General features: G+C 36.9%; 2 non-coding genes and 2 pseudogenes across 2 annotated transcripts; 3 read left to right on the top strand and 1 right to left on the bottom strand.

Annotated features, from left to right (window-relative positions):
* Positions 1-29,897: 29,897 nt before the first annotated feature.
* Positions 29,898-31,887, top strand: LOC128923297 (small subunit ribosomal RNA). The gene has a single exon (XR_008472264.1). It is a non-coding gene; the product is annotated as a small subunit ribosomal RNA (ribosomal RNA).
* A 485-nt stretch (positions 31,888-32,372) lies between these two features.
* LOC128923235 (5.8S ribosomal RNA) lies at positions 32,373-32,550 on the top strand (annotated as a pseudogene).
* An 8,166-nt stretch (positions 32,551-40,716) lies between these two features.
* On the top strand, positions 40,717-46,391 carry LOC128923386 (large subunit ribosomal RNA; annotated as a pseudogene).
* Positions 46,392-54,404: 8,013 nt separating this feature from the next.
* On the bottom strand, positions 54,405-54,583 carry LOC128923306 (5.8S ribosomal RNA). Its single transcript, XR_008472273.1, has one exon. It is a non-coding gene; the product is annotated as a 5.8S ribosomal RNA (ribosomal RNA).
* Between the last annotated feature and the right edge of the window lie 17,506 nt (positions 54,584-72,089).

Genomic DNA, 72,089 nt, shown 5'->3' with positions numbered 1-72,089 from the left:
GTTCCAGACCGTTGGCTGGAGTTGTGGGTTGTGCCCTTGCGATATCGCAATAATCGACTGCTTAGGTGGTAGCATCTACTGGACGATTCTATTCTTATAGTTAGTTCCTTCAGTGCGTTCAGTCACACGTGTCTTGAGAGCAGCTGTTCCAAGTCTTGTCTGGTCGAGTGGCTTCTGTGCCAGTGTTTTGCCGGCGGATAAGCCTGCCTGGTGAAAGACCGGAAGTAGAAATGCTTCCCTCACGGAGGAGAAGGGCTAAGCACCCTGCTGGGAATGAGGGGAAAGAGCTAGCGTTAGAAGTGGAGACCTCGTCGGCTGATGAAGGTACTGGACGTTCGGTTGGGTCCCCGCCGCGTAGGAAGGTTAGGATAGGATCGCCATCGTTGGTGATGTTAGGGGATGGGAGTAGTTGTGCTGATATGGGTGACACCGCTGAAGAAGTGGTTGTCCACCCTATTGTCAGCAAGCGTGGAGGTGTAGTGAGGATTAAGGGGAAGAAGCGCATTAAGGGTACTTCTGCAAAGGAGTGTCCTGTTAGCGCTGTTAAGGAGGGTGGAGAAAATGGTGGTGTGGTTGGGGGAGGCGCTATCAGCCATGTTGCTGCCATGAAGGCAGTGACGGCGGAATTAGACGCATTGGTGTTTGGGGTTAAAGACTTTGAGGTCACTACTGCGAAGGGGCTGATGGAGCTTGCCTCGAAGTACGAGGCGCTTCTAATGACGGTAGTAACCGAGAATGCCCATCTTCGCGGTCAGGTTGACGCTCTCAGGGGGGGTTGTGGGGGATCTATTCCCCAATCGAAGAGGTCGGTTGTGGGTTTGGCTCCGTCTGAATCGGTGCGTGCGCCTCCAGCGTCTGTGTTGGAGGCGATTGCTCCGGCATTGCCGAAGCCGGTTGAGACTTGGTCGGTTGTGGTGAGAAGCAAGGCCCCGACCACCTCCTCTAAGGAGGTGATTAAGAAGGTCGTGAAGGAGGTGGGACCTTCCCTCGGAGTGCGTGTACACGAGGTGAAGCCGATTAAGGGTGGTGGGGTGGTTATTCGCACCCCCTCTATTTTAGAGAGGGAAAAGGTGGCGAATAATGCCAAGTTCGTGAAGGTGGGGTTGGATGTGAGTGTGAACCGGAAGTTGGGTCCTCGGGTTGTGGCTCAGGGGGTTCACACCGAAATCTCCCATGATGACTTCATGGAGGAGCTCTTTCGGTTGAACCTTCAGGACATCAGCCCTGAGGCACGAAAGTCAGATGTGCGGATGGTCAGTCGGCCCTGGAAGGTGGCTGCTGATGGTAGCACCAACGTTGTCCTTGAGGGGTCGGACAAATTAATGTCCGCCCTTTTGGAGGCGGGAAGGTGCTACATAAAGTGGTTCTCCTTCAGGGTTCGACCGGATAGCCCAGTTGCTGGCTGCTTCCGGTGTATGGGTTTTGACCATAGAGTGGCTGAGTGTAGGGCCAAATCAGATGTTTGTAGGCGGTGCGGTCAAGAAGGACATAGAGCTGCCGGTTGTGGCAATGCCCCCCATTGTCGCAACTGCGAATTTAAGGGTAGGCCAGCTGGGCATCTTATGATGTCAGCTGTCTGCCCGATTTACTGTGGCGTTGTTGAGCGTGCCCTCTCCAGACACTGATGGGGGGGATTTTTCAGCTTAATTGTCAGGGGTCGTATGCCGTTATGTGTGAGTTGGGGTGTTGTATGATTGAGGGGGGGTGGGGCATTGCCTTACTTCAGGAGCCTTACGCCACCAATGGTGTGGTTCGGGGTCTTCCTGGAGGTTTTAGGGTCTTTACGGACCTTGGGGTTAATGCTGCAATAGTTGTGAATGATTCCGGCTACGATTGTGTAGTCTTGGATTCGTCACAACAGGGGGTGTGTGTTTCTATAGAGGGGGAGTTCGGTAGAATGATTGTCGCTAGTTTGTGTTGCAAATTTAGCGAGCCCCTAGAGCCCTACCTGGGCTATATGGATAAGTTACTACTTCTGGCGAGTGGTAGCCCATTAGTCCTAGGGTTGGATGCGAATGCCTCGTCCTCGATGTGGTTTAGTGAGGTATCCAGACATTCGTCTGGATATCAAAGCCACGTTCGAGGCGAGGTAATGAATGAATGGGTGTTGGCTAAGGGCCTTCACATTCTGAATGAGCCGAGTGAGTGGTATACGTTTGATGGGCCTAGGGGTGTGAGTGATATTGACGTGACGCTTATGAATGAGGCAGCAAGTAGAGTGTTTGATTTTAAGTGGGAGGTTAGAGGAGGGTGGGGTCTGAGTGATCATAATTTGATCCAAATTGTGGTTGCTCCTCGTTCCCCTCCTTTGGTGTGTGTGAGTCCATTGCGGCGATGGCGTACCTCTGGTATTGACTGGAACCGATATGGACAGAGTGTAAGGGAAGCGGTGTTAGAAATACCGCTTAGAGTGTTTGATGATCTGGAGGTGGATGAGCAAATTGCTCGGCTGTGTGAGTTGGTGTGGGGTGTGAATGACAGATTGTTCAGGAAGTGTGGAAGTTTTAGGGTTAGAAAAATTAAGTGGTGGACGCATGAGTTAACCTTGAAGAGGAGGACTGTCCGGCGGTTGAGACGAAAGTTTCAACGTGCTCGGCGGTTCAATTCTGATAGGCTGTCCCAGATTAGGAATGATTTTAGTTGTGCGATGAATGAATATAAAGATATGATTGTGAAAATTAAAGAAGAAGAGTGGAGGAGTTTTGTGAATGACAATAGGGATGACCCCTGGGGTCAGGTCTATAAGATCTGCAGGGGTCGTAAGAGGGAGGATATCACCTCTCTTCGTGTTGGTGACACTGTGTTATCAACGTGGAGAGAGTGTGCTGGGGTTCTGTTAGGAGCGTTCTTTCCCAGGGCTGAGGTTCAGGCACCCCATGCACATGAGGTACCTGTTCCTCCATTAGATGATGGGGAGCTGGGAAATGCCTTTGGCCTGGTCAGGTCTAAACGGTCTCCAGGTTTTGATGGTCTGAACGGAGAGATGTGCAAATGCTTGTGGAAGTTCATTCCGGAATACTTGGAGGTCATTTATGATAAGTGCATTTGTGAGGGATATTTTCCACGTGAGTGGAAAAGTGCCAGGGTTGTTCCTCTCCTGAAGTCTCCTGATAAGATCAGGAGTGATCCTCGTTCTTATCGGGGCATCAGTCTCCTTCCAATGCTTGGAAAAGTGCTGGAAAGAGTTATGGTAGAACGGCTTCAGGAGCTAACGCGGGATTTGAGGTCGAATAGGCAGTATGGGTTCAGGAAAGGACGCAGTGTAGAAGATGCCTGGATGCATGTTCAGAATGCTGTGAGGGAGAATACCAACAAATATGTCCTTGGCATATTTGTTGACTTCAAGGGGGCGTTTGATTACCTAATCTAGGATCGTGTGATTCAACGGCTAGAGGAACTTAACTGTTCGGAAATTAGTCTCTGGCGGAGCTTCTTTTCGGACAGGAAAGCCTCTATCGTTGGTATGAATGGGAGTGTGGAGATTGGAGTGGTTCGTGGCTGCCCGCAGGGATCCATCTGTGGTCCATATATTTGGAACCTCATGATGAACTCATTGCTTGGGCAGCTCGAACCACTCTGCAGGTGTTGTGCGTATGCGGATGACCTACTTCTTTTGGTCGAAGGCTGTTCGAGGTCTGAGATTGAAAGGGTAGGAGGGCAATTGTTGGAGATTGCTCATAATTGGGGTGTGGGTGTGGGGGTTGACATATCGATGGATAAAACGGTGACAATGCTCTTAAAGGGTAGACTGTCACCGGGGCGTCCACCGGTTGTCCGTGTGAATGGGGTCAGCATCAGGTATGTGACGCAAGTCAAATATCTGGGGTTGACCATGAGTGAAAGAATGTGTTTTACTCCACACTTAGTGAATGTGAAGCGGAGGCTGCAGGCGATTGTTGGTAGTGTCACCCGCGTTTTACGGAGTGATTGGGGTCTCGGGCGTCGTGCTGTTCGCTCCATATATCGAGGTTTGTTTGTGGCCTGTGCCACTTATGGATCTCCTATATGGTGGAAGGTGGCTACGATGATTTCAGGTCGTCGAAAACTTCTTTCTATACAGCGTTGCATGATGCTCGCCTGTCTGCCTGCATGTCGCACCGTTTCTACGGATGCGTTGCAGGTGTTACTAGGTGCGCCCCCTCTTGACCTGGTTGTCATGCAGCGTGCTGTATCATTCAGGTTAAGAAGGGGTCTGAGTGTGTCATTGCTGCGGAATGATTTGATTTCCGATGATGATGTGGAGAGGGAGGGATATTTAGGGAGCAAGAGGCTTCTGGATGATAGGGTCAGGTGTAGGTGGCAAGACCGTTGGGACAGTAGTCTCAATGGTCGGGTGACTTATGAGTACATCCGGGACATTAGGTATGTAGAAGGATTTTGTCTAAGTCTGGGTTTCCTGCTTACGGGGCATGGGCCTCTTAATGCATTCTTGCATAAGAGGCACCTTGCAGATAGTCCAGAGTGTATGTGTGGGGCGTGAGTTGAGGATTGGGTGCATGTTATAGCGGAATGCCCGATGTACTTAGACATTAGGGACCTTGGGGGTATGGGGATTAGTTGGACTGATGGACGGTTAGATGTTAGTGGTGTGATCTCCACTAGTCGGAATGCCGAACAGTTAGGGTCGTTTGAAAGATTTGCGCGCGTGTTGTTCAGGCGGCGAAGACAATTGACTGAAGACCGGGGTTAGCTTCTGGTGTGAAAGGTGTTTGAATTGGATGAGAGAATGGGATTGAATCCCTGGTCACCAGTCCAGAGCAGTATGGAAAGGCTCAACTGGAAGTAGCTTCGGCTACAAAGTCTTACCAGAGACTTAAACTCGGTGCCACGGGGAGCAGGAGCCCAGGAGGCTTCGGTTTCCGCCGGCTCGTTGGGTTACGGCCCTTCGGGGAGTATCGTGGTGGCTGTGGTTTCTAAACCTAAATGCAGGCAGAGGGCCTTTGGCTTCTCGGTGTGGAGTTGCAACCAACCGGGTGCCGGACCCAAAGTACGGCAGAGGTTTTAGATGGGCCTCGGCCCTACCAAGGTGGCATAAGTGTGTCCATACCACACGCCAATTGGTACTGGAAGTGTGCATAGCTACAATACAGGGCGCTGATTGACGCATTGTATTAATCCATTTGTGTTTTTGAATACACGTATGGTAAGGCCTTCACAGGCAGGTACATACGTTAAAACAAATCCACAACTGTCCCTATCTGCGAAGAGCCGAAACCACATGGTGATATATTTGCATATAAGTACTAATTAATTTTCATATAAATACGAATTGTATGAATTCATACAAGTAAATAATTTTCATATAAATACTTATTGTATGAATTCATACAAGTTAATAATTTTCATAGAAATACTAAATAATTTTCATATAGATACTTCTTCAGCCTACTTCAGCTTTGTTGAGCCTGCAAAATCTGCTCTCGCAAATAAACAATCCAACGGTGAGAAAGATGACCCAACGAAGCGCTCAGCCGAGCAGCAGAAGGGATCAGCAGAAGCTGAAAACAACAGCAAGTACGCAACAACAAATCAGCAGGCAACATCAACCAGGCAGGTATCAGCAAACGAGCGGACACCAAAGGAAAAAACAATACAAGGTGAGCATGTACCAAAAAGAAAAGTACAATCTGTACAAACTGGCATTGACCGCTACGTCAACATAAAAAGGAAATCAAGTCCTATCAAGACAGCGGTTAATGCCAAAAAGTTTCAACCCGCCACGGTTAATACAAATAAGCCTGGGAATTTAAATGGCAACAGATTTGCCATACTAAGCAATGGTTTGGACGACGATGCGAAGGGTGCCACCACAGTCGTGAATGCCAAGCCGCCGCCGATATATTTGCGTGAGCGTAGCTCAAATGCACTCGTTGATAAACTAAGTGAAGTTGTAGGTACCAACAATTTTCATATAGTGCCTTTGAAAAAAGGCAATATAGATGAAACTAAAATACAGTCCTACACTGAGAAAAGTTTCATGGATATAGTGAAATTTTTGACAAATTAGAACAAGAATTATTATTCTTATCAACTGAAGAGCTCTAAAGGCCTAGTTGTTGTAAACGGCATTGAGTCTTCGATAGAATCTAATGATATCAAAGAAGCCCTTGAAGAATGCGGCTTTGGAATTAAAAATGTGGTAAATATCTTCAATAGAAATAAGGTACCACAACCAATGTTTAAAGTCGAATTGCTGCCAAACTCTAATCCAATTAAAAAGAATGAAACTCATCCAATATACAACTTAAAATATTTGTTACATCGTAGAATTACCTCATAAAAGAAACGGTCCGGTACAATGCACCAACTGTCAAGAGTATGGGCATACCAAGTCTTATTGCACTCTACGCAGGGTTTGTGTGGTATGTGGTGATTTACACCCAACATCAAAATGTACCCTTAAAAAAGAGGATACAAATAAAAAATGCAGTAATTGTGGAGGAAATCACACTGCTAACTACAGAGGCTGCCCTGTATATAAAGACTTGAAATCAAAATTATCGCTGGGAATTCAAGCTCGTCGTAACCAAATGATGAATATCCCTCGTAATGAAAATGTAGAAATTGCAGACCAGAGTTCGAAACCTGGTAATTCTAAGAATATCCTTGTCCAGGGAAGCTATGCAAATGTGGTAAAAGGCAACACTGTGCAAATGCAACAACAGCAAAGTCCACCAAATGGAGGTATTGAAAATATGATTCTAAATCTTACTCAATGTATGACACAATTTATGTCTACCATGCAAAACATGATCCAAGATTTGATCAAATCTCAAAACCAAATGTTACAAACCTTATTATCTAAAAAATGAGTATGCTAAATATTTGCATATGGAATGCCAACGGTGTAAACCAACACAAACTGGAGTTAATACGATTTCTGACTGAAAAAAGCATAGATGTTATGCTACTGTCAGAAACTCATTTAACAAATAAAAACAATTTCTTTATACCGGGATATAGACTTTATGTTACAAATCATCCAGATGGAAAGGCGCACGGTGGAACAGCAGTATTGGTTAGAAATCGGCTAAACCACCATGCTTTAGAACCGCATGCTACAGCGCAGTTACAAGCTACAACAATATCATTGAAAAATCGAGGTTCTGACCTCAATCTGACGGCTATATACTGTCCACCTCGTTTTAAAATTACAGACTGCGAATTTAAAGATTTTTTTGGAACGCTAGGTCCAAGATTTCTAGCAGGTGGTGATTACAATGAAAAACACATGTACTGGGGCTCACGTCTTATTAATCCGAAAGGACGACAGCTGTACTACACTATTATAAATAAGCACAATAACCTTGATATAATATCTCCTGGTAAGCCGACATACTGGCCCAGTGATAGAAACAAAATACCAGACTTAATAGATTTTGCTGTAGTCAAAAATATAGATAGATCACTAATAAAAGTAGATACATGTATTGACTTATGTTCTGATCATTCTCCTGTACTTATAAAGTTATGCGAACAGCCCATGATATTTGAGCCAAAAGTATCTCTAACATCTTTTAAAACTAACTGGTTGAAATATAGAAAATATATCAGTAGCCACATTAATATCGATTTAAAAATAAGTACAGGAAGAGATATTGATGAAAGCATAATGGAATTCAATGATGTAATAACTAATGCAGCTGTCTTCGCAACACCTAAAAGAAACGTTAAGGTTTTTAGAAACATTTTTAATATTGAAATAGAAAAGCTTGTAAATGAGAAAAGGCAAGCCAGACGTGAATGGCAGTTAAGTCGTTCCCCTTCAACTCTGCGGCAACTGAAATCGGCTGTACGTAAGATAAAAAAAGCACTTAAACGCGATGAAGAATACAATACTGAAAATTATATAAAGCACCTGTGTCCAAATTCAAGCAAGAAAAACTCTCTTTGGAAAGCCCAAAAGTCTTTTAAGCCACCAGTAGATTCCAACATGCCTATAAGACATTTGAATGGTAATTGGGCACGTAGTAATGAGGAAAAGGCAAATTGCTTTGCAAATCACCTAGAAAAGGTATTTCAACCCAATGGTCCAAAAAACAATTTTAAGTTGCCAACTTTGTCCAATATCGCAAACGAGTCAAGTGTGTCTATTAGGACGTCTACTTATGAAATTAACAAGATCCTAAAAGAGCTAAATCTGAAAAAGTCTTCAGGACACGATAATATTACTCCAAAAATGTTAATTGAGTTGCCAAATATTGCTATATCAGTGCTCTCTTTGCTCTTTAATGCAATTCTTGGTTTCGGGTACTATCCCATTTCGTGGAAAAAGTCGCAGATCATCATGATAGATAAACCTGGAAAAGACTTAACACAACCGTCTTCCTACAGACCAATACGAAAATAATATAATACCAACCCACCAATTCGGGTTTCGTGCTAAACATGGCACAGTAGAACAAGTGAATAGAATTACAAACGAAATCAGGAAAGCATTCGAGCACAGAGAGTACTGTTCAGCTATTTTTCTCGATGTAGCTCAGGCGTTCGATAAGGTCTGGCATGAAGGCCTTTTATGGAAAATCAAAAACGTTTTACCTTACAAATTGCATAAAACATTGGAGTCATATTTAAGAAATAGGAAATTTACGGTTAAAGTTGCAGATTTTATATCAGAAGAACGAGCAATAAGGGCCGGTGTACCTCAGGGCAGTGTATTAGGCCCTACTCTGTACATAATATATACAGCAGACATTCCAATAGCTAATAACGTAATGACATCAACTTTTGCGGATGACACAGCCCTAATAAGCCGTAACAAATGCCCCATAAGAGCATCAAGAGTGTTAGAGGAGCACTTAACTTGTGTCGAAGAATGGCTAGCCAACTGGCGTATAAATATTAATTAGCAAAAATGCAAGCATGTTACATTCTCGCTAAGATCGGAAACATGCCGGACAGTTAAAATAAACAATGTGCTAGTACCCCAAGCGAATGAAGTAACTTATCTTGGGATTCACCTGGATCGAAGGCTCATGTGGCGGAAACATATAGCGAGTAAAACAACATGCATGAAGTTAAGAGCAGCCAATTTAAATTGGCTTTTAAACAAAAATTCTAAACTTAGCCTAGACAACAAAGTCCTGTTATACAATGCAATCATAAAACCAATTTGGATGTATGGTATTCAACTGTGGGGTACGACCTGTGCAACCAACATTGATATAATTCAGAGATTCCAATCTAAAATGCTTAGAACAATCACGGGTTCACCATGGTACATGCGTAACGAAAATATCCATAAAGATCTTGATATTCCTATGGTAAAGAAGGAGATAGAGGACAGTAGAAAGAAATATATTTCTAAACTTCGTGAACATCCAAACACTTTGGCTAATGCTTTGGTACATTCCTGCAATCAAACAGCAATCAAAAGGAGAGATCTACCAGCCTATTAGAGAGCACCGTTCTACCAAAACAGCTCAACCACATTCCTGAGCTTTTTTAGTTGTAAATAGATTTAAGATTTTATTACTTATTGTTAGGCTTTAAACAAAGCAGATTCAATAAATAAAGAAATATGTATATAAAAAAAAAAAAAAATATATATATAGATACTAAATAATTTTCATATAGGTACTAAGTTTATGAATTCATACAAGTAAAAAATTTTCATATATATACTAAATAATTTTCATATAGATACTAAGTTTATGAATTCATACAAGTAAAAAATTTTCATATAAATACTAAATAATTTTCATATAGATACTAAGTTTATGAATTCATACAAGTAAAAAATTTTCATATAAATACTAAATAATTTTCATATAGATACTAAGTTTATGAATTCATACAAGTTAAAAATTTTCATATAAATACTAAATAATTTTCATATAGATACTAAGTTTATGAATTCATACAAGTAAAAAATTTTCATATAAATACTAAATAATTTTCATATAGATACTAAGTTTATGAATTCATACAAGTTAAAAATTTTCATATAAATACTAAATAATTTTCATATAGATACTAAGTTTATGAATTCATACAAGTTAAAAATTTTCATATAAATACTAAATAATTTTCATATAGATACTAAGTTTATGAATTCATACAAGTAAAAAATTTTCATATAAATACTAAATAATTTTCATATAGATACTAAGTTTATGAATTCATACAAGTAAAAAATTTTCATATAAATACTAAATAATTTTCATATAGATACTAAGTTTATGAATTCATACAAGTTAAAAATTTTCATATAAATACTAAATAATTTTCATATAGATACTAAGTTTATGAATTCATACAAGTTAAAAATTTTCATATAAATACTAAATAATTTTCATATAGATACTAAGTTTATGAATTCATACAAGTTAAAAATTTTCATATAAATACTAAATAATTTTCATATAAATACTAAATAATTTTCATATAGGTACTAAGTTTATGAATTCATACAAGTAAAAAATTTTCATAGAAATACTAAATAATTTTCATATAGATACTAAGTTTATGAATTCATACAAGTAAACAATTTTCATGTAAATGCTAAATAATTTTCATATAGATACTAAGTTTATGAATTCATACAAGTTAAAAATTTTCATAGAAATACTAAATAATTTTCATATAAATACTAAATAATTTTCATATAGATACTAAGTAATTTTCATATAGGTACTAAGTTTATGAATTCATACAAGTAAAAAATTTTCATAGAAATACTAAATAATTTTCATATAGATACTAAGTTTATGAATTCATACAAGTAAACAATTTTCATATAAATGCCAAATAATTTTCATATAGATACTAAGTTTATGAATTCATACAAGTAAATAATTTTCATATAAGTACTAATTAATTTTCATATAAATACTAATTGTATGAATTCATACAAGTAATTAATTTTCATATAAATACTAATTAAGTTTCATATAGATACTAAGTTTATGAATTCATACAAGTAAAAAATTTTCATATAAATACTAAATAATTTTCATATAGATACTAAGTTTATGAATTCATACAAGTTAAAAATTTTCATATAAATACTAAATAATTTTCATATAGGTACTAAGTTTATAAATTCATACAAGTAAATAATTTTCATATAAATACTAAATAATTTTCATATAGATACTAAGTTTATGAATTCATACAAGTAAAAAAATTTCATATAAATACTAAATAATTTTCATATAGATACTAAGTATATGAATTCATACAAGTAAAACATTTTCATATAAATACTAAATAATTTTCATATAGATACTAAGTTTATGAATTCATACAAGTTAAAAATTTTCATATAAATACTAAATAATTTTCATATAAATACTAAATAATTTTCATATAGGTACTAAGTTTATGAATTCATACAAGTAAAAAATTTTCATAGAAATACTAAATAATTTTCATATAGATACTAAGTTTTTGAATTCATACAAGTAAACAATTTTCATATAAATGCTAAATAATTTTCATATAGATACTAAGTTTATGAATTCATACAAGTAAATAATTTTCATATAAGTACTAATTAATTTTCATATAAATACTAATTGTATGAATTCATACAAGTAATTAATTTTCATATAAATACTAATTAATTTTCATATAAATACTTAATAAATTTCATATAAATACTAATTAATTTTCATATAGATACTAATTTTCATATAAGTACTAAGTGTATGAATTCATACAACTAAATAATTTTCATATAAGTACAAACAATTTAAAAAAAAAAATAAATGTTAAGCTATTTTTGATGTTGTAATATTTCTTATAAGCATAATGCTCGTAGAAAATGATATAAATTAATTGTGTATATATGAATTCAAAACTTTTATATGGTTAAAAAGATTTTTTCCATACGATTTCGGGTTGGTGAGGTGTACGTGGCAGAAAACATATATGTTGTATGAAACTTTGACATTAGTACTTGTATGAAAATTTTAATACTTGTATGAAATTGCATACTTAGTACTTATATGAAAATTATTTTCATATAGATATAAAAGTATTTAAGTGTAATATATAAATGAGAGCAAACAAATTTATTCCTGGTTTGCTACAGTTGGTTTAAATAGAAATAATTTTGTTAATAATGAAATGTTATTAATTGAGATTATTCTTCTATACCTAACATAATGTAGTCGTTTTTTTTTTAATTTAACTTTTTTTGGGGTTTGTTCTTCTATTCACATAAAATATATGTGGGTAAAGAATAAAATTCAATAAAGTTAAATATTTATATTATTACGCTCGAATACTTTCATATCATATATGAAATAAAATGAAAAATAATTGAATTGAAATTATTAATTTCAAATCAAAAGAAAAACGTATATACTCTTAAAAAAAGATATATACACTATCTGCTTCTTCTTGACTGGCGTAGACACCGCTTACGCGGTTATAGCCGAATCCAAAACAGCGCGCCACGCATCTCTCCTTCTGGCAGTTTGGCGCCAATTGGTTATTCCATGCGAAGCCAGGTCCCTCTCCACCTGGTCCTTCCATCGGAGTGGAGGTCTCCCTCTTCCTCTGCTTCCACCAGCGGGTACTGCATCGAATACTTTCAGAGCTGGAGCACCTTCATCCATTCGAACAACATGTCCTAGCCAGCGTAGCCGCTGTTTTTTTATTCGCTGGACTATGTCTAGGAGTCTATGTCTATGTCGTCGAATAACACATGCAGCTCATCGTTCCATCGTCTGCGGTATTCGCCGTTGCCAATTCTTAAGGGACCATAAATCTTCCGCAAAACCTTTCTCTCGAAAACTCCTAGTGCCGTCTCATCGGATGTTGACATCGTCCACGCTTCTGCACCGTAAAGCAGAACGGGAATGATAAGCGACTTGTAGAGCTTGATTTTGGTTCGTCGAGAGAGGACTTTACTGTTCAATTGCCTACTCAGTCCAAAGTAGCACCTGTTGGCAAGAGTTATTCTGCGCTGGATTTCGAGGCTGACATTGTTCGTGTTGTTGATGCTGGTTCCCAGGTATACGAAATTATCTACGACCTCGAAGTTATGACTGTCAACAGTGACGTAGGAGCCAAGACGCGAATGCGCCGACTGTTTGTTTGATGACAGGAGATATTTCGTCTTGTCCTCATTCACCTCCAGACCCATTCGCTTCGCCTCCTTATCCATGCGGGAAAAAGCAGAACAAACGGCGCGGTTGTTGCTTCCGATGATATCAATATCATCGGCGTACGCCAGGAGCTGTACACTCTTGTAGAAGATTGTACCTTCTCGGTTTAGCTCTGCAGCTCTTATAATTTTTTCCAGCATCAGGTTAAAGAAGTCGCACGATAGTGAGTCACCTTGTCTGAAACCTCGTTTGGTATCGAACGGCTCGGAGAGGTCCTTCCCAATCATGACGGAGCTTTTGGTGTTGCTCAACGTCAATTTACACAGCCGTATTAGTTTTGCGGGGATACCAAATTCAGACATCGCGGCGTAAAGGCAACTCCTTTTCGTGCTGTCGAAAGCAGCTTTAAAATCGACAAAAAGGTGGTGTGTGTCGATCCTCTTTTCTCGGGTCTTTTCCAAGATTTGGCGCATGGTGAATATCTGGTCAGTTGTCGATTTTCCAGGTCTAAAGCCACACTGATAAGGTCCAATCAGTTTGTTGACGGTGGGCTTTAGTCTTTCACACAATACGCTCGACAGAACCTTATACGCGATGTTGAGGAGGCTTATCCCACGGTAATTGGCGCAAATTGTGGGGTCTCCCTTTTTGTGTATTGGGCAGATTACACTGAGATTCCAATCGTCAGGCATGCTTTCTTCCGACCATATTCTGCAAAGAAGCTGATGCAAGCACCTTATCAGCTCTTCGCCGCCGTATTTGAATAGCTCGGCCGGTAATCCATCGGCACCCGCCGCCTTATTGTTCTTCAAGCGGGTAAGTGCTATTCGAATTTCTTCACGGTCGGGCAATGGAACATCTGCTCCATAGCCGTCGATTGGGGAATCGGGTTCGCCATCTCCTGGTGTTGTACTTTCACTGCCATTCAGCAGGCTGGAGAAGTGTTCCCTCCACAAACTCAGTATACTCTGGTCATCAATAACTAGATCACCCCTGGGGGTCCTACAGGAGTGCGCTCCGGTCTTGAAACCTTCAGTTAGTCGCCGGATCTTTTCGTAAAATTTTCGAGCATTACCCCTGTCGGCCAGCTTGTCAAGCTTTTCATACTCACGCATTTCGGCCTCTTTCTTTTTTTGTCTGCAAATGCGTCTCGCTTCCCTCTTCAGCTCTCGGTATCTTTCCCATCCCGCTCGTGTTGCGGTCGATCGCAACATTGCGAGATAGGCAGTCTGTTTTCTCTCCACTGCGAGACGACAATCCTCATCATACCAGCTGTTTTTTTGACTTTTCCGAAAACCAATGGTTTCGGTTGCAGCTGTACGTAAGGAGTTTGATATGCCGTCCCACAGCTCCCTTATACCGAGATGCTGATGAGTGCTCTCAGAGAGCAGGAGTGCAAGTCGAGTAGAAAATCGTTCGGCTGTCGGTTGTGATTGCAGCTTCTCGATGTCGAACCTTCCTTGTGTTTGTTGAAGTGTACGCTTTTCTACACAGAGGCGGGTGCGTATCTTAGCTGCTACAAGATAGTGGTCCGAGTCGATGTTGGGACCACGAAGCGTACGCACATCAAAAACACTGGAGACATGTCGTCCATCTATCACAACATGATCGATCTGGTTGCGAGTGATTCGATCCGGGGACAGCCAAGTAGCTTGATGGATTTTCTTATGCTGGAATCTAGTACTACAGACGACCATATTTCGGGCCCCGGCGAAGTCGATCAGCCTCAGACCGTTTGGTGATGTTTCGTTATGGAGGCTGAATTTTCCGACTGTTGTGCCAAAGACACCTTCTTTACCTACCCTAGCGTTGAAATCGCCAAGCACGATTTTGACATCGTGGCGGGGGCAGCGCTCATAGGTACGTTCTAGGCGCTCATAGAAGGTATCTTTGATCACTTCGTCCTTCTCTTCCGTCGGGGCGTGGGCGCAAATCATATAAGCTCGAATACTTATATATTTCTAAACTCCGTGAACATCAAAACACTTTGGCTAATGCTTTGGTACATTCCTGCAATCAAACACGTTTAAAATGGAGAGATCTACCAGCCTATTAGAGAGCACCGTTCTACCAAAACAGCTCAACCACATTCCTGAGCTTTTTTAGTTGTAAATAGATTTAAGATTTTATTACTTATTGTTCGGCTTTAAATAAAGCAGATTCAATAAATAAAGAAATATGTATATAAAAAAAAAATATATATATATAGATACTAAATAATTTTCATATAGGTACTAAGTTTATGAATTCATACAAGTCAAAAAATTTCATATATATACTAAATAATTTTCATATAGATACTAAGTTTATGAATTCATACAAGTAAAAAATTTTCATATAAATACTAAATAATTTTCATATAGATACTAAGTTTATGAATTCATACAAGTAAAAAATTTTCATATAAATACTAAATAATTTTCATATAGATACTAAGTTTATGAATTCATACAAGTTAAAAATTTTCATATAAATACTAAATAATTTTCATATAGATACTAAGTTTATGAATTCATACAAGTAAAAAATTTTCATATAAATACTAAATAATTTTCATATAGATACTAAGTTTATGAATTCATACAAGTAAAAAATTTTCATATAAATACTAAATAATTTTCATATAAATACTAAATAATTTTCATATAGATACTAAGTAATTTTCATATAGGTACTAAGTTTATGAATTCATACAAGTAAAAAATTTTCATAGAAATACTAAATAATTTTCATATAGATACTAAGTTTATGAATTCATACAAGTAAACAATTTTCATATAAATGCTAAATAATTTTTATATAGATACTAAGTTCATGAATTCATACAAGTAAATAATTTTCATATAAGTACTAATTAATTTTCATATAAATACTAATTGTATGAATTCATACAAGTAATTAATTTTCATATAAATACTAATTAAGTTTCATATAGATACTAAGTTTATGAATTCATACAAGTAAAAAATTTTCATATAAATACTAAATAATTTTCATATAGATACTAAGTTTATGAATTCATACAAGTTAAAAATTTTCATATAAATACTAAATAATTTTCATATAGATACTAAATAATTTTCATATAGGTACTAAGTTTATGAATTCATACAAGTAAATAATTTTCATATAAATACTAAATAATTTTTATATAGATACTAAGTTTATGAATTCATACAAGTAAAAAATTTTCATATAAATACTAAATAATTTTCATATAAATACTAATTGTATGAATTCATACAAGTAATTAATTTTCATATAAATACTAATTAAGTTTCATATAGATACTAAGTTTATGAATTCATACAAGTTAAAAATTTTCATATAAATACTAAATAATTTTCATATAGATACTAAGTTTATGAATTCATACAAGTAAAAAATTTTCATATAAATACTAAATAATTTTCATATAAATACTCATTGTATGAATTCATACAAGTAATTAATTTTCATATAAATACTAATTAAGTTTCATATAGATACTAAGTTTATGAATTCATACAAGTAAAAAATTTTCATATAAATTCTAAATAATTTTCATATAGATACTAAGTTTATGAATTCATACAAGTAAAAAATGTTCATATAAATACTAAATAATTTTCATATAGATACTAAGTTTATGAATTCATACAAGTAAAAAATTTTCATATAAATACTAAATAATTTTCATATAGATACTAAGTTTATGAATTCATACAAGTTAAAAATTTTCATATAAATACTAAATAATTTTCATATAGATACTAAGTTTATGAATTCATACAAGTAAAAAATTTTCATATAAATACTAAATAATTTTCATATAGATACTAAGTTTATGAATTCATACAAGTAAAAAATTTTCATATAAATACTAAATAATTTTCATATAGATACTAAGTTTATGAATTCATACAAGTAAAAAATTTTCATATAAATACTAAATAATTTTCATATAGATACTAAGTTTATGAATTCATACAAGCAAAAAATTTTCATATAAATACTAAATAATTTTCATATAGATACTAAGTTTATGAATTCATACAAGTTAAAAATTTTCATATAAATACTAAATAATTTTCATATAGATACTAAGTTTATGAATTCATACAAGTTAAAAATTTTCATATAAATACTAAATAATTTTCATATAGATACGAAATAATTTTCATATAGGTACTAAGTTTATGAATTCATACAAGTAAATAATTTTCATATAAATGCTAAATAATTTTTATATAGATACTAAGTTTATGAATTCATACAAGTAAATAATTTTCATATAAGTACTAATTAATTTTCCGCTTGTGCGGTTGTGCGTAGGGCTTGGGACCCACCACATAAAAAAATCTCCCCAATGAAAACAAACACCGAGCCTCGGATGAGAAACCCCCCTTTTGATGACGACCCCTGCAAACGTACTAAGGACCATGATTTGAGGGCATGCACCTGGAATGTCCGGACTCTTAATTGGGAAGGTGCCTCTGCCCAGCTGGTTGATGTCCTCATACAACTAAAGGCTGACATCACCGCCGTCCAAGAAGTGCGATGGACGGGACAAGGACGGAAGAAGGTGGGTCCTTGTGACATCTACTACAGCGGCCATATAAAGGAGCGCAAATTTGGTGTTGGATTTGTGGTGGGAGAGAGACTCCGTCGCCGAGTCCTGGCATTCACCCCGGTGGATGAACGTCTAGCCACAATCCGCATAAAAGCGAGGTTCTTCAACATATCGCTGATTTGCGCCCACGCCCCAACGGAAGAGAAGGACGATGTGACCAAAGACGCTTTCTATGAGCGCCTAGAACGCACCTATGAGCGCTGCCCCCGCCACGATGTCAAAATCGTGCTTGGCGATTTTAACGCCAGGGTGGGTAAAGAAGGTGTCTTTGGCACAACAGTCGGAAAATTCAGCCTCCATGACGAAACATCGCCAAACGGTCTGAGGCTGATCGACTTCGCTGGGGCCCGAAATATGGTTGTCTGTAGTACCAGATTCCAGCATAAAAAAATTCATCAAGCAACGTGGCTGTCCCCTGATCGAAACACGCGCAACCAAATCGATCACGTTGTGATAGACGGAAGACATGTCTCCAGTGTTTTAGACGTGCGTACGCTCCGAGGACCAAACATTGACTCGGACCATTATCTAGTAGCAGCAAAGATACGCACTCGCCTCTGTGCAGCAAAGAACGCCCGTCAACAAACACAAGGAAGGTTCGCCGTCGAAAAGCTGCAATCACAACCGACAGCCGAACGATTTTCTACTCGACTTGCACTCCTGCTCTCTGAGAGCACTCATCAGCATCTCGATATAAGGGAGCTGTGGAACGGCATCTCAAACTCATTGCATACCGCTGCAGCCGAAACAATTGGTCTACGGCAACGCCAAAAAACCAGTTGGTACGATGAGAATTGTCGTTCCGCAGTGGAGAGAAAACAGACTGCCTACCTCGCAACGTTGCGATCGACCACAACACGTTCGGGGTGGGATAGATATCGAGAACTGAAGAGGGAAGCGAGACGCATTTGCAGACGTAAAAAGAAAGAGGCCGAAATGCGTGAGTATGAAAAGCTTGAAAAGCTGGCCGACATGGGTAATGCTCGAAAATTTTATGAAAAGATGAGGCGATTAACAGAAGGTTTCAAGACCGGAGCATTATCATGTAGGGACCGAGAAGGTAATCTGGTAGCGGATGTCCAGAGCACACTGGGATTATGGAGGGAACACTTCTCCGACCTGCTCAATGGCAGTGAAAGTACAACACCAGGAGATGGCGAACCCGATTCCCCAATCGATGACGATGGAATAGATGTTCCATTACCCGACCATGAAGAAATTCGAATAGCAATTACCCGCTTGAAGAACAACAAAGCGGCGGGGGCCGATGGATTACCGGCCGAGCTATTCAAATACGGCGGCGAAGAACTGATAAGGTGCATGCATCAGCTTCTTTGTAGAATATGGTCGGAAGAAAGCATGCCTGACGATTGGAATCTTAGTGTGCTCTGCCCAATCCATAAGAAGGGAGACCCCACAATCTGCGCCAACTACCGTGGTATAAGTCTCCTCAATATCGCATATAAGGTTTTGTCGAGCGTATTGTGTGAAAGACTAAAGCCCACCGTCAACGAACTGATTGGACCTTATCAGTGTGGCTTTAGACCTGGAAAATCCACAATGGACCAGATATTCACCATGCGCCAAATCTTGGAAAAGACCCGAGAGAGAAGAATCGATACTCACCATCTTTTTATCGATTTTAAAGCTGCCTTCGATAGCACGAAAAGGAGCTGCCTTTATGCCGCGATGTCTGAATTTGGTATCCCTGCAAAACTAATACGGCTATGTAAGCTGACGTTGAGCAACACCAAAAGCTCCGTCAGGATCGGGAAGGACCTCTCCGAGCCGTTCGATACCAAACGAGGCTTCAGACAGGGTGACTCACTATCGTGCGACTTCTTCAATCTATTGCTGGAAAAAATAATACGAGCTGCAGAACTAAATAGAGAGGGTACAATCTTCTACAAGAGTGTACAGCTCCTGGCGTATGCCGATGATATTGATATCATCGGAAGCAACAACCGCGCCGTTTGTTCTGCGTTTTCCAGACTAGATAAAGAAGCGAAGCGTATGGGTCTGGTGGTGAATGAGGACAAGACGAAATATCTCCTGTCATCAAACAAACAGTCGGCGCACTCGCGTCTTGGCTCCCACGTCACTGTTGACAGTCATAACTTTGAAGTTGTAGATAATTTCGTTTATCTGGGAACCAGCATTAACAACACCAACAATGTCAGCCTTGAAATCCAACGCAGAATCACTCTTGCCAACAGGTGCTACTTTGGACTGAGTAGGCAATTGAAAAGTAAAGTCCTCTCTCGACGAACCAAAATCAAACTCTATAAGTCGCTCATTATTCCCGTCCTGATGTATGGCGCTGAAGCGTGGACGATGACAACATCCGATGAGACGACTCTTGGGGTTTTCGAGAGAAAGGTTTTGCGCAAGATTTTTGGTCCTCTAAACATTGGCAACGGCGAATACCGCAGGCGATGGAACGATGAGCTGTACGATTTATACGACGACATTGACATAGTTCAGCGAATAAAAAGACAGCGGCTACGCTGGCTAGGTCATGTTGTACGGATGGAAGAAAACACTCCAGCTCTGAAAGTATTCGATGCAGTACCCGCTGGAGGAAGCCGCGGAAGAGGACGACCTCCACTCCGGTGGAAAGACCAAGTGCAAAGTGACCTGGCTTCACTTGGTGTTTCCAATTGGCGCCAAAAAGCAAAAAGGAGGAATGAGTGGCGCGCTCTGGTGGATTCGGCTATAATCGCTTAAAGCGGTTCCTACGCCAAATATATATATATATACTAATTAATTTTCATATAAATACTAATTGTATGAATTCATACAAGTTAAAAATTTTCATATAAATACTAAATAATTTTCATATAGATACTAAGTTTATGAATTCATACAAGTTAAAAATTTTCATATAAATACTAAATAATTTTCATATAGATACTAAGTTTATGAATTCATACAAGTAAAAAATTTTCATAGAAATACTAAATAATTTTCATATAGATACTAAGTTTATGAATTCATACAAGTAAACAATTTTCATATAAATGCTAAATAATTTTTATATAGATACTAAGTTTATGAATTCATACAAGTAAATAATTTTCATATAAGTACTAATTAATTTTCATATAAATACTAATTGTATGAATTCATACAAGTAATTAATATTCATATAAATACTAATTAAGTTTCATATAGATACTAAGTTTATGAATTCATACAAGTAAAAAATTTTCATATAAATACTAAATAATTTTCATATAGATACTATGTTTATGAATTCATACAAGTTAAAAATTTTCATATAAATACTAATTAAGTTTCATATAGATACTAAGTTTATGAATCCATACAAGTAAAAAAATTTCATATAAATACTAAATAATTTTCATATAGATACTAAGTTTATGAATTCATACAAGTTACAAATGTTCATATAAATACTAAATAATTTTCATATAGATACTAAATAATTTTCATATAGGTACTAAGTTTATGAATTCATACAAGTAAATAATTTTCATATAAATACTAAATAATTTTCATATAGATACTAAGTTTATGAATTCATACAAGTAAAAAATTTTCATATAAATACTAAATAATTTTCATATAAATACTAATTGTATGAATTCATACAAGTAATTAATTTTCATATAAATACTAATTAAGTTTCATATAGATACTAAGTTTATGAATTCATACAAGTAAAAAATGTTCATATAAATACTAAATAATTTTCATATAGATACTAAGTTTATGAATTCATACAAGTAAAAAATTTTCATATAAATACTAAATAATTTTCATATAGATACTAAGTTTATGAATTCATACAAGTAAAAAATGTTCATATAAATACTAAATAATTTTCATATAGATACTAAGTTTATGAATTCATACAAGTAAAAAATTTTCATATAAATACTAAATAATTTTCATATAGATACTAAGTTTATGAATTCATACAAGTAAAAAATTTTCATATAAATACTAAATAATTTTCATATAGATACTAAGTTTATGAATTCATACAAGTTAAAAATTTTCATATAAATACTAAATAATTTTCATATAGATACTAAGTTTATGAATTCATACAAGTTACAAATGTTCATATAAATACTAAATAATTTTCATATAGGTACTAAGTTTATGAATTCATACAAGTAAAAAATTTTCATAGAAATACTAAATAATTTTCATATAGATACTAAGTTTATGAATTCATACAAGTAAACAATTTTCATATAAATGCTAAATAATTTTCATATAGATACTAAGTTTATGAATTCATACAAGTTAAAAATTTTCATACAAATACTAAATAATTTGCATATAGATACTAAGTTTATGAATTCATACAAGTTAAAAATTTTCATATAAATACTAAATAATTTTCATATAGATACTAAATAATTTTCATATAGGTACTAAGTTTATGAATTCATACAAGTAAATAATTTTCATATAAATACTAAATAATTTTCATATAGATACTAAGTTTATGAATTCATACAAGTAAAAAATTTTCATATAAATACTAAATAATTTTCATATAGATACTAAGTATATGAATTCATACAAGTAAAAAATTTGCATATAAATACTAAATAATTTTCATATAGATACTATGTTTATGAATTCATACAAGTTAAAAATTTTCATATAAATACTAATTAAGTTTCATATAGATACTAAGTTTATGAATTCATACAAGTAAAAAAATTTCATATAAATACTAAATAATTTTCATATAGATACTAAGTTTATGAATTCATACAAGTAAAAAATTTTCATATAAATACTAAATAATTTTCATATAGATACTAAGTTTATGAATTCATACAAGTAAAAAATTTTCATATAAATACTAAATAATTTTCATATAGATACTAAGTTTATGAATTCATACAAGTAAAAAATTTTCATATAAATACTAAATAATTTTCATATAGATACTAAGTTTATGAATTCATACAAGTTAAAAATTTTCATATAAATACTAAATAATTTTCATGTAGATACTAAGTTTATGAATTCATACAAGTTAAAAATTTTCATATAAATACTAAATAATTTTCATATAAATACTAAATAATTTTCATATAGGTACTAAGTTTATGAATTCATACAAGTAAAAAATTTTCATAGAAATACTAAATAATTTTCATATAGATACTAAGTTTATGAATTCATACAAGTAAACAATTTTCATATAAATGCTAAATAATTTTCATATAGATACTAAGTTTATGAATTCATACAAGTTAAAAATTTTCATATAAATACTAAATAATTTGCATATAAATACTAAATAATTTTCATATAGATACTAAGTAATTTTCATATAGGTACTAAGTTTATGAATTCATACAAGTAAAAAATTTTCATAGAAATACTAAATAATTTTCATATAGATTCTAAGTTTATGAATTCATACAAGTAAACAATTTTCATATAAATGCTAAATAATTTTCATATAGATACTAAGTTTATGAATTCATACAAGTAAATAATTTTCATATAAGTACTAATTAATTTTCATATAAATACTAATTGTATGAATTCATACAAGTAATTAATTTTCATATAAATACTAATTAAGTTTCATATAGATACTAAGTTTATGAATTCATACAAGTAAAAAATTTTCATATAAATACTAAATAATTTTCATATAAATACTAATTGTATGAATTCATACAAGTAATTAATTTTCATATAAATACTAATTAAGTTTCATATAGATACTAAGTTTATGAATTCATACAAGTAAAAAATTTTCATATAAATACTAAATAATTTTCATATAGATACTAAGTTTATGAATTCATACAAGTTAAAAATTTTCATATAAATACTAAATAATTTTCATATAGATACTAAATAATTTTCATATAGGTACTAAGTTTATGAATTCATACAAGTAAATAATTTTCATATAAATACTAAATAATTTTCATATAGATACTAAGTTTATGAATTCACACAAGTAAAAAATTTTCATATAAATACTAAATAATTTTCATATAGATACTAAGTATATGAATTCATACAAGTAAAAAATTTGCATATAAATACTAAATAATTTTCATATAGATACTATGTTTATGAATTCATACAAGTTAAAAATTTTCATATAAATACTAAATAATTTTCATATAGATACTAAGTTTATGAATTCATACAAGTAAACAATTTTCATATAATTGCTAAATAATTTTCATATAAATACTAATTGTATTAATTCATACAAGTAATTAATTTTCATATAAATACTAATTAATTTTCATATAAATACTAAATAATTTTCATATAGATACTAAGTATATGAATTCATACAAGTAAAAAAATTGCATATAAATACTAAATAATTTTCATATAGGTACTAAGGTTATGAATTCATACAAGTAAAAAATTTTCATAGAAATACTAAATAATTTTCATATAGATACTAAGTTTATGAATTCATACAAGTAAACAATTTTCATATAATTGCTAAATAATTTTCATATAGATACTAAGTTTATGAATTCATACAAGTAAATAATTTTCATATGAGTACTAATTAATTTTCATATAAATACTAATTGTATTAATTCATACAAGTAATTAATTTTCATATAAATACTAATTAATTTTCATATAAATACTTAATAAATTTCATATAAATACTAATTAATTTTCATATAGATACTAATTTTCATATAAGTACTAAGTGTATGAATTCATACAACTAAATAATTTTCATATAAGTACAAAGCATAATGCTCGTAGAAAATGATATAAATTACTTGTGTATATATGAATTCAAAACTTTTATATGGTTAAAAAGATTTTTTCCATACGATTTCGGGTTGGTGAGGTGTACGTGGCAGAAAACATATATGTTGTATGAAACTTTGACATGTAAACATATAAATACTAAATAATTTTCATATAGATACTAAGTAATTTTCATATAGGTACTAAGTTTATGAATTCATACAAGTAAAAAATTTTCATAGAAATACTAAATAATTTTCATATAGATACTAAGTTTATGAATTCATACAAGTAGAAAATTTTCATATAAATGCTAAATAATTTTCATATAGATACTAAGTTTATGAATTCATACAAGTAAATAATTTTCATATAAGTACTAATTAATTTTCATATAAATACTAATTGTATGAATTCATACAAGTAATTAATTTTCATATAAATACTAATTAAGTTTCATATAGATACTAAGTTTATGAATTCATACAAGTTAAAAATTTTCATATAAATACTAAATAATTTTCATATAGATACTAAATAATTTTCATATAGGTACTAAGTTTATGAATTCATACAAGTAAATAATTTTCATATAAATACTAAATAATTTTCATATAGATACTAAGTTTATGAATTCATACAAGTAAAAAATTTTCATATAAATACTAAATAATTTTCATATAGATACTAAGTATATGAATTCATACAAGTAAAAAATTTGCATATAAATACTAAATAATTTACATATAGATACTATGTTTATGAATTCATACAAGTTAAAAATTTTCATATAAATACTAAATAATTTTCATATAGGTACTAAGTTTATGAATTCATACAAGTAAAAAATTTTCATAGAAATACTAAATAATTTTCATATAGATACTAAGTTTATGAATTCATACAAGTAAACAATTTTCATATAAATGCTAAATAATTTTCATATAGATACTAAGTTTATGAATTCATACAAGTAAATAATTTTCATATAAGTACTAATTAATTTTCATATAAATACTAATTGTATGAATTCATACAAGTAATTAATTTTAATATAAATACTAATTAATTTTCATATAAATACTTAATAAATTTCATATAAATACTAATTAATTTTCATATAGATACTAATTTTCATATAAGTACTAAGTGTATGAATTCATACAACTAAATAATTTTCATATAAGTACAAACAATTTAAAAAAAAAAAATAAATGTTAAGCTATTTTTGATGTTGTAATATTTCTTATAAGCATAATGCTCGTAGAAAATGATATAAATTACTTGTGTATATATGAATTCAAAACTTTTATATGGTTAAAAAGATTTTTTCCATACGATTTCGGGTTGGTGAGGTGTACGTGGCAGAAAACATATATGTTGTATGAAACTTTGACATTAGTACTTGTATGAAAATTTTAATACTTGTATGAAATTGCATACTTAGTACTTATATGAAAATTATTTTCATATAAATATAAAAGTATTTAAGTGTAATATATAAATGAGAGCAAACAAATTTATTCCTGGTTTGCTACAGTTGGTTTAAATAGAAATAATTTTGTTAATAATGAAATGTTATTAATTGAGATTATTCTTCTATACCTAACATAATGTAGTCGTTTTTTTTTAATTTAACTTTTTTTGGGGTTTGTTCTTCTATTCACATAAAATATATGTGGGTAAAGAATAAAATTCAATAAATTTAAATATTTATATTATTACGCTCGAATACTTTCATATCATATATGAAATAAAATGAAAAATAATTGAATTGAAATTATTAATTTCAAATCAAAAGAAAAACGTATATACTCTTAAAAAAAGATATATACACTATCTTCTTCTTCTTGACTGGCGTAGACACCGCTTACGCGGTTATAGCCGAATCCAAAACAGCGCGCCACGCATCTCTCCTTCTGGCAGTTTGGCGCCAATTGGTTATTCCATGCGAAGCCAGGTCCCTCTCCACCTGGTCCTTCCATCGGAGTGGAGGTCTCCCTCTTCCTCTGCTTCCACCAGCGGGTACTGCATCGAATACTTTCAGAGCTGGAGCACCTTCATCCATTCGAACAACATGTCCTAGCCAGCGTAGCCGCTGTTTTTTTATTCGCTGGACTATGTCTAGGAGTCTATGTCTATGTCGTCGAATAACACATACAGCTCATCGTTCCATCGTCTGCGGTATTCGCCGTTGCCAATTCTTAAGGGACCATAAATCTTGCGCAAAACCTTTCTCTCGAAAACTCCTAGTGCCGTCTCATCGGATGTTGACATCGTCCACGCTTCTGCACCGTAAAGTAGGACGGGAATGATGAGAGACTTGTAGAGTTTGGTTTTTGTTCGTCGAGAGAGGACTTTACTTTTCAATTGCCTACTTAGTCCATAGTAGCACCTGTTGGCAAGAGTGATTCTGCGTTGGATTTCCAGGCTGACATTGTTATTGCTGTTAATGCTGGTTCCCAGGTAGACGAAATTATCTACAACTTCAAAGTTATGACTGTCAACAGTGACGTGGGAGCCAAGACGCGAATGCGCTGACTGTTTGTTTGACGACAGGAGATATTTCGTCTTGTCCTCGTTCACCACCAGACCCATACGTTTCGCTTCCTTATCCAGTCTGGAGAAAGCAGAACTAACGGCGCGGGTGTTGTTTCCAATGATATCGATATCATCGGCGTACGCCAGTAGCTGTACACTCTTATAGAAGATTGTACCTTCTCTGTTTAGCTCTGCAGCTCGTATTATTTTCTCCAGCATCAGGTTAAAGAAATCACACGAGAGTGAGTCACCTTGTCTGAAACCTCGTCTGGTATCGAACGGCTCGGAGAGGTCCTTCCCGATCCTGACGGAGCTTTTGGTGTTGCTCAACGTCAGCTTACACAGCCGTATTAGTTTTGCGGGGATACCAAATTCAGACATCGCGGCATAAAGGCAGCTCCTTTTCGTGCTGTCGAAAGCAGCTTTAAAGTCGACAAAGAGATGGTGTGTGTCGATCCTATTTTCACGGGTCTTCTCCAAAATTTGGCGCATGGTGAATATCTGGTCCGTTGTTGATTTTCCAGGTCTAAAGCCACACTGATAAGGTCCAATCAGTTTGTTGACTGTGGGCTTTAGTCTTTCACACAATACGCTCGACAGAACCTTATACGCGATGTTGAGGAGGCTTATCCCACGGTAATTGGTGCAAATTGTGGGGTCTCCCTTTTTGTGTATTGGGCAGATTACACTGAGATTCCAATCGTCAGGCATGCTTTCTTCCGACCATATTCTGCAAAGAAGCTGATGCAAGCACCTTATCAGCTCTTCGCCGCCGTATTTGAATAGCTCGGCCGGTAATCCATCGGCACCCGCCGCCTTATTGTTCTTCAAGCGGGTAATTGCTATTCGAATTTCTTCACGGTCGGGCAATGGAACATCTGCTCCATAGCCGTCGATTGGGGAATCGGGTTCGCCATCTCCTGGTGTTGTACTTTCACTGCCATTCAGCAGGCTGGAGAAGTGTTCCCTCCACAAACTCAGTATACTCTGGTCATCAATAACTAGATTACCTCTGGGGGTCCTACAGGAGTGCGCTCCGGTCTTGAAACCTTCAGTTAGTCGCCGGATCTTTTCGTAAAATTTTCGAGCATTACCCCTGTCGGCCAGCTTGTCAAGCTTTTCATTCTCACGCATTTCGGCCTCTTTCTTTTTTTGTCTGCAAATGCGTCTCGCTTCCCTCTTCAGCTCTCGGTATCTTTCCCATCCCGCTCGTGTTGCGGTCGATCGCAACATTGCGAGATAGGCAGTCTGTTTTCTCTCCACTGCGAGACGACAATCCTCATCATACCAGCTGTTTTTTTTGACTTTTCCGAAAACCAATGGTTTCGGTTGCAGCTGTACGTAAGGAGTTTGATATGCCGTCCCACAGCTCCCTTATACCGAGATGCTGATGAGTGCTCTCAGAGAGCAGGAGTGCAAGTCGAGTAGAAAATCGTTCGGCTGTCGGTTGTGATTGCAGCTTCTCGATGTCGAACCTTCCTTGTGTTTGTTGAAGTGTACGCTTTTCTACACAGAGGCGGGTGCGTATCTTAGCTGCTACAAGATAGTGGTCCGAGTCGATGTTGGGACCACGAAGCGTACGCACATCAAAAACACTGGAGACATGTCGTCCATCTATCACAACATGATCGATCTGGTTGCGAGTGATTCGATCCGGGGACAGCCAAGTAGCTTGATGGATTTTCTTATGCTGGAATCTAGTACTACAGACGACCATATTTCGGGCCCCGGCGAAGTCGATCAGCCTCAGACCGTTTGGTGATGTTTCGTTATGGAGGCTGAATTTTCCGACTGTTGTGCCAAAGACACCTTCATTACCCACCCTAGCGTTGAAATCGCCAAGCACGATTTTGACATCGTGGCGGGGGCAGCGCTCATAGGTACGTTCTAGGCGCTCATAGAAGGTATCTTTGATCACTTCGTCCTTCTCTTCAGTCGGGGCGTGGGCGCAAATCAGCGATATGTTGAAGAACCTCGCTTTGATGCGGATTGTGGCTAGACGTTCATCCACCGGAGTGAATGCCAGGACTCGACGACGGAGTCTCTCTCCCACCACGAATCCCACACCGAATTTGTGCTCCTTTATGTGGCCGCTGTAGTAGATGTCACAAGGACCCACCTTCTTCCGTCCTTGTCCCGTCCATCGCATTTCTTGGATTGCGGTGATGTCAGCCTTTACTCTTACGAGGACATCAACCAGCTGGGCAGAGGCACCTTCCCAATTAAGGGTCCGGACATTCCAGGTGCATGCCCTTATTTCGTAGTCCTTTAAACGTTTGCAGTGGTCGTCATCAAAATTGGGGTCTCTCATCCGAGGCTGTTTTTTCTTTTTCATTGGGGGGTGTTTTTTTGTGGTGGGTCCCAAACCCTACGCACAACCGCATAGGCGGGTTTCGCCTTCTCACTTTAGCTCGCCTCCAAACGGATGTCTGTTGGCTACCCAGAGGATACTTGGTCTAAGACCGGAAGTCGTGAGCTGCTTGAGCCACATGTAAAAGAATCGTTTCTGGCCACTCCCAAGTGAATGACAGTCAGAAACTTTCATCACTTACGTGAACTTCTACATATGACTCCATCCTCCACACTATATGCATTGAAATAAAGTAAAATGTATAAAAAATGATATTATTTGAAAGTTTAACAAATACAAGAAGAAACATCGTCCTTACATTAATAATTATATTATATATGTATAGAGAACGAAAATTCTTTCTCACGATAAGATACAATCTCAAAGTCCGAATAAGACCGCAATAAATAATACAATAATATGAAATTTAAATGAAATGAAGTAAATTTTTTAATCGATCATTGTAGAAGAAATTTCATAATTATTTATTGTCGCGATTTCGTTCTTCTTTGCATTTTGTATATGTCGTGTACTTAATTTTCAAATATTGAAAATATCATTATAAAAATTTATAATGATAAAAAATATTATTCTGGTTGATCCTGCCAGTAGTTATATGCTTGTCTCAAAGATTAAGCCATGCATGTCTAAGTACAAACAAATTAAAAGTGAAACCGCAAAAGGCTCATTATATCAGTTATGGTTCCATAGATCGTTAACAGTTACTTGGATAACTGTGGTAATTCTAGAGCTAATACATGCAAAATAAACACGGACCTTTTGGAACGTGTGCTTTTATTAGGCTAAAACCAAGCGATCGTAAGATCGTTATATTGGTTGAACTCTAGATAACTTGCAGATCGTATGGTCTCGTACCGACGACAGATCTTTCAAATGTCTGCCCTATCAACTTTTGATGGTAGTATCTAGGACTACCATGGTTGCAACGGGTAACGGGGAAACAGGGTTCGATTCCGGAGAGGGAACCTGAGAAACGGCTACCACATCTAAGGAAGGCAGCAGGCGCGTAAATTACCCACTCCCAGTTCGGGGAGGTAGTGACGAAAAATAACAATACAGGACTCATATCCGAGGCCCTGTAATTGGAATGAGTACACTTTAAATCCTTTAACAAGGACCTATTGGAGGGCAAGTCTGGTGCCAGCAGCCGCGGTAATTCCAGCTCCAATAGCGTATATTAAAGTTGTTGCGGTTAAAACGTTCGTAGTTGAATTTGTGCTTCATACGGGTAGTACAGCTATAATTGTGGTATGTACATTACCTTATGTATGCAAGCGTATTACCGGTGGAGTTCTTATATGTAATTAATACAATGTATTTTTTATATATTCCTCCTATTTAAACCTGCTTCAGTGCTCTTCATCGAGTGTTGTTGTGGGCCGGTACAATTACTTTGAACAAATTAGAGTGCTTAAAGCAGGCTCCAAATGCCTGAATATTTTGTGCATGGAATAATGAAATAAGACCTCTGTTCTACTTTCATTGGTTTTTAGATCAAGAGGTAATGATTAATAGAAGCAGTTTGGGGGCATTAGTATTACGACGCGAGAGGTGAAATTCTTGGACCGTCGTAAGACTAACTTAAGCGAAAGCATTTGCCAAAGATGTTTTCATTAATCAAGAACGAAAGTTAGAGATTCGAAGGCGATCAGATACCGCCCTAGTTCTAACCATAAACGATGCCAGCTAGCAATTGGGTGTAGCTACTACTATGGCTCTCTCAGTCGCTTCCCGGGAAACCAAAGCTTTTGGGCTCCGGGGGAAGTATGGTTGCAAAGCTGAAACTTAAAGGAATTGACGGAAGGGCACCACCAGGAGTGGAGCCTGCGGCTTAATTTGACTCAACACGGGAAAACTTACCAGGTCCGAACATAAGCGTGTAAGACAGATTGATAGCTCTTTCTCGAATCTATGGGTGGTGGTGCATGGCCGTTCTTAGTTCGTGGAGTGATTTGTCTGGTTAATTCCGATAACGAACGAGACTCAAATATATTAAATAGATGCTTTCAGGATTATGGTGTTGAAGCTTATATAGCCTTCATTCATGAGTTCATCTTGAATGTGCAAGTGTTTGAATGTGTTTATATAAGTGGAGCCGTACCTGTTGGTTTGTCCCATTATAAGGACACTAGCTTCTTAAATGGACAAATTGCGTCTAGCAGTAACGAGATTGAGCAATAACAGGTCTGTGATGCCCTTAGATGTCCTGGGCTGCACGCGCGCTACAATGAAAGTATCAACGTGTATTTCCTAGACCGAGAGGTCCGGGTAAACCGCTGAACCACTTTCATGCTTGGGATTGTGAACTGAAACTGTTCACATGAACTTGGAATTCCCAGTAAGTGTGAGTCATTAACTCGCATTGATTACGTCCCTGCCCTTTGTACACACCGCCCGTCGCTACTACCGATTGAATTATTTAGTGAGGTCTCCGGACGTGATCACTGTGACGCCTTGTGTTTCACGGTTGTTTCGCAAAAGTTGACCGAACTTGATTATTTAGAGGAAGTAAAAGTCGTAACAAGGTTTCCGTAGGTGAACCTGCGGAAGGATCATTATTGTGTTCCTATCCGTAAATATTATAAAAAAAAAACAAACAAACAAACAAACAAAGAAAGAATAAAAAAAAAATTATTTTCTTTTCATTCATTTATTTGAATGTTTTTCTTTTTTTTCTTTTTTTTTACTCCTTGTATTGTAGTATAATGAAAATTATATCGCATACATTGTATTTGAACGCAACAAACCTTTAAACATATATAGTTGAACTTATTATTTATAAAAATAATATAAATGATAAGTTAATTTGTTCTCATTAACGTGTAATTCCTTAAAAATTTATAGAAATTAAATAAAATGTAATAAAAAAGGAATTACTGTTTTTGTTGGACTAAGACATGCGCAACTTGTAAATGTTTGGGTTGAAAATTACAATTTATTGAAATATGTTTTAAAATAATTTATATAATATACGAAAACGCAATGTTATTCTTTCAATAAATTAAAAACTCTTGACGTTAAATTAAAATAAACAAAAAATTATCACTCTAAGCGGTGGATCACTCGGCTCATGGGTCGATGAAGAACGCAGCTAACTGTGCGTCATCGTGTGAACTTCAGGACACATGAACATCGACATTTTAACGCATATTGCAGTCCATGCTGTTATGTACTTTAATTAATTTTAAAGTGCTGCTTGGACTACATATGGTTGAGGGTTGTAAGACTATGCTAAATTATTTGTGTTAGCTCAGGTGGTGGAGTAGGGTGTGCTTCTTTTCGTGATCGTGGTTGGCCGTGGGGAAATGGAAGGCGCAAAAGATTCCATACAAAGTTTGCCAAAAAAAGTAGAACAAATTTTCTTTGTAATAAATATAATTTTATTAAATAAATTGGAATGTCACTTACCACGTCTGGATCGGTTGAGAAGTCGCAAAGGAAGGGAGAAGTAAGAAGAAGCAAAGCAAGAGCGCAACTTCAAATATTTAGTTGTGTTCGAATTAGACTTCGAAAAAGCTTCGAAGTAGTGATCTCTCTTCCGACACAGACGTGGCAGTGAAATTAGGCGGGGGCGGCGTCAACATTCCGCCCGCCTTGCAGTATTACTGCAAATGCAGTTTACAATTAATTAATTATTACTTAAAACTAACATGCGACTGGCTCCTGTACTTCCTCTGGCAAGCGATGAATTTCTTGCAGATGGGGTGGCCGACGAGACGAATCGAGTCTGGTTCGGTCCTAATTTCTGGGGACATCTGGCGAAATTTTGGGCACCAGCGAAGAAGGTGATTGTGTATGCATAACGGGCAATTGATGGTCGTCATTTTGAATAATTTCTTGAATGAAAAGAAAATTATTAAGGTGTGAATGTATAGAATAAGTTAACATTGATTGGGTAAAATGACATTTTTTGTGATAGGCCTACAAATTAAGCCGCGTTGAGTTTTGATGACCACAACTCGAACTCGTTGGTCCAACCCTGGATATATTTTGATGATCCTGCCCAATCTCCATTCATTTGGAGGTAAATTTTTATCCGGCTCGAAGGACCAATCAATGAGTTTCAATTAAATAGAGTCACTTTCGGGATCAATTGTGCCCCGTATCTAGCAATCCGTACTCTGATGCAACTAGCTGAAGACTCAAAATCAGAGTTCCCTTTGGCTGCAAAAATAATAAAAGCTAATACGTACGTAGACGACGTCTTATCTGGTGCTCATGAAATCTCCACCGCAATAGATTCAAGAGACCAGCTGATTGAACTATTAGCCTCAGCCGGCTTCCCATTAAGAAAGTGGACATCAAACAGCAAGAAAATTCTGAAGGACATACCTAATGATCACCTTTTGACCACAGATTTTCTGGAATTCGACAGTAGTAGCGAAGCCAAAACATTGGGAATTCGATGGAATGCGAGGTCGGACAACTTTTACTTTTCCACTAAACCTCAGGACAACAAAGACTCTTTCACTAAAAGAGAAGTTTTGTCTATGATAGCCAAATTATTCGACCCAGCAGGTTGGTTAAGTCCAGTAATCATCGTTGCTAAAATTTTAATGCAGGATATTTGGCTAGAAAAAACCGATTGGGACGAGACTTTGACTTCCAAATCTCTCAATCAGTGGAAGACATTCTTAAACAACTACCCACATATAAGCACTATTAGGATCCCACGATGGGTATCTTACACACCGAACTGTCAAGTACAGTTCCATGGATTCTGCGATGCCTCAGAGAAGGCGTACGGCGCAGCGATCTATTTGCGCGTGCAGGTGAACGATTGCGAGATTAAAACCAGCTTGCTTTTAGCAAAAACAAAAGTCGCTCCTGTTAAAACCATCTCAATACCCAGATTAGAACTATGTGGTGCTCTGCTGTTAGCTAAAATGGTCGAATATCTGCAACCCAAACTCGATATTGTATATCAGGGAATATATTTATGGACTGACTCCACCATCGTTCTCGCATGGCTACGCAAGCCGCCATGTTCTTGGTCGACATTCGTTGCGAATCGTATATCAAAAATTTGCGAGCATACACAAATTGAGAACTGGAGGCATGTCAACTCAGAAGATAATCCCGCCGACCTGGCTAGCAGAGGAATCTCTCCTCAAGATTTGCAACCGAACGATCTTTGGTGGTGCGGTCCTAAGTGGTTAAAACTTCAACCATCCAGGTGGCCAAAACAAAATCCTGCAGAAGACCAATCCTGTTGAGACCACCCTGGAGGCCAAAAGCATTCGTGTGCATCAAGCATCTGTTATTGAGACCGAAGACGTTTTGGAACGTTTTTCCGAATTTTCAAGAGCACTCCGTGTAATTTCTCGAATCTTTAGATTCTACAACAGAAGTCATCCAAATTGCAAGACCCCTTCACCGTCTTCAACGCTCACTTCTGATGAAGTTAAATCTGAGTACTCAGAAGCAAAATGTGCCTTCTGAGTTAACTGAATAAGTCTGTGTTTGACAAATTTAACTTCATCAGAAGTGAGCGTTGAAGACGGTGAAGGGGTCTTGCAATTTGGATGACTTCTGTTGTAGAATCTAAAGATTCGAGAAATTACACGGAGTGCTCTTGAAAATTCGGAAAAACGTTCCAAAACGTCTTCGGTCTCAATAACAGATGCTTGATGCACACGAATGCTTTTGGCCTCCAGGGTGGTCTCAACAGGATTGGTCTTCTGCAGGATTTTGTTTTGGCCACCTGGATGGTTGAAGTTTTAACCACTTAGGACCACACCACCAAAGATCGTTCGGTTGCAAATCTTGAGGAGAGATTCCTCTGCTAACCAGGTCGGCGGGATTATCTTCTGAGTTGACATGCCTCCAGTTCTCAATTTGTGTATGCTCGCAAATTTTTGATATACGATTCGCAACGAATGTCGACCAAGAACATGGCGGCTTGCGTAGCCATGCGAGAACGATGGTGGAGTCAGTCCATAAATATATTCCTTGATATACAATATCTAGTTTGGGTTGCAGATATTCGACCATTTTAGCTAACAGCAGAGCACCACATAGTTCTAATCTGGGTATTGAGATGGTTTTAACAGGAGCGACTTTTGTTTTTGCTAAAAGCAAGCCGGTTTTAATCTCGCAATCGTTCACCTGCACGCGCAAATAGATCGCTGCGCCGTACGCCTTCTCTGAGGCATCGCAGAATCCATGGAACTGTACTTGACAGTTCGGTGTGTAAGATACCCATCGTGGGATCCTAATAGTGCTAATATGTGGGTAGTTTTTTAAGAATGTCTTCCACTGATTGAGAGATTTGGAAGTCAAAGTCTCGTCCCAATCGGTTTTTTCTAGCCAAATATCCTGCATTAAAATTTTAGCAACGATGATTACTGGACTTAACCATCCTGCTGGGTCGAACAATTTGGCTATCATAGACAAAACTTCTCTTTTAGTGAAAGAGTCTTTGTTGTCCAGAGATTTAGTGGAAAAGTAAAAGTTGTCCGACCTCGCATTCCATCGAATTCCCAATGTTTTGGCTTCGCTACTACTGTCGAATTCCAGAAAATCTGTGGTCGAAAGGTGATCATTAGGTATGTCCTTCAGAATTTTCTTGCTGTTTGATGTCCACTTTCTTAATGGGAAGCCGGCTGAGGCTAATAGTTCAATCAGCTGGTCTCTTGAATCTATTGCGGTGGAGATTTCATGAGCACCAGATAAGACGTCGTCTACGTACGTATTAGCTTTTATTATTTTTGCAGCCAAAGGGAACTCTGATTTTGAGTCTTCAGCTAGTTGCATCAGAGTACGGATTGCTAGATACGGGGCACAATTGATCCCGAAAGTGACTCTATTTAATTGAAACTCATTGATCTCCCCATCCAAAGAATCTCTAAAGAGGATTCTTTGATAAGATGTATGTTTGGGGTTGACCAAAATTTGACGATACATTTTTTCAATATCAGCATTGAACACAAATCTAAAAAGTCGCCATTTGGTGATCATAAGAGTGAGATCAGCTTGGAGTGCAGCACCGGTGTACAAAATGTCATTTAAACTTACACCATTGGATGTGGGACATGAAGCATTGAAAACGACTCTAAGTTTAGAGATTGTACTTTCAGGTTTGTAAACGGCGTGCTGAGGGAGATAGTAACTTTTGTGTGGATTTTCTGCCGTTTTGTTCGGAATGCGTTGCATATGACCTAAGTCTATGTACTCCCTCAAGACTTTGCTGTATTCTTCCTTCAGAAGAGGTTGTTTATTGAGAGATGTCTCACTTCTCAAGTATTGTTTCAGTGCAGACGAGATGCTCCAAAAGTAGTTTCTGTTGGAACAACTTTGATTGGGAGTGAAACAATGTAACGCCCTTCGCTGTTTCTAATGGTTGTTTTTGAATATAACCTGTCACAATATTGTTCTTCTACAGTGAGAAATGGTTTTTTAGGTATTTCTTCTAGCTCCCAGAATTTGGAAAGCTGATTATCTAACGATACCTCGTTGAAATATGTGACGTAAGTCGGTTTATTCTTTGTTTCTTCGGAGGGAACAGAACCTGTTAAAATCCAGCCGAACACTGTACGTTGGGCAATGAGGGAACCGAAGATCTTTGATTTTACCCCGTTTAATATGATTTTCGGGTAGATATCCCCTCCGATCAACAAGTCAACCTTTTGACTCGTATGGAAATTATTATCCGCTAAGGGGATATTGGGTAACCTTTTAACAATTGAAGGGTTGATTGATCTGGAAGGAAGCAGTCCAGTCAGTTTTGGTAGTACCAACGCTTCCGCTTCTAATTTTAAACCTTTGTTACGGGGCGAGCCAATGGTGATTGAGCATACCGTTTGTACTCGTCCCGACACGGTATTATTCAATCCCGAAACTCGTGCGCTGACCTTCCTGCTTGTCAGATTTAAGCGTTTTTGCAAACTGTTGGTAATGAAGGTTCCTTCAGATCCCGAATCGATCAGGGCTCTGACAGTGAAGGTGTTCTCGTTGTGACATATAGTCACCATAGCTGTACCTAAGAGCATGCTTTGACTGGTCGGCACATTTGATACATTGGCCTTAATGGAGGCCATATGAGATTTAGTGGAAATCTCAGTAGGGTCTGTGCTGGCGGGTGACTGAGCTATTTCCTCACTCTGATCCCGGTGAATCATAGTGTGATGTCTCTGTTTGCATTTAGCACAATTGAACATGCTTTTACAATCTTTGACTTCATGTGTGTCCGATAAACAGTTTAAGCAGACGTGAAGTTTTCTGACCGCATTTAACCTTGCGTTAGACTGCATCTCTATAAATCTTTGACAAGTTTTTAAAATGTGCGATTGAGATGAGCAAAGTTTACATTTAAGACTGTTTGTCGTGACGTGATGGGAATTTATGGGTTTGGACCCTGTCCTTGATTGCAAGGTTGGTGTCCGACCTTCACCAACAGCCGACTGAACCTTGGGTTGAGTAATCGACTCGCCTTTGAGGTTTGATACCCTCTCTAGCGTTTTAACCCGTTTGGTTAGAAATTTGTCTAACTCAACCCATTTTGGAATCTCTGAATCCGAATCCAGAGATTGTTCCCAAAGCGACAGTGTATAGTCAGGCAATCGGATAGAACACAAATACGTAAATAAGGCATCCCAGCTATCTATATTGATGCCATGTATTTGTAAAGCTGAAATGCAGCTATTTATCTCCCGCTGTAAATTTCTGAGTTCGGCCTCAGATTCAGTTGAAATGTGCGGAAGCTTGAATAATAAATTTAATTGTGTATTGACAAGAACTCGCTTGTTTTCATATCTACACAACAAATTATTCCAAGCCAATGCGAATCCATCATTCGTCAGAGGCGCTTTCGAAACGATAGCTTTCGCCTCACCTCGGGTTTTTTGATTAAGGTGGAATAACTTTTCGACCTCGAGTTGTTCCCATAAATCGCGGCAAATAGATCCCTAAATGAGGGCCATTGCAACACATCGCCATGAAATATTTCTGTATCACATGGCGGTAAGTGGAGGGAATACCTCACGGGTTCTGCCGTTTGTTGCAACCGTTCAGGTTGAATTGCTGTTGAATTTGAACTAGGGCTTTGGTTGAACCCCGTGAGGTTGTGCATGTGTTCGCCCATCAAGGCCGCGCAACACACATATGCGTGATAACTGTTTGTATATTTAAGTTTTATGTCCTGAATTGTTTTTGTATCGGAAGCATCCACCTTTGGCAAACACAACTTGTATTCCGACTTTACCTCGGCCCACAGAGATTTCAGTTCGGCTTGTTGTACTTCAAGAGAGTAGGCACTTTGGTTGTTTGCAGTTGGAGCAAAAGACTCCTCAAACTCCAGTATAGCGTCTGCAGCTATCATAAAAGCCTTGATGGATTCCATTGTATCAGACAATTTAACCGAAACTGCAAATATGTTGCGCAAAATCGTTTCTAAAAATTTGATTTAAATTTGAAAAAAAAATTGCAAATATGTTGCAATAAGTTTAAAAGTTACAGTACCAATCACGGAAAACTGCAAACTGAATTAACGCGTTGTTTAGTTGTGAAACGTACAAATTTTTCGTAATAAAAAATAATGAATTCAATAAAAAAATATTTTTTTTTTATATATGTATATACACTATCACAAATTGATTAGTGCAGAAACAATCAACTTCGTTTCGTTAAAATTTGTTTGAAAAGTGCTTGCTGGGTAATCGTCCCAATGCACTTGCACGCCTAGTATTCGTATAAGTACACAAACAAAGATTGATGTGTGCTTAGTCACTCTTTATTTAAATCAAATTACAAAGAGAATTTCACAAGTACTTATTTCAATTCTATCACTTGCACTTTAGTTTATGGGGTTGTCTCCGCACTAGTGCAATAACCCCACTGTTCCCTTTGTTGCTATCCTTTGGCACTGCCTGCCTTTGCTGCTCTGCCTTTGCTGCTTTGCCTTTGCTGCTCTGCCTTTGCTGCCGGCCTTCTGTGATGGCTGCTGCGCTGCTTTGCCTTTGATTGCGTCGCTCACTTCACGCGTTTGGGCTTTGTGCTCTGGTTTTTTTTTTTGTTTTACTTTTCACTGATCACTCGCGTTACTGCAGCTGCGGTATTGCTGCTTGCCTCAATTGCTATTCGAACAATATGGAAAGGCAAAGTTGAGCGACTAGACTCAAATTAACTACACAAAAGGACCGAGAGAGATTTGTAAAGAGAGCGTAACTGCAGCTACTGTATAGCTGCTTGCCTTTATTGCTATTCGAGCAATATATGGAAAGGCAGAGAGATTTGTTGACGCTCCAGACGTTGTTTGTGCGTCCAAGAATATTAAATTTCGAATAACAGATATTGTTAGAATATATAAAGTGAAGTTAAATAACGAGTGCAAGGCGAGCTGTATTTATTGTTGTACTTAAATGAAGTACAATACAACCTGCAGTATGCGTTGATTTTGTTGGTAGAGTGCCAAAAATTAGTTTTGGTCTCTACTTCACACCGCACAATTGGATTTGTACATACATAAATTATGTACAAATTAACTAATTTATTGCCTTATAGCTTGCAGAGCACAAGTCCAAAATATGTTTGGCTGTCACCTTGCGTGTTGCTAACTAAGGCGAATCAATGCACTTTCACTTTAAAAAATTCAAATTGCTACCTGTTATCCGGCTCGAAGGACCATTGTTAGCTCAGGTGGTGGAGTACGGTGTGCTTCTTTTCGTGATCGTGGTCGGCCGTGGGGAAATGGAAGGCGCAAAAGATTCCACACAAAGTTTTCCAAAAAAAAGTAGAACAAATTTTCTTTGTAATAAATATAATTTTATTAAATAAATTGGAATGTCACTTACCACGTCTGGATCGGTTGAGAAGTCGCAAAGGAAGAGAGAAGTAAGAAGAAGCAAAGCAAGAGCGCAACTTCAAATATTTAGTTGTGTTCGAATTAGACTTCGAAAAAGCTTCTCTCTTCCGTCACAGACGTGGCAGTGAAATTAGGCGGGGGCGGCGTCAACAAGTTGCTTATTCTTTTAGTCAATTAAAAGAATTTAAGCACATGGTATATTACTGGATTGTATTTTTCAATCCATAATATTAATAGCATAAAAAGAAATATAGAAAATATATTCTTGAACAACTCATATTTGAATGAAATTTTATAATAAATAAGAATCTTAGCATTCCCAAAAACAATAAAATTTCAATATTATTTCAAATAATATATACATTTATAGGAACGTCTAGCATAAAATATTATTTTATTCTAGGATTGCCTTTAAATGTAAAAAAGCAAGAAAATAATATTGTTGTTGTAATGAAAAGTAGTACGTACGAGATGAAAAGATTGAATATTTATTATTAAGAAAATTATTGGTGTTAAGAAATAATTATGTATGTTTCTTTAAAATAGCAAAAAGCTAAAATATAAAATAAATGTAACTATTTTTATACAACCTCAACTCATATGGGACTACCCCCTGAATTTAAGCATATTAATGAGGGGAGGAAAAGAAACTAACAAGGATTTTCTTAGTAGCGGCGAGCGAAAAGAAAATAGTTCATCACTAAGTCACTTTGTCTATAAGGCAAATGTGAGATGCAGTGTATGGAATATCTTAATATCTAGTATGAGAAATTAACGATTTAAGTCCTTCTTAAATGAGGCCATTTACCCATAGAGGGTGCCAGGCCCGTATAACGTTAATGATTACTAGAAAGATATTTCCAAAGAGTCGTGTTGCTTGATAGTACAGCACTAAGTGGGTGGTAAACTCCATCTAAAAGTAAATATAACCATGAGACCGATAGTAAACAAGTACCGTGATCGAAAGTTGAAAAGAACTCTGAATAGAGAGTTAAATAGTACGTGAAACTGCTTAGAGGTTAAGCCCAATGAACCTGAATATCCATTATGAAAAATTCATCATTATAACTGTGATATTTATAATATTATAGTAATAGTGTGCATTTTTTTCATATAAGGACATTGTAATCTAAGTTTATTCAAATTAATTTGCTTTTAGCTTATTAACATAGAATAAATACTGATGATTTGATAAAGTGTTGATAGATTTTACATATATAATGCTTAAATTCTTTTGAATTTTACAATAATATTATTATCATTGATTTTAATATTAATTGTATGCATTTATATGATTAACAATGCGAAAGATTCAGGATACCTTCGGGACCCGTCTTGAAACACGGACCAAGGAGTCTAACATATGTGCAAGTCATTGGGTTATATTAAACCTAATGGCGAAATTAACTTAACTTTTATATAATGGGATTAATTTTTAGTGAAATATTTTACTATTAATTCAATCCCGGGGCGTTCCATATAGTTATGTATAATGATAATTTATTATTATTTATACCTCTAACTGGAGAGTACCTTGAGCATATATGCTGTGACCCGAAAGAAGGTGAACTATACTTGATCAGGTTGAAGTCAGGGGAAACCCTGATGGAAGACCGAAACAGTTCTGACGTGCAAATCGATTGTCAGAATTGAGTATAGGGGCGAAAGACCAATCGAACCATCTAGTAGCTGGTTCCCTCCGAAGTTTCCCTCAGGATAGCTGGTGCATTTAAATATTATGTAAAATAATCTTATCTGGTAAAGCGAATGATTAGAGGCCTTAGGGTCGAAACGACCTTAACCTATTCTCAAACTTTAAATGGGTAAGAACCTCACCTTTCTTGATATGAAGGTTGAGGTTATGATATAATGTGCCCAGTGGGCCACTTTTGGTAAGCAGAACTGGCGCTGTGTCATGAACCAAACGTAATGTTACGCTGCCCAAATTAACAACTCATGCAGATACCATGAAAGGCGTTGGTTGCTTAAAACAGCAGGACGGTGGACATGGAAGTCGTAATCCGCTAAGGAGTGTGTAACAACTCACCTGCCGAAGCAACTAGCCCTTAAAATGGATGGCGCTTAAGTTGTATACCTATACATTACCGCTAAAGTACATGATTTATAATACAATTTCGGTTGGATTATAAATTTTGAAACTTTAGTGAGTAGGAGGGTATAATGGTGTGCTTAGAAGTGTTTGGCGTAAGCCTGCATGGAGCCGCCATTGGTACAGATCTTGGTGGTAGTAGCAAATAATCGAATGAGACCTTGGAGGACTGAAGTGGAGAAGGGTTTCGTGTGAACAGTGGTTGATCACGAGTTAGTCGGTCCTAAGTTCAAGGCGAAAGCCGAAAATTTTCAAGTTTTAATGAATTGTTGAGAATATATTATTATGTTTTCTTCATAGTAATTAAACACTTGAATAATTTTGAACGAAAGGGAATACGGTTCCAATTCCGTAACCTATTGAGTATCCGTTTGTTATTAAAAATGGGCCTTGTGCTCATCCTGGCAACAGGAACGACCATAAAGAAGCCGTCGAGAGATATCGGAAGAGTTTTCTTTTCTGTTTTATAGTCGTACTACCATGGAAGTCTTTCGAAGAGAGATACGGTAGATGGACTAGAAGAGCATGACATTTACTGTTGAGTCGATATTTTCTCCTCGGACCTTGAAATTTTATGGTGGGGTTACGCAAACTTCTCAACAGGCCGTACCAATATCCGCAGCTGGTCTCCAAGGTGAAGAGTCTCTAGTCGATAGAATAATGTAGGTAAGGGAAGTCGGCAAATTAGATCCGTAACTTCGGGATAAGGATTGGCTCTGAAGATTGAGATAGTCGGGCTTGATTGGGAAGCAATACCATGGTTTATGTACTCGTTCTGGGTAAATAGAGAATTTCGGTTCTTGTTCCCGGGTAGTAGTTACGTAGCCAATTGTGGAACTTTCTTGCTAAAATTTTATAAGAATTATATCGCAAGATATATATTCTTATTTAATTATAACGATTATCAATTAACAATCAATTCAGAACTGGCACGGACTTGGGGAATCCGACTGTCTAATTAAAACAAAGCATTGTGATGGCCCTAACGGGTGTTGACACAATGTGATTTCTGCCCAGTGCTCTGAATGTCAATGTGAAGAAATTCAAGTAAGCGCGGGTAAACGGCGGGAGTAACTATGACTCTCTTAAGGTAGCCAAATGCCTCGTCATCTAACGTGCGTGCGCATCGTGATTTTTCTTGGTGAGTTTTTCTTTGCGATTGGTTGGTGGAAATTTTTCGGTATTTCCTTTTGTGCGAACATTTGTTTACGCGGTGTGTAGGCACCGTTATTGCCTGGCGTGGGTAGCTAGTGTTGTTGTTGCTACGGTCGCGTGTGAATTTGTGCGACTGCACATTTTGTGCATTCTCCACATTTTTGTGCGCGCGTGGTAACGGGATTCGGTACGGGTGAGTGTTTTTGTACAGTCGCGGTTGAACGGGGCTGCCCACAGGGATCCATCTGTGGTCCATATATTTGGAACCTAATGATGGACTCTCTGCTTGGCCAGCTTGAAGTACTTTGTGGTTGTTGTGCATATGCAGACGACCTCCTTCTCTTAGTTGAAGGTAGTTCACGGCTGGAGTTAGAGCGAAAGGGTGAACGATTTTTAGAAATTGTTCACAATTGGGGTACAGGTGTGGGGGTTGAAATATCGGTTCACAAAACGGTGGCAATGCTCTTAAAAGGCATACTGTCATCGGCTCGTCCACCTATTGTCCGAATGAATGGGGTCAATATCAGGTATATGACGCAAGTCAAATATCTGGGATTGACAATCGGCGAAAGGATGTGTTTCACTCCTCACTTGGTTAGCGTGGAGGAGCGTCTGTTAGGAATTGTCTGCAAAGTCAAACGTGTGTTAAGGAGTGATTGGTGTCTCGGACGTCATGCGGTTCGTACCATATATCGCGGCTTATTTGTGGCCTGTGCCACGTATGGAGCCGCTATATGGTGGGAATTAGCATCTAAGGCCCGGGGTCGCCAAAAACTTCTCTCCATACAACGTTGTTTGATGGTTGCCTGTTTGCCTGTATGTCGCACCATTTCTACAGATGCGTTACAGGTGTTGTTAGGTGCGCCTCCTCTTGACCTGATTGTTATACAGCGTGCTGTTGCATTTAGGTTAAGAAGAGGCTTAAGTGTCTCATTGCTGTCAAATTGGGTTTCTGATGAGGATGTTGCGAGGGAGGGCTATCTAAGGAGCAAAAGGCTTCTATATGATAGTGTTAGGAGTAGGTGGCAAGACCGTTGGGCCAATAGCCCTAGCGGTTGGGTGACTTACGAGTTTATTCGGGATGTTAGGTTTGTAGAGGAAAACCCAGACTTCAGATTCTGTATGAGTCTGGGTTTCTTGCTTACCGGGCATGGACCTTTGAATGCATTTTTGCATCAGAGGAACATTTCCGAAAGTCCGGAGTGTATATGTGGGGCACTCTCTGAGGACTGGATGCATGTCATAACGGAATGCCCGATGTACCCGGACATTAGGGACCTTGGGGGTATGGGGATTAGCTGGACTGATGGACAGCTAGATGTTAGTGGTGTGATCTCGGATAGTCGGAATGCGAACATTTAGGGTCGTTTGATAGGTTTGCACGTGTTTTGTTCAGTCGGCGTAGGCAATTAGTTGTAAATCGGGTAGGGGAGGTATAATTTTTTTTTTTTTATACCATTAACTTAAATGGTCACCAGTCCGGAGCAGTATGGTAGCTCAACTGGTAGTAGTTTCAACTACGAGGTCTGACCGGAGACTTAATTCTGGTACCACGGGGAGTAGGAGCCCTTGGAGTTCGCTCCAACCTACTCATGCGGACTGGCCCCTCGGGGAGTATCGTGGTGGTTGTGGTTTAATACCCGAATGCGGGAAGAGTGTTTTGATCACTCAATGTGGAGTTGCACTGTAACCGGGTGCCGGACCCAAAGTACGGCAGAGGTTTTAGATAGGCCTCGAACCCCACCAAGGTGGTTAGTGTGTCCATTCCACACTGCCAATTGGTACCGAATAATGCTTAGCATTTTTCGGGGCGCTGATCATCGCATTTTATTGATCCGCTGTGCTTCGGAGCACCGTGAGATAAGGCCGTCATCGGCAGGTACTCACGCAATAATACACCGGACGTTGTCCCTATCTACTATCTAGCGAAACCACAGCCAAGGGAACGGGCTTGGAATAATTAGCGGGGAAAGAAGACCCTGTTGAGCTTGACTCTAGTCTGGCAGTGTAAGGAGACATAAGAGGTGTAGCATAAGTGGGAGATATATAATTTCGGTTATGTATCAACAATGAAATACCACTACTCTTATTGTTTCCTTACTTACTAGATTAAGTGGAACGTGTATCATTACTTAGCCATTATATGGGTATATTTATATATCTTATGGTATTGGGTTTTGATGCAAGCTTCTTGATCAAAGTACCACGAGTTTGTTATATAATTGTAAACATATTTTAATGAAATGATAGCATTTCGGTGTTATTGTTATAATTAAAATTTGGTATAACTCCAACACTCAGGTATGATCCAATTCAAGGACATTGCCAGGTGGGGAGTTTGACTGGGGCGGTACATCTCTCAAATAATAACGGAGGTGTCCCAAGACCAGCTCAGTGCGGACAGAAACCACACATAGAGCAAAAGGGCAAATGCTGACTTGATCTCGGTGTTCAGTACTCACAGAGACAGCTAAAGCTCGGCCTATCGATCCTTTTGGTTTAAAGAGTTTTTAACAAGAGGTGTCAGAAAAGTTACCACAGGGATAACTGGCTTGTGGCGGCCAAGCGTTCATAGCGACGTCGCTTTTTGATCCTTCGATGTCGACTCTTCCTATCATTGTGAAGCAAAATTCACCAAGCGTTGGATTGTTCACCCAATGTCAATGCCTAGAATCAATTGTAAACGACTTTGGTAACGGGCAAGGTGTTGTAAGTGGTAGAGCAGCTGCCATACTGCGATCCACTGAAGCTTATCCTTTGCTTGATGATTCGATCAAACTGTTTATAAATTATTTATGTGTATATATATATGTGTGTGTGTGTTGTAATATACCGTATATATTTATATTATAAATAATTTATATATATGTATATATATGTATTTTTTTTTTTAATGTATATATATATATATAATATAGAAGAAAAATCTAAGTTTAACATTATTAGTTAAGTTTAATAGTAATAATTTAGATTAAGTATTTTATATTATTATGTATTGAAAAAAATAAAATATATATAATATATGTAATATATAAATATTTATGTTATATTAACATACTTGTTATATATATATTATTTTTAACAGTTTTTTAAGAATCTTCATAACTTAATTGAATATAAGAAAACATTTTTTTTTTTTTTGAACGCGAAGTACTTTATTTTCTTAATATTCATTGAGAACATAAGGTAGTGTTATAGATTGTTATCAAACGACTATTACAATATACTGAAAAACAATTGTGAAATATACAAAAATTAATATATAATGGTATATTGTATAGATGTTAGAGAGAATCTTAACATAAAGATACAGATTTTTGAACGCAAAGTACTTTATTTCTCAATATTCATTGAGAACATAAGGTAGTCTTATAGATTGTTATCAAACGACTATTACAATATACTGAAAAACAATTGTGAAATATACAAAAATTAATATATAATGATATATTGCATAGTTGTTAGAGATAATCTTAACATAAAGATACAGATTTTTGAACGCAAAGTACTTTATTTCTCAATATTCATTGAGAACATAAGGTAGTGTTACAGATTGTTATCAAACGACTATTACAATATACTGAAAAACAATTGTGAAATATACAAAAATTAATATATAATGGTATATTGTATAGTTGTTAGAGAGAATCTTAACATAAAGATACAGATTTTTGAACGCAAAGTACTGTATTTCTCAATATTCATTGAGAACATAAGGTAGTGTTATAGATTGTTATCAAACGACTATTACAATATACTGACTGAAAAACAATTGAAATATACAAAAATTAATATATAATGGTATATTGTATAGTTGTTAGAGAGAATCTTAACATAAAGATACAGCTTTGAACGCAAAGTTATCAAACGACTTTTACAATATACTGAAAAGCAGTTGAAATATACAAAAATTAATATAATGGTATATTGTATAATATAAAAACTATGTTTGGTTAAACGGCGGACATAAAAATGATTATATTTACGTAGCCAAATGCATCGTCATCGTATTAGTGACGCGCACGAAGGAATTCAGGAGTTTCCTACTGTCCCTCTAATTTACCCTGCGGGTTTGGGTAAAGAATATGCCCGAGGTAAGGCATGCCTGTCGTAAGAGGCGACTAAAATCCCATCAGGTCCTGCGGGTTTGGATCGAGAATATGCCCGAGGTAAGGTATGCCTGTCGTAAGAGGCGACTAAAATCCAAACATGCACAAATAGATAACAGGCTGATGATAATGGCTGATACTCAGGCTGTTATCTATACGTGCTAGATAATATATTTCATGGCTTGAACGGAATTATGTTATCTTTTTGATTTAGCTTTTTCCAAAAAGGAATTGGTCACTCCTTTCAAAAAGGGCAATTGTGTTCAAGCCACAATTGCCTACCAGTGCAGAGCAGTATGGAAAGGCTCAACTGGAAGTAGCTTCGGCTACAAAGTCTTACCAGAGACTTAAACTCGGTGCCACGGGGAGCAGGAGCCCAGGAGGCTTCGGTTTCCGCCTGCTCGTTGGGTTACGGCCCTTCGGGGAGTATCGTGGTGGCTGTGGTTTCTAAACCTAAATGCAGGCAGAGGGCTTTTGGCTTCTCGGTGTGGAGTTGCAACCAACCGGGTGCCGGACCCAAAGTACGGCAGAGGTTTTAGATGGGCCTCGGCCCTACCAAGGTGGCATAAGTGTGTCCATACCACACGCCAATTGGTACTGGAAGTGTGCATAGCTACAAATACAGGGCGCTGATTGACGCATTGTATTAATCCATTTGTGTTTTTGAATACACGTATGGTAAGGCCTTCACAGGCAGGTACATACGTTAAAACAAATCCACAACTGTCCCTATCTGCGAAGAGCCGAAACCACATGGTGATATATTTGCATATAAGTACTAATTAACTTTCGTATAAATACTAATTGTATGAATTAATACAAGTAAATAATTTTCATATCAATACTTATTGTATGAATTCATACAAGTAAATAATTTTCATATAAATACTAAATAATTTTCATATAGATACTAAATAATTTTCATATAGGTACTAAGTTTATGAATTCGTACAAGAAAAAAATTTTCATATATATACTAAATAATTTTCATATAGATACTAAGTTTATGAATTCATACAAGTAAAAAATTTTCATACAAATACTAAATAATTTTCATATAGATACTAAGTTTATGAATTCATACAAGTAAAAAATTTTCATATAAATACTAAATAATTTTCATATAGATACTAAGTTTATGAATTCATACAAGTAAAAAATTTTCATATAAATACTAAATAATTTTCATATAGATACTAAGTTTATGAATTCATACAAGTTAAAAATTTTCATATAAATACTAAATAATTTTCATATAAATACTAAATAATTTTCATATAGGTACTAAGTTTATGAATTCATACAAGTAAAAAATTTTCATAGAAATACTAAATAATTTTCATATAAATGCTAAATAATTTTCATATAGATACTAAGTTCATGAATTCATACAAGTAAATAATTTTCATATAAGTACTAATTAATTTTCATATAAATACTAATTGTATGAATTCATACAAGTAATTAATTTTCATATAAATACTAATTAATTTTCATATAGATACTAATTTTCATATAAGTACTAAGTATATGAATTCATACAACTAAATAATTTTCATATAAGTACAAAAAATTAAAAAAAAAATAAATGTTAAGCTATTTTTGATGTTGTAATATTTCTTATAAGCATAATGCTCGTAGAAAATGATATAAATTACTTGTGTATATATGAATTTAAAACTTTTATATGGTTAAAAAGATTTTTTCCATACGATTTCGGGTTGGTGAGGTGTGCGTGGCAGAAAACATATATGTTGTATGAAACTTTGACATTAGTACTTGTATGAAAATTTTAATACTAGTATGAAATTGCATACTTAGTACTTATATGAAAATTTTTTTCATATAAATATAAAAGTATTTAAGTGTAATATATAAATGAAAGCAAAAAAATTTATTCCTGGTTTGCTACAGTTGGTTTAAATAGAAATAATTTTGTTAATAATAACTAATGAAATGTTATTAATTGAGATTATTCTTCTATACCTAAAATAATGTAGTTGTTTTTTTTTATTCAACTTTTTTTGGGGTTTGTTCTTCTATTCACATAAAATATATGTGGGTAAAGAATAAAATTCAATAAAGTTAAATATTTATATTATTACGCTCGAATACTTTCATATCATATATGAAATAAAATGAAAAATAATTGAATTGAAATTATTAATTTCAAATCAAAAGAAAAACGTATATACTCTTAAAAAAAGATATATACACTATACGCATTGAAATAAAGTAAAATGTATAAAAAATGATATTATTTGAAAGTTTAACAAATACAAGAAGAAACATCGTCCTTACATTAATAATTATATTATATATGTATAGAGAACGAAAATTCTTTCTCACGATAAGATACAATCTCAAAGTCCGAATAAGACCGCAATAAATAATACAATAATATGAAATTTAAATGAAATGAAGTACATTTTTTAATCGATCATAGTAGAAGAAATTGCATAATTATTTATTGTCGCGATTTCGTTCTTCTTTGCATTTTGTATGTGTCTTGTACTTAATTTTCAAATATTGAAAATATCATTATAAAAATTTATATAGTATAAAAAATATTATATAAATGAATAAAAAATATTATTCTGGTTGATCCTGCCAGTAGTTATATGCTTGTCTCAAAGATTAAGCCATGCATGTCTAAGTACAAACAAATTAAAAGTGAAACCGCAAAAGGCTCATTATATCAGTTATGGTTCCATAGATCGTTAACAGTTACTTGGATAACTGTGGTAATTCTAGAGCTAATACATGCAAAATAAACACGGACCTTTTGGAACGTGTGCTTTTACCAAGCGATCATAAGATCGTTATATTGGTTGAACTCTAGATAACTTGCAGATCGTATGGTCTCGTACCGACGAGAGATCATTCAAATGTCTGCCCTATCAACTTTTGATGGTAGTATCTAGGACTACCATGGTTGCAACGGGTAATGGGGTATCAGGGTTCGATTCCGGAGAGGGAGCCTGAGAAACGGCTACCACATCTAAGGAAGGCAGCAGGCGCGTAAATTACCCACTCCCAGTTCGGGGAGGTAGTGACGAAAAATAACAATACAGGACTCATATCCGAGGCCCTGTAATTGCAATGAGTACACTTTAAATCCTTTAACAAGGACCTATTGGAGGGCAAGTCTGGTGCCAGCAGCCGCGGTAATTCCAGCTCCAATTGCGTATATTAAAGTTGTTGCGGTTAAAACGTTCGTAGTTGAATTTGTGATTCATACGAGTAGTACAGCTATAATTGTGGTATGTACATTACCTTATGTATGCAAGCGTATTACCGGTGGAGTTCTTATATGTAATTAAGTGTGCTTATACTGGAAGTGTGCATAGCTACAAATACAGGGCGCTGATTGACGCATTGTATTAATCCATTTGTGTTTTTGAATACACGTATGGTAAGGCCTTCACAGGCAGGTACATACGTTAAAACAAATCCACAACTGTCCCTATCTGCGAAGAGCCGAAACCACATGGTGATATATTTGCATATAAGTACTAATTAACTTTCGTATAAATACTAATTGTATGAATTAATACAAGTAAATAATTTTCATATCAATACTTATTGTATGAATTCATACAAGTAAATAATTTTCATATAAATACTAAATAATTTTCATATAGATACTAAATAATTTTCATATAGGTACTAAGTTTATGAATTCGTACAAGAAAAAAATTTTCATATATATACTAAATAATTTTCATATAGATACTAAGTTTATGAATTCATACAAGTAAAAAATTTTCATACAAATACTAAATAATTTTCATATAGATACTAAGTTTATGAATTCATACAAGTAAAAAATTTTCATATAAATACTAAATAATTTTCATATAGATACTAAGTTTATGAATTCATACAAGTAAAAAATTTTCATATAAATACTAAATAATTTTCATATAGATACTAAGTTTATGAATTCATACAAGTTAAAAATTTTCATATAAATACTAAATAATTTTCATATAAATACTAAATAATTTTCATATAGGTACTAAGTTTATGAATTCATACAAGTAAAAAATTTTCATAGAAATACTAAATAATTTTCATATAAATGCTAAATAATTTTCATATAGATACTAAGTTCATGAATTCATACAAGTAAATAATTTTCATATAAGTACTAATTAATTTTCATATAAATACTAATTGTATGAATTCATACAAGTAATTAATTTTCATATAAATACTAATTAATTTTCATATAGATACTAATTTTCATATAAGTACTAAGTATATGAATTCATACAACTAAATAATTTTCATATAAGTACAAAAAATTAAAAAAAAAATAAATGTTAAGCTATTTTTGATGTTGTAATATTTCTTATAAGCATAATGCTCGTAGAAAATGATATAAATTACTTGTGTATATATGAATTTAAAACTTTTATATGGTTAAAAAGATTTTTTCCATACGATTTCGGGTTGGTGAGGTGTGCGTGGCAGAAAACATATATGTTGTATGAAACTTTGACATTAGTACTTGTATGAAAATTTTAATACTAGTATGAAATTGCATACTTAGTACTTATATGAAAATTTTTTTCATATAAATATAAAAGTATTTAAGTGTAATATATAAATGAAAGCAAAAAAATTTATTCCTGGTTTGCTACAGTTGGTTTAAATAGAAATAATTTTGTTAATAATAACTAATGAAATGTTATTAATTGAGATTATTCTTCTATACCTAAAATAATGTAGTTGTTTTTTTTTATTCAACTTTTTTTGGGGTTTGTTCTTCTATTCACATAAAATATATGTGGGTAAAGAATAAAATTCAATAAAGTTAAATATTTATATTATTACGCTCGAATACTTTCATATCATATATGAAATAAAATGAAAAATAATTGAATTGAAATTATTAATTTCAAATCAAAAGAAAAACGTATATACTCTTAAAAAAAGATATATACACTATACGCATTGAAATAAAGTAAAATGTATAAAAAATGATATTATTTGAAAGTTTAACAAATACAAGAAGAAACATCGTCCTTACATTAATAATTATATTATATATGTATAGAGAACGAAAATTCTTTCTCACGATAAGATACAATCTCAAAGTCCGAATAAGACCGCAATAAATAATACAATAATATGAAATTTAAATGAAATGAAGTACATTTTTTAATCGATCATAGTAGAAGAAATTGCATAATTATTTATTGTCGCGATTTCGTTCTTCTTTGCATTTTGTATGTGTCTTGTACTTAATTTTCAAATATTGAAAATATCATTATAAAAATTTATATAGTATAAAAAATATTATATAAATGAATAAAAAATATTATTCTGGTTGATCCTGCCAGTAGTTATATGCTTGTCTCAAAGATTAAGCCATGCATGTCTAAGTACAAACAAATTAAAAGTGAAACCGCAAAAGGCTCATTATATCAGTTATGGTTCCATAGATCGTTAACAGTTACTTGGATAACTGTGGTAATTCTAGAGCTAATACATGCAAAATAAACACGGACCTTTTGGAACGTGTGCTTTTACCAAGCGATCATAAGATCGTTATATTGGTTGAACTCTAGATAACTTGCAGATCGTATGGTCTCGTACCGACGAGAGATCATTCAAATGTCTGCCCTATCAACTTTTGATGGTAGTATCTAGGACTACCATGGTTGCAACGGGTAATGGGGTATCAGGGTTCGATTCCGGAGAGGGAGCCTGAGAAACGGCTACCACATCTAAGGAAGGCAGCAGGCGCGTAAATTACCCACTCCCAGTTCGGGGAGGTAGTGACGAAAAATAACAATACAGGACTCATATCCGAGGCCCTGTAATTGCAATGAGTACACTTTAAATCCTTTAACAAGGACCTATTGGAGGGCAAGTCTGGTGCCAGCAGCCGCGGTAATTCCAGCTCCAATTGCGTATATTAAAGTTGTTGCGGTTAAAACGTTCGTAGTTGAATTTGTGATTCATACGAGTAGTACAGCTATAATTGTGGTATGTACATTACCTTATGTATGCAAGCGTATTACCGGTGGAGTTCTTATATGTAATTAATACAATGTATTTTTTATATATTCCTCCTATTTAAACCTGCTTCAGTGCTCTTCATCGAGTGTTGTTGTGGGCCGGTACAATTTTTTTGAACAAATTAGAGTGCTTAAAGCAGGCTCCAAATGGCTGAATATTTTGTGCATGGAATAATGAAATAAGTTCATTGGTTTTTAGATCAAGAGGTAATGATTAATAGAAGCAGTTTGGGGGCATTTACTAGATATTAAGATATTCCATACACTGCATCTCACATTTGCCATATAGACAAAGTGACTTAGTGCTGAACTATTTTCTTTTCGCTCGCCGCTACTAAGAAAATCCTTGTTAGTTTCTTTTCCTCCCCTCATTAATATGCTTAAATTCAGGGGGTAGTCCCATATGAGTTGAGGTTGTATAAAAATATTTATATTTATTTTATATTTTAGCTTTTTGCTATTTTAAAGAAACATACACAATTGTTTATTAACACCAATAATTTTCTTAATAATAAATATTCAATCTTTTCATCCCGCGTACTACTTCATTATAACAACAATATTATTTTCTTGCTTTTTTACATTTAAGGCAATCCTAGAATAATATAGAATAATATTTTATGCTAGACGTTCCTCTAAATGTATATATTATTTGAAATAATATTGAAATTTTATTGTTTTTGGGAATACTAAGATTCTTATTTATTATAAAATTTCGTTCAAATATGAGGTGTTCAAGAATATATTTTCTATATTTCTTTTTGTGCTATTAATATTATGGATTGAAAAATACAATCGAGTAATATACCATGTGCTTAAATTCTTTTAATTGACTAAAAGAATAAGCAACTAATTTAGCATAGTCTTACAACCCTCAACCATATGTAGTCCAAGCAGCACTTTAAAATTAATTAAAGTACATAACAGCATGGACTGCAATATGCGTTCAAAATGTCGATGTTCATGTGTCCTGCAGTTCACACGATGACGCACAGTTAGCTGCGTTCTTCATCGACCCATGAGCCGAGTGATCCACCGCTTAGAGTGATAATTTTTTGTTTATTTTAATTTAACGTCAAGAGTTTTTAATTTATTGAAAGAATAACATTTCGTTTTCGTATATTATATAAATTAATCTTTCAATAAATTGTAATTTTCAACCCAAACATTTACAAGTTGCGCATGTCCAACAAAAACAGTAATTCCTTTTTTATTACATTTTATTTAATTTCTATAAATTTTTAAGGAATTACACGTTAATGAGAACAAATTAACTTATCATTTATATTATTTTTATAAATAATAAGTACAACTATATATGTTTAAAGGTTTGTTGCGTTCAAATACAATGTATGCGATATAATTTTCATTTTACTACAATACAAGGAGTAAAAAAAAAAGAAAAAAAGAAAAACTTTGAAATAAATGAATGAAAAGAAAAAAACGAAAATCATTTTTCTTTTTATTCTTTTTTTGTTTGTTTTTTTTTTATAATATTTACGGATAGGAACACAATAATGATCCTTCCGCAGGTTCACCTACGGAAACCTTGTTACGACTTTTACTTCCTCTAAATAAAAAAAAAAAACACACACACACAGAAACGAAAACACGTCTGAACAATCTGAAATTCCAATAGATAGGGACGTAGGAATCTCCTTAATTCCTTCATGCGCGTCACTAATACGATGACGATGTATTTGGCTACGTAAATGTATTCATTTTTATATTCGCCGTTTAACCAAACTTAGTTTTTTTTTATATGCAAATATACGTGGTTTCGGCTCTTTATATGTGGTTTCGGCTCTTTATAGATAGGGACATCTAAAGCCAATATTAACGTGAGTACCTGCCGACGACGGCCTTTCCTCACGGTGCTCAAAAGCACAGCGGATCAAATCAATGCGATGATCAGCGCCCCGAAAAATGCAATGCATTATTCAGTACCAATTGGCGTGTGGAATGGTGGGGTTCGAGGCCTATCTAAAACCTCTGCCGTACTTTGGGTCCGGCACCCGGTTGCAATGCAACTCCACATTGAGTGACAAATATAACTCTCCCCGCATTCGGTTATTAAACCACAACCACCACGATACTCCCCGAGGGGCCAGTCCGCACGAGTAGGTAGGTTGGTCCGCACGAACTCCAAGGGCTCCTACTCCCCCTGGTACCAGAATTAAGTCTCCGGTCAGACCTCGTAGCCCAAAAAACTACTACCTGTTGAGCTTCCATACAGCTCTGGACTGGTGACCAGGGATTGAATCCCATTCTCTCATCCAATTCATACACCTTTCACACCAGAAGCTAACCCCGGTCTTCAGCCAATTGTCTTCGCCGCCTGAACAACACGCTCGCAAATCTTTCAAACGACCATAACTGTTCGGCATTCCGACTAGTGGAGATCACACCACTAACATCTAACCGTCCATCAGTCCAACTAATCCCCATACCCCCAAGGTCCCTAATGTCTGAGTACATCGGGCATTCCGCTATAACATGCACCCAATCCTCAACACACGCCCCACACATACACTCTGGACTATCTGCAAGGTGCCTCTTATGCAAGACTGCATTAAGAGGCCCATGCCCCGTAAGCAGGAAACCCAGACTTAGACAAAATCTGAAGTCTGGGTTTCCTTCTACATACCTAACGTCCCGGATGTACTCATAAGTCACCCGACCATTGAGACTACTGTCCCAACGGTCTTGCCACCTACACCTGACCCTATCATCTACAAGCCTCTTTCTCCCTAGATATCCCTCCTTCTCCACATCATCATCGGAAATCAAATCATTCCGCAGCAATGACACACTCAGACCCCTTCTTAACCTGAATGATACAGCACGCTGTATGACAACCAGGTCAAGAGGGGGGGCACCTAGTGACACCTGCAACGCATCCGTAGAAACGGTGCCACATACAGGCAGACAGGCGAGCATCATGCAACGCTGGACGGAGAGGAGCTTTCGGCGACCGAAGACCGTCGTGGCAGTTCGCCACCATACAGCAGCTCCATAAGTGGCACAGGCCACAAACAAGCCGCGGTATATGGTGCGAACAGCACGACGTCCGAGGCCCCAATCACTCCGCAAAACGCGCATAACCTTACCTACGACCGCCTGCAGTCGCACCTTCACACTCACCAAGTGTGGAGTAAAACACAATCTTTCACTCATGGTCAACCCCAGGTACTTGACTTGCGTCACATACCTGATGCCGACCCCATTCACTCGGACAACCGGTGGACGCCCCGGTGACAGTCTGCCTTTTAAAAGCATTGTCACCGTTTTGTCCATCGAGATGTCTACACCCACATTTATCCCCCGATCCAACTCACGCCTTGAGCGACCTTCAACAAGGAGAAGAAGGTCGTCCGCATACGCACAACACTTACAGAGTGGTTCGAGCTGCCCAAGCAGAGAGTCCATCATGAGGTTCCATATATATGGACCACAGATGGATCCCTGCGGACAGCCACGAGCCACTCCAATCTCCACACTCCCATTCATTCCAACGATAGAGGCTTTTCTGTCCGAAAAGTAGCTTCGCCAGAGACTAATTTCCGGACAGCCAAGTTCCTCTAACCGTTCTATCACTCGATCCCAGATCAGATAATCGAATGCCCCCTTGAAGTCAACAAATATGCCTAGGACATACTTGTTGACATTCTCCCTAACAACATTCTGCACATACATCCACGCATCTTCCACACTGCGTCCTTTCCTGAACCCATACTGCCTATCCGACCACATACCCCGCGTTAGCTCCTGAAGTCGTTCCACCATAACCCTCTCCAGTACTTTTCCAAGCACCGGAAGAAGGCTGATGCCCCGATAAGAACGAGGATCACTCCTGATCTTATCAGGGGACTTCAGGAGAGGGACGACCTGGCACTTTTCCACTCACGTGGAAAATATCCCTCCCACACGCACTTGTTATAAATGGCCTCCAAGTATTCCGGAATGAACTTCCACAAGCTTTTGCACATCTCTCCGTTCAAACCATCAAAACCTGGGGACCGTTTAGACCTAACCAGGCCAAAGGCGTATCCCAACTCCTCATCTTCTAGTGGAGGAACAGGTACCTCTTGTGCTTGAGGTGCCTGAACCTCAGCCCTGGGAAAGAACGCTCCTAACAGAACCTCCGCACACTCTCTCCACGTTGATAACACGGAGTCACCAACGCGGAGAGAGGTGATATCCTCCCTCTTACGACCCCTGCAGATCCTGTAGACCTGCCCCCAGGGGTCGTCCCTATTCTCCCCAACAAAGCTCCTCCATTCCTCTTCTTTTATTCTCACAAGCATATCCTTATACTCCCTAACCGCACAACTAAAATCATATCTGATCTGGGATAACCTATCCGAATTGGACCGCCGAGCGCGCTGAAAATTTCGTCTCAACCGCCGGACAGTCCTCCTCTTCAAGGTTAACTCATTCGTCCACCACTTAATTTTCCTAATCCTAGAACTTTCATACTTCCTGAAAACCCTATCATTAACACACCAGACCAACTCATACAGCCGAGCAATTTGCTCGTCCATCCCCAGTTCCTCAAACTCACTAAGCGGTATTTCCAATACCGCTTCCCTTATATTCTGTCCATATTGGTTCCAGTCAGTACCAGAGTTACGCCATCGCCGCAATGGACCCACGTACGCCGAGGGTGGGGATTGCGGAGAAACCATAATTTGTATCAAATTATGGTCACTCAATCCCCACCCTCCCCTAATCTCCCAACTGACGTCAAACGCTCTCCTTGCTGCCTCATTCATTAACGTTACGTCAATATCACTCATGCCCCTAGGCCCCTCAAACGTAAACCATTCACTCGGCTCATTCAAAATGTGGAGGCTCTTAGCCAACACCCATTCATTCAATACCTCGCCTCGGATGTGGCTTTGATATCCAGACGAATGTCTGGATACCTTACTAAACCACATCGAGGACGAGGCATTCGCATCCAACCCTAGGATAAATGGGCTACTACTCCCCAGTAGTAGTAGCTTATCCATGTAGCCCAGGTAGGGCTCTAGGGGCTCGCTAAATTTGCAATACAAACTAGCGACAATCATTCTACCGAACTCCCCCTCTACTGAAACACACACCCCCTGTTGCGACGAATCCAACACTACGCAATCGTAGTTTGGATCCGTCACAACAATTGCGGCATTACCCCCAAGGTCCGTAAAGACCCTGAAAACCCCAGGAAGACCCCGAACCACACCATTGGTGGTGTAGGGCTTCTGGAGTAAGGCAATGCCGCACCCACCCTCAAGCATACAACCCCCCAACTCACACATCACGGCATACGATCCCTGACAATTTAGCTGAAAGATACCCCCCATCAGTGTCTGGCGAGGGCGCGCTCAACAACGCCACAGTATATGGGGCAGACAGCGGACATCATAAGATGCCCAGCTGGCCTACCCTTAAATGCACAGTTGCGACAATGGGGTGCATTGACGCAACCGGCAGCTCTGTGGCCTTCCTGACCGCACCTCCTACAGACATCTGATTTGGACCTACACTCAGCCGCTCTATGGTCAAAACCCATACACCGGAAGCAGCCAGCAACAGGGGTATCCGGTCGAACCCTGAAGGAAAACCACTTTATGTAGCACCTTCCCGCTTCCAAGAGGGCGGACATTGATTTGTCCGAACCCTCAAGGACAACGTTGGTGCTACCATCAGCGGCCACCTTCCAGGGCCGACTGACCATCCGCACATCCGACTTTCGTGCCTCAGGGCTGACCTCCTGGAGGTTCAACCGAAAGAGCTCCTCCATGAAGTCATCATGGGAGATTTCGGTGTGAACCCCCTGAACCACAACCCGCGGACCCAACTTCCGGTTCACAGTCACATCCAATCCCACCTCCCCGAATTTGGCATTATTCGCCACCTTTTCCCTCTCTAAAACAGAGGGGGTGCGAATAACCACCCCACCACCCTTAATCGGCTTCACCTCGTGCACTCGCACTCCGAGGGAAGGTCCCACCTCTTTCACCACCTTTTTGATGACTTCCTTAGAGGAAGTCGTCGGGGCCTTGCTGCGTACAACCACCGACCACGTCTCCACGGGCTTCGGCAATGCCGGAGCAATCGCCTAAAACACAGGTGCTGGAGGCGCACGCACCGACACAGCCGGAGCCAACCCCACAACCGACCTCTTCGGTTGGGCAATATATCCCCCACAACCCCCCCTTAGAGCGTCAACCTGACCGTCATCAGGAGCGCCTCGTACTTCGAGGCAAGCTCCATCAGCCCCTTCGCGGTAGTGACCTCAAAGTCCTTCACCCCAAACACCAAGGCATTTAATTCAGCCGTCACTGCCTTCATGGCAGCGACATGGCTGGTAGCGCCTCCCCCAACCACACCCCCATTACCTCCACACTCACTTTTCCCCCCCCCTCATTTACCGAGCTGACTTTCGCCGAACCCCCCTTCGCGACGCTCTTTTTAGCGACGCCCTTTTTCGCGACGCCCTTATCAGCGACGCCCTTATCCGCGACGCCCTTCCCAGTGCCGTTGTTACCGCCGCTCTCGGCCGGCTTAGCAGCACCCGAAACTGCGGGGTGAGCAACCACTTTTCCAGCGGTGCCACCAATTCCGCTACCGCTCTCACTACCGCTCTTCTCCGATTTTACCATCAGAGGCGACCCCAAACGCGCCCTCCTCCGCGGCGGAGACCTCACCGCTGGCCTCACCTCCTCGTCACCCGATGACGTTTCAACCATCACGGTTGTGGGGCCCGATCCGTCGCTTTCAGCGAGGGACTGAACCCTCCTCCTCCGTGGTGGAGCCATTCCCACCTTCGGCCTACCCCCAGGCAGGCTGTTACGCCGGCGAACACTGGCGCAGAAGCTACCTGCTCAGGTAAAACCCGAAACAGCTGCTCTCCAGGCGCGCGCAACTGAAGCACTGAAGACGCTGACTCACACGTATACTCGCTCTGTAGCAGTCACCACCCAAGCAGTCGGTTAATGCGCTCTCGCGAGGGCACAGCCCACAACCCAGCCAAAGGTCTGGAAAGGCTACTCGAAAAGACCGCCGGACAGATCAATGTCCCCGTAACGGTCGCGAGTCAACCGCTGTGGCACTGTACCAACCGCACTGTGGGCTTAACAGCACTCTGCTACGACCGCAGTCGACGCAAAAGTCAGCGACCTCAGCACTGGGACAGCCCCAGGCACCCTTTGAGCACAACTGTACGGGCAAACCCGAAACAAGCGCAACCGAACGCCAGGCGCTCAGCACAGCACTCACTGGTAGGCAATCCAGCCAGCAGGAATACCAACAACACGGTAAACCACTGAAACTGTGCGACAGCCCACCAACAACAACTATGTGGATACCCACGCTACTTTTTTTTTTTTTTTTTTTTTTTTTTATAGTAGGGGGAAGCATCGAAAGCCGGAGTGCGGAACTTTAATCCGCTAAACCTAACCTACTCCCAACTCAAGACTCTCCCACGGAACCACCGGTTTAAGTATTACTTCGTGGGAGTGACAAGACAATTTAGGTCTCCTCTATGGCACGGACAGACAGACGCCTAACCTGTTGTACATGTCTCAGTTCTGTCATAATTGAAGCTGCCGCTTCGCTAACAGCTTTCCACTTATTTGGGGACTGGCACATAAGTGCAGTCAAGTTTTCCACCGTAAGATTACCCCCAAGTTCAGTTTTCAGCCTGTCCCATACGTTCAAAAAGCGAGGGCAGTGAAAAAGTACGTGATCGGAGTCTTCTATGGACTCCGTACACATCGGACAATACGGACTATCGTCGTGATGGAATTTGTGGAGATAGCTTCTAAAGCACCCATGACCACTTAATATTTGGGTCAGATGAAAGTTCAGGTCCCCATGCTGTCTATTTATCCATGACTGGATGTCAGGGATAAGTCTGTGAGTCCACCGTCCTTTGGTTGAGGTTTGCCACCGCTGCTGCCACATTGTTATACTTTTAACTCTCTCTTCTCTCTTTTTTGATACTGTGGGTTTTGATAGTTCGCTTAATCTTGCGAATTCATCACCCTGGATGTCTATGGGCGGCATACTTGCCAATACTTCAGCTGCTTCGCTGGATATAGTTCTGAAAGCACTTATTACTCTTATTGCTGATAGTCGATGTACTACATTAATTGGTCTGATATACGCTTTTACGTCTAGCGCCTGGGCCCATATTGGGACCGCATACAATATTACGGATCTCATAGCTTTTGCAATTAGAAAACGCCGGCTGGAGCGCACGCAGCCTTTATTTGCCATCATCCTCGATAGGGCGTTATAAATCTTATTTGCTTTATTTGATGTGTACGCCAAGTGCTCCTTGAATTTAAGCTTAGAGTCTATTATTACCCCTAGATACTTCAACTGTGGCTGTGAGGTAATCTCACAATCCCCAATAGTTAGGGTTATTCTTTCTTCAATTTTTCTGGTGCTTATGAGCAATACTTCCGTTTTGTGCTCGGCCAGTTGCAAACTCATGGAAGAGAACCATTGTCGTAGACCATTTATACAATCATTGCATTTGATGCGGAGGTCAGCTATGTGCTTAGCCACTGCTACTACAATAAGGTCGTCGGCATATGCGATTAATTTCACAGTTTTTGGTTGTGGTATTTTCAGCACCCCGTCATACATTAGATTCCATAAAAGGGGGCCTAAAATCGATCCTTGCGGTACTCCGCTCGTAACACAGTAGCTCTTCGCGCCTTCGTCCGTGTCGAATATCAGCCTTCTATTTTTAAAATAACTCATTATTATTTTTATGAGGTATTGAGGGGCTCGTATATCATATAGGGCTTTTATTATGTTTGCCCATCTCGCTGAGTTGAAAGCATTCTTCACATCCAGGGTAATCAGCGCACAATATTTTTTTGTCCCACCTTTCCATCGTTTGCCACTTACCGCACATTTTGCTGTGTCGACGACTTCTTTCAATGCGTCAATAGTGGACTTCTGTTTTATAAAGCCGTATTGTGTTTCTGAGAGTCCGCCGGCTTTTTGGATTGCTGAATCCAAGCGGTTTCTTATTATATTTTCGAACACCTTTCCCATTGTATCGAGCATGCACAGTGGTCGATATGATGAAGGATCTTCTGGTGGTTTCTTCGGTTTATTAAGTAGAACTAAGCGCTGAACTTTCCAAGGGTCGGGGAACACCCCTTCTTTTATACATGCGTTATACTTTTTGACAAAAAGGGCAGGTCTTGAAGTTATAGCTTCCTTTAGAACCCTGTTAGGTATGCCGTCTATCCCAGGTGCTTTGTTGCTCTTAATTTTTTTTCGCTATGGCCAATATTTCTTCTTCCGTAATTAAGGGCGGTGATTCAGCCGCTTCGTTTTGTCGTTCAATGTATAAAATCGGATCGTGCTTCGGAAATAATGCTTCGACGACTTTTCTCATAAAAGCTGCGCTTTTAGGTTGCTGTGTCTTGTTTTTAAACTTTGACATACATATTTTATAAGCAGTTCCCCATGGGTCTATATTTGCTTCTTCGCAGAGCTTTTCAAAGCAAGATTTTTTACTGCGATTAATGGCTGATTTCAGGAGCTTCTTGTTGGTTTTAAATGCTTCTCTGAGGCTGTATTCGACATCTCTATCCCGGTTGCGCTGTAGGCGACGTCTAGCTGAGTGACAGAGCTTCCTCAGCGTGGCAATTTCATCGTTCCACCAATATACTGGGCGTCGTTTGTTGTGGTACTTCGTTCTTCTCATTGTTGCGTCGCATGCTGCGACCAGTTCCTTGCGCATTGCGGATACTAAATGAGTGGCGTCATCGCCTGGTGCCTTTGCTGCACTCCAGACTATATCAAAGACTCCAGTGTCAAACTCTTTTTGCCTCCAGCTTCGCTTTTGAGAAGTATTTCTACTCAGGGGCTCCGTGTCTCGAGAGAACAACACTTCTGCAATGATAGCCATGTGATCACTATTTGTGTACATGTCTGACACCTCCCACTTAATGTGCCTGCTAAGTGCGTCATTTGCAAACATTAGGTCTACTATAGAACCTTTATTACCTTTTTGGTAGGTATTTTTTGTGCCACTATTTATTAACGCAAGGTTTGTTTGGCTAAGAAATTCTAGAATTAGCCGCCCACGGTGGTTTGTACATTTACTACCCCAAGCGGTAGACCACGCATTAAAATCCCCAGCTATTATTATCGGCAATTTCCCTCTAGTTTCTAAGAACAGGTCCAGGAAAAAGTCTTCGAATTCTTTAATTGTCGCGCTTGGGCGAGCGTAACAGCTTACAAAAAATATACCATGTATATTAGCCCAGGTGAAACCATTTTGATCTTCTCTGGAGCAAGACTCGAAGGGTTGACCTTTACAGGACCATATTGCTGCCTTGCCACTCATGTCTGCGATCCATGTGCTTTCCGAGCGCTGAGTGTATTGCTCACTTAGTAGAGCGACATCAATGTTTTTTTCTATAACGGTTTGACTCAGTAGATCTTGTGCTGCAACGCAGTGGTTTAAGTTTAGTTGCAATATCCTCATTTTTGAAGAGACTTAGCCATCTCCTGGTACTTGGGGCAAGTCGTGCTCAGGGCCGTGTGTTCACCTTTGCACAGCATACAACTCGGAGCTTTGGTGCATGCTTTTGCAACGTGTCCTGCATTCCCGCAACGCGTACAGAGAGATGACCTGTCAATCGGGTTGCTACAGTTGCGTGCCAAATGACCAAGGTGGAAACACCTAAAGCAGCGAAGGATAGGTGAAAATTCCCTGAGACGACAGACCGACCAACCGATCTTTATTTTCCCTATCTTGAGGGCTGTCTTGGCATCCTGGGCACGCAGGCATACAAGAGCACTTTGTGTACCACTTCGGGTTTTACGCATGTTTTTAATATTGGTTTTGTCTACATTTTTTAATCCGCATTCCTTTTGTAACGCGTTGCAGATTTCTTCTGGGGTAGTTACCTTCCATGTCTTTACATATGATAGTAACATTGTGTGTTTTTGGCTGGATTGCAGCCATTTCACCAACTACTCCCTCCAGGGCACTCTGGAATGTTTCAGCTCCCTTTTCTCCTTGGTTCTTTAACTCTATAAGTAGATCGCCTTTAAGAGTTTTCCTTATGTGGGTGACATTCGCACCCAGTTCTTCCAGAGCACTATCGCGTTTTATTTTCCGTAGGATTTCAGCATATGACGTACCATGCTTCCTTGTTATTATGAAGGCGTCTGGTTTGGACCGTACTTTTTTCTCAATCGGTCTCCTCTTTTTTACTACGTCTACCCATTTCTCGCCTGCGGGCTTTTCTCCTGATATATCATTATGATTTATTTTGGTTACTTGACTATATAATGCCTGTGCTTTTTCGTTCGCGCTTTTAGGCTTTTTGGTTGGTGGCAGGTTGCCCGATATCTCTCTACGCCTTTTCGGAGTATTCACCTCTTTGAAAATAGGGGATACCTGTGACGCTTTGCCTACCATAACTTTTTTTGATGGATACTCGGGGTTTTCAGCCTTATCATACAGGCTTGTAATACTGCTTACAAGATCGCGCATAGCTTGGTTTATGTGTCTCTGGCCAGACATCATATTTTCCAACTCTTTAATTTTTCTGCCAAGTTTATTAAAAATATATCCACGACCTCTAATTTGAATTTCATCTACGTTTGCAGTTTTATTGGAATGCTTGATAGCTTCACAGGCTTTTGCTGATCCAGCAACGGTGGATACCTCAACTTCGACAATAGGAGGTGATCTCATAATTTTAGAGTTCCTTCGGAAAGGATTCTCCGGTGTACACCCAGAACTATTTTCAGTAGCCATACTTTGGCACGAAAACAGTTGGGAACACCTGTCAGTGGGTATGTTTAGTCCCTGTCGCTAAAAGAAAACAGTATATGTTCGATGGTTGGCAACGCCAAAACCAAAGGAGAAGAAAACAAAAGAAAGAAAAAAAGGGAAAAAGAAAGAAGGGGAACAGCTGATCAATAAAAACAAACGGCAGATCAAATTGAGTGCATACGTTATTTTAATTAGTTGTTTAGGGGAAAAGATATAATTATATGTACGAATTTGCCGCGAAAAATATGGGCAGGTTAGTGCAAAACTATTATATATTTAAATACAACTTGTACTTATCAGTTTCTTAAGATTTAGTGTTCGCTCAAAAGTTCCGGTCTCCCGATAGCTGTGCCGCAAAATACAGCGTTTTTGCTGACGCAAACTAGGAATATGTAAGACAAATCCCAGGACCGCACCAAAACACAACCACTTCACTCAAAAAACCTCAACTACCCACGCTACTTGATATAACAACAATGTTGTACTTTCCAAATACGCACTGTACAGTCTACCAAAACTGTACAAAAACACACGCCCGTACCGAAAAACCGCAACCACGCGCGCACAAAAATGCGAAGAATGCACAACAATGTGCAGTCGCACAAATCCACACGCGACCGTAGCAACAACAACACTACCTACCCACGCCAGGCAATAACGGTGCCTATAACACACCGCGTAAACAAATGACCGCACAAAAGAGAATGCGGAAAAATCGCAAAAACAACTCGCCAAGAAAAACTCACCAAAAATCACAACGATGCGCACGCACGTCTATCCGCGTCGAAAGCCAACTAACGAATGAATAGATAGGGACAGTAGGAATCTCCTGAATTCCTTCATGCGCGTCACTAATACGATGACGATGCATTTGGCTACGTAAATATAATCATTTTTATGTCCGCCGTTTAACCAAACATAGTTTTTTTTTTATATGCAAATATATGTGGTTTCGGCTCTTTATATGTGGTTTCGCCTCTTTAATTAGAGGGACAGTAGGAATCTCCTTAATTCCTTCATGCGCGTCACTAATACGATGACGATGCATTTGGCTACGTAAATATATTCATTTTTATTTCCGCCGTTTAACCAAACATAGTTTTTATACTATACAATATACCATTATATTAATTTTTGTATATTTCAATTGCTTTTCAGTATATTGTAAAAGTCGTTTGATAACTTTGCGTTCAAAGCTGTATTTTTATGTTAAGATTCTCTCTAACAACTATACAATATACCATTATATATTAATTTTTGTATATTTCAATTGTTTTTCAGTATATTGTAATAGTCGTTTGATAACAATCTATAACACTACCTTATGTTCTCAATGAATATTGAGAAATAAAGTACTTTGCGTTCAAAAATCTGTATTTTTATGTTAAGATTCTCTCTAACAACTATACAATATACCATTATATATTAATTTTTGTATATTTCAATTGTTTTTCAGTATATTGTAATAGTCGTTTGATAACAATCTATAACACTACCTTATGTTCTTAATGAATATTGAGAAATAAAGTATTTTGCGTTCAAAAATCTGTATCTATATGTTAAGATTCTCTCTAACAACTATACAATATACCATTATATATTAATTTTTGTATATTTCAATTGTTTTTCAGTATATTGTAATAGTCGTTCGATAACAATCTATAACACTACCTTATGTTCTCAATGAATATTGAGAAATAAAGTACTTTGCGTTCAAAATTCTGTATCTTTATGTTAAGATTCTCTCTAACAACTATACAATATACCATTATATATTAATTTTTGTATATTTCAATTGTTTTTCAGTATATTGTAATAGTCGTTTGATAACAATCTATAACACTACCTTATGTTCTCAATGAATATTGAGAAATAAAGTACTTTGCGTTCAAAAATCTGTATCTTTATGTTAAGATTCTCTCTAACAACTATACAATATACCATTATATATTAATTTTTGTATATTTCAATTGTTTTTCAGTATATTGTAATAGTCGTTTGATAACAATCTATAACACTACCTTATGTTCTCAATGAATATTGAGAAATAAAGTACTTTGCATTCAAAAAAAAAAAATGTTTTCTTATATTCAATTAATTTATGAAGATTCTTAAAAAACTGTTAAAAATAATATATATATAACAAGTATGTTAATATAACATAAATATTTATATATTACATATGTTATATATATTTTATTTTTTTCAATACATAATAATATAAAATACTTAATCTAAATTATTACTATTAAACTTAATTAATAATGTTAAACTTAGATTTTTCTTCTATATTATATATATATACATTAAAAAAAAAATACATATATACATATAAATATAAATTATTCATAATATAAATAGATACGGTATGTATATTACAACACACACACATATATATACATATAAATAATTTATAAACAGTTTGATCGAATCATCAAGCAAAGGATAAGCTTCAGTGGATCGCAGTATGGCAGCTGCTCTACCACTTACAACACCTTGTCCGTTACCAAAGTCGTTTACAATTGATTCTAGGCATTGACATTGTATTAAATAATGTTTTAATAAGTAACTAGCGAGTTACATGTTACAATACTATCTCGATGTAAATGCAACATAATTAATAATTACTTTGCATAATCTATTACATTATAATAAGCAAAACTGAACGATGTTCCACATCCCAACTAATTCCTGTTCCTTTAGCTTAATTACACATACATACAAAATGTAAGCGGTCACGCCACTTTTTCTTGTCAATAGCAATTACATATGTAATATGCCGTACTAAATTCTAATTAGACAGTCTTAAGATTGGCGTCGCCGCGAAAGCATCACTACGGAAATTAACTCCGAAGAGTTTTTGTTCCGCTTGCTTTGTCGCTTTAAATTTTTAATAAATTGTAATTAAATTCGATTCAAAAGAATATTTTATTAGTTGTAAAATAACTCGGTCGAAATCCGAAAAGGTAACTGGCGCAGTCGGGTAACCTTTGATCAGAAGATCAAAGAAAACGGGCATACACACATCGGTTGTACCTAAAGTTTAACGCAAAGCGTAACGGAAAGTTTATGGAATGTTTAACGGAAAGTGTAACAAAAAAATATAACCAAGAAAAACCGAAAAGTTTAAATCGAAAAATAGAAAAATAGACGAACAAAGTGAAAAGTTTAAAATAAATACTAAAATATAGATTTTACAAAAAAAAAAAGAAAAGTGCGAAAATATGCAGTACAAAATTTTATAATAATCGAAAGTACAGTGAAACCCAAAAATATAGACATCTTATAAAAAAAAGAAAAAAACAAGTAAAAGTTCAAAAAAGAAAAACAGTGAAAATAATATAGAAAGTGAATACAAGCTACAGCGAAAATAGCACAAAATTTTATAAAAAACGAAAGGGTAGTGAAACTCAAAAATGAATAGGAATCTTATAAGCAAAAAACAAGTAAAGAAATTCTAAAAAAAAGAAAAAATACAGTGAAAAGAATATAGAAAGCGAAAGCTACAGTGGGTAATAAAAACAATTTTTGGTGAAAATCGAACACAAAGTAAAAATAAGCGCTAAATATCATCAAAGTTTAGTGAAAATCAAACCAAATATACAAATCATCTTTAATTATAAAAAAAAGGAAAACGTTACAAAAAAAAGTATTCTACAAAAAATTTAAAATTTCGCCAAAAAAGTGCTATTGCGTCACGTAGTCAAAGTCTTACAAAAAACTACAGTAAAATTGCATAAAAAAAATTGCGGTAAAATAATACTGTTTGGTGCACAAAACAACAAACAAATTTTTTCCTGTAAAAAGTACAGTACCGACAAAACTAAAATTAACAGCTTGCTACATGCGCTAAAACGGTAACAACGGAAATTGCGGTATATACATACATATACGTACATAAAGTACAGATTAAAAAAAAAAGAAAAGCAACTAAATTTTTATAACCGTTTTGTGAAACGTCACAAAAAACAAAAAAAAAAAAGAAAGTAAAAACAAATATTTTTGCGATACCAACAAAAATTACTTACAGTTTCAAAAAATATATATTTATTTCACATGGCAACAAAATTAAAGCCAACTCTCAACATACAGTAGCGAAGCGTTTATTCTCACCTTTTATCAAAAAAAAAAAACGCATTTTTACAAAAAAAAAACAGCAATAATAATAATATAAATATATATATGTATATAAAATATTGAAAAAATAAAATAAACTAAGAAAAGCTAAAATATTTTTTTGAAAACACAATTTACTACAAAAAAATAAAACACAAAATATATACAGCTACAGACAATCAAATAGAACCATCAGAATATTGAGAAACATTAAGGACAGCGGCCTACTAACGAAGCCAACGTGTATCCTGAAATATAAACCAAATACAACAAGTTGCGAGAGTATAAAAACAAAGTGCCCAGAACGTCATCAAAACAAGAAAGGAGACCACATCTCTACGTTTATGCAACTGGTCCAAAAAGAATCACTTCGCGGACCACTACTTACTAAAACTACTTGCCTATAACTACTATTATACAATAATGGAGAATTTAAATCAAACCATCGCCGAGCTGGAAAGGGTAATCGGGAGGCGAGAGGAGTTACTACAAACCCAACAACAAGCTCAACATCTACTACAACTACAAATGAACCAACACCAAATGCAACAACAGTTTTACAAATTAAACATGTCACCAAGAGACATCATGGACCAATTCCGAAGAATGAAGCCACTAGATGACCACCACAACCCAAAAGCGTTTATAAAAGCAGTCGAAACCAACATTTCTCTCTGCGGCACAGACCAGGAATTAATCCAACACTGCATCAATATTATAAACAACGAAAAAATAATGGGCACCGCTGGAAAAAGAACGAGAGAGCTAGAGGACAACCCATCGTGGGAAACCATCAAAACCAAAATTCTACAAGGATCTCGTCCAAGGAAAACATACGCAGAGGTATTCAATTATTGTAGGACGGTCAAAGTAAGTAATCTCAATGAACTATTCATAATTTTTGAAAAATGTAAAGCAGACATAAATGAAATATATACAGTTGATCTCCTTTTTGCACAGTTAACTGGGACAGTAAATTACACGTGTAAAAAAAAAAACGTGCAAAAAAAATCAAATTTTTATATAAAACTCACTATTGGGACCAATTTAAGAAAAAAATCGTGCAAAAAATAGAAAACGTGTAAAAAAGATCTAATTTTACATGAAAATCTATCTATTCGTACAGAGTATTTACAATGTTGTTGTTGTTATAGACTTTTCTGGTATTATATGTATGTACATATTACTGTTAGAAGGAACAAACAACAACTATTCTGGGAATGGTAAAAAAATAATACATTTCACAGTTTCGTGAATAATCGCTGTGTCTTCTTTTTTCTTACTTCTTCATATAGCTTCATTTATTTGTTTACGTATTGAAATTGTTGCAACCTTTTCACTGGCTTTCGAATCTATAATTTGTATTTTTTAGTTTAAATCTAATTTAAAATTTATTAAATTCTATTAACAAAATTGGATTTGTGACGTATTGACGTATGGAATTTTGATTTTATTGCAAAAAAGTATACAATTAAAATAAAATATCCGTGTAAAAAAAGTAAAACCGCGTACAAATGGTAACTGGGAAGTGTTCAAAAACACCGTGTAAAAAAAACCGTGCAAAAAAAACCGTGTAAAAAGGAGATCAACTGTATATTTGACCCTTTAAAACCGGGCATTTACAAACCCGAAAATGTAGATAGGGACCTAGTCGATATATTGTTAGAGAAAATCGATGGGCCTATAAGGGCACATATAACCGAAACGGAAACATTAAATGACATAATTATAAAATACTCAAAATTAAAATTGCTTCAGGACAAAAGAGCAATAGATTATAGACATCGAAAATATGTCGATAAAAACAAAACAAATTACGAAGGCTACAAGAAAAATTATAGATTTTACGAACATAACAAAATTTCAGACAATAGACAAACCAATATCGATAACAAACAACCAAATAGACAACAAAGCGGGAACAACAACAATTACATACGCAATACAAATTTTAATCGAAACAATTACAACAATCGGAATAATTACGAATACGGGTACAACAATTCTACAAATAAAATACAACCAAATTTACCGAGACAAACTAAAAGTTCCCACATGAGCGTCGATTACAACCCAAGCACAAGTCGTTTATCCAATAATTCAAATTTGATGGAAATTGGCAATGGTGAAGAAAAGGAAGTAAATTTTTTAACACCGCCTCATACTCTCAACTCCCCATAATAACAGTAACAATAGGAAATCACAGAATTAAATGCCTAATAGATACAGGTTCAACAACTAGCATCATAAAACCAAACGTTCTTTTCAAAAATTTTCAAAAAGAAAAACTTCCCAAACCATTATGCTGTGGAACAATAAACGGAATTAACGAAATCAAATATAAAATTGTAACACCTTTTCCGAAAGAATTTAATTTCTTAGGTACTTTATCATGGAAAGTAATAGATTATAATAGCAACAAATACGAAGCTATTATAGGACAAAATTTTCTTATTCCTTTTAAAGCCAAAATCGATGTGGAAAACACATTTATTAATATATTAGGAAACATAATTAATTTCGATCAACGAATTCCTTACGAAAAAACGGAAATTTGCGCACTCGAATACAGCGATATGAAAAACTTAAACTTGAACCATTTAAATATCGAGGAAAGCCAATCGATAA

Source organism: Zeugodacus cucurbitae, chromosome X (genome assembly GCF_028554725.1).
Source record: "Zeugodacus cucurbitae isolate PBARC_wt_2022May chromosome X, idZeuCucr1.2, whole genome shotgun sequence".
NCBI lineage: Eukaryota > Metazoa > Arthropoda > Insecta > Diptera > Tephritidae > Zeugodacus > Zeugodacus cucurbitae.
This window is presented reverse-complemented; position numbering and strand designations above follow the sequence as displayed.